This window comes from Diabrotica undecimpunctata, chromosome 9 (genome assembly GCF_040954645.1).
Source record: "Diabrotica undecimpunctata isolate CICGRU chromosome 9, icDiaUnde3, whole genome shotgun sequence".
Lineage (NCBI taxonomy): Eukaryota > Metazoa > Arthropoda > Insecta > Coleoptera > Chrysomelidae > Diabrotica > Diabrotica undecimpunctata.
Genome location: NC_092811.1, coordinates 116,700,130 through 116,772,218, shown reverse-complemented (window position 1 = coordinate 116,772,218; position 72,089 = coordinate 116,700,130). Strand labels below are relative to the sequence as shown.

At 31.8% G+C, this 72,089-nt stretch overlaps 2 protein-coding genes and 1 long non-coding RNA gene across 3 annotated transcripts; 1 reads left to right on the top strand and 2 right to left on the bottom strand.

The window, feature by feature from the left end:
* The first annotated feature begins 5,007 nt into the window (after positions 1–5,007).
* Positions 5,008–11,767, top strand: LOC140449900 (protein CTLA-2-alpha-like). Its single transcript, XM_072543316.1, has 2 exons — positions 5,008–5,193; positions 11,499–11,767. Exons 1-2 carry the CDS (start codon positions 5,092–5,094, stop codon positions 11,706–11,708), a joined length of 312 nt encoding a protein of 103 aa, XP_072399417.1. The 5' UTR covers positions 5,008–5,091; the 3' UTR covers positions 11,709–11,767.
* Positions 11,768–19,283: 7,516 nt separating this feature from the next.
* Positions 19,284–23,107, bottom strand: LOC140449899 (uncharacterized). Its single transcript, XR_011951925.1, has 2 exons — positions 22,860–23,107; positions 19,284–19,523 (listed from the first exon to the last, which is right to left on the bottom strand). It is a non-coding gene; the product is annotated as an uncharacterized lncRNA (long non-coding RNA).
* Positions 23,108–36,596: 13,489 nt separating this feature from the next.
* On the bottom strand, positions 36,597–45,780 carry LOC140449898 (crustapain-like). The gene is made up of 2 exons (XM_072543315.1): positions 45,621–45,780; positions 36,597–36,959 (listed from the first exon to the last, which is right to left on the bottom strand). Exons 1-2 carry the CDS (start codon positions 45,708–45,710, stop codon positions 36,717–36,719), a joined length of 333 nt encoding a protein of 110 aa, XP_072399416.1. The 5' UTR covers positions 45,711–45,780; the 3' UTR covers positions 36,597–36,716.
* Between the last annotated feature and the right edge of the window lie 26,309 nt (positions 45,781–72,089).

Below are 72,089 nucleotides of genomic sequence, written 5' to 3'. Positions count from 1 at the left end.
TCCTCCATGTAACTCCAGAGAAATGGGCTAAATGTATGGGCCACATAATTAAAGAAGAATATCGTATGTGGGAACTTGACACTCATGTCGAAGTTTTACTAGAGCCAATTATAATTACACCAGGTGAAGATAATGACAGCGATAGCAGCACTGCATCTTCAGATTTAGACAGCGAATAATATTTTCTAATAGTTTAGTAGGAACATCAGCATAAAAAAACCAAAAACAAAAAAAAAAAAAAAACGAGAAGAACATAGTAAGTGTGTATAGTGTTTGTGTTTAAATAGAATAGTACAATGTTTTGTTACATCCAAAATTATTTTTATTTTGTTTTTATAGAATTTTATTTTGTTTTATAGGATTTTATTTTGTTTTGTTTTATACTGTTAAGTGTTTTGTTTATTTTATTTAATGGGACAATATGGCTCTTGGCGAACACCCATTTAAAAAAAAGTGACGCGCCACAAGACATACCTCTCGGGTGGTGTGGAAACTGTCTTAAAATTTGTTTTAAAAAAAATTTCATTGTGTAACTCTTTAAGGACGGGTCACGTCAAAAAACGTTTTAGCGTAACTTCCGCGACAGCCTGGTAGCATCAGTAAGCTTTCTGCAAAATTACTTATTTTTTATAGCTTTTTGTTTGTGGCATTCTGTATTTTTAGGAGACTTATGGAATAAGAAACAAAATATTTATTTATAGGTTTAATTTACTGATTTTTCGATCTCTATATAAAGACATCGTTTTCAAATATACAAGTGATAGTAATATTTATTGTTCTATGGCTTTTTGCTTGCCGTTCTGTATATTTAGAAATAATGTTGGGAATAAGTAACAATATATTTAATTGAAATGTTTAATTTACTAACGTTTCGATCTCTATATAAAGAGATCGTTTTCAAATATACAAATGATAGCAATATTTATTTTTCTGTGGCTTTTTGCTTGTGGCATTCCATATTTTTAGGGAGAATGTTGGAAGTAAGCCACAATACATCTATTTACATGTTTATTTTACTGACGTTTCGATCTCTATTACAGAGACCGTTTTTAAAGTTAAGAAAAAAAAAAGAAAATAATATAAGAATATATAAATATATAATAATAAACAAATAAAATAAATATAACTATAATTTATATCTTTGAAAACGGTCTTTGGATATAGAGATGGAAACTTCAGTAAAATCTACAGATAAATATATTGTGGCCTATTTTGAACAATAATATTTAAACAATATAATATAATTAAGGTTGAAATAAAAGTGAGTGTACGCCACTGGATTTTCATACGTCTTTCCCCACTTCTACGCCTTCAAACGATGACTCACTCTCCCGAATAGTGAAATTAGAGTTTAGGGTATAATTATAGGGGGTTTGAAAATTGGGGACAGAAACTACTGGGGGTGGAGATACGGCAAGCAAAATAAACGAGACTGTGCGAACGGCACTCAGGGTTTGATTGGAGAGCTGGGTCGTGGATAAGTTGAATGGCAAGGGTTCTGATTGAGGCAACTACAAAAATGAAACAAAGAGGTACTTATATGAATCTCCTGGGACAAATGGACAAATAAAACAAACAGGAAGGACTTCTAACAATTTAAAATGGACGCCGCTTCGAGGTGCCAAATTATAACGATTACAACAACTAGTTGTAACTATTGAAATAATAATTAGAAATACAAAATATATCTTTTTAAAGGAAACTTAAAAAAAGGGGTTATAAACTTTTTTTTAAATAAATAAAAAATGGTTTAGAGAAATAAATCAAACATCTATTGTTGTGTCACCACAAACAATTACAAAAATACAGATGGCACAAAAATACTATATTAAAAGTTACAGAGATTTATACCAAAATAACAAAGAAAACTTACATGTCATTATCCTTTTACAAACTCGGGAGATGCTACAAAAACTTACAAATGTTACTGGCTATAAACTGTGGCAAATAAAAAATTATTGCAAATAAAAAAATTATCTTTTTAAATAATGAAAGCAATTATTATTATTAAAAAATGTCTATCTTAACTTTAAAATTTAACACAAAAAGTTACCTTAAATTTCACTTAATTTCACTCTGAATAATGTCTGGGGTCGGGAACTGGATCTATCAAATTTTTTGGGGGTAGAACTGGATGGTAAATCTCTGAACAAGAACAAATTCATCTCCAAACTGCCAAAAAGGCTGGTATGGCAATCAGGGAGAAACAAAACGAGAATGGAAACAACGATTTTTCCAAACCTCACTTAAACTGCAACTGAACCATAAAACTGATTAAACTGCTACACATTTTCCTTGAAAAGGAACAAAACAGAAAACTTTCAAATCGACGTAGAAGTTGGACATAACGCTGAGACCCACCGCTGTTGACCACGCCTCAGTGTTGTCCTCCGGAGGCGTGTCAGCCTTGAGCTGACAGCCGTGCCGGACGCATCAAGGAATTTGGATATCGGTCAAAATACTTGGGAATTCCAAGGTTGGCCAAATCCAAATTTCTAATTGATTCGATGCAGGGAAATTCCACTTTCGCTACGTAAAACAAAGGATTTGTTTTACATAAAAGCAGGTGGATTTTCTCTCATCGATCAGTCGAGCTTGCCTCTTCTACTGTAGACCTAGTCGGTGCTATTATTGTTCCAACTAAGTTATTGTTTTATTTCTGATTTTCTGTATACCTTTTTATTTTAGCATTATTGTATATTCAGACCTTTTCAGGTTAGAATAATACACTGATCTATATTTGTTCATGTACTGATTGTTTGATATTTTATTTGACTATTTTGATTGTTTATTTTTCTTGTATTTTGTGTCTAAGTTGTTCTTCCGTAAGTTAAGAACACTTAGAAATATTTATCTTGCTTTTTTTATTTTATATTTTGATTTGTACTTTGTCTAAGTAGTTCTTTCCGGTAAGTCAAAGAACTCTTAGAAATATTTCTCTGAATATTTGACTTGTTATTTTAATTGTGCGTCTAAGCCATTCTTTTCCGGTAAGTCAAAAGAACACTTAGAAATATTTTCATAATCATTGTTGCATTATTATTTCCGATATTTTATTTAAGATAGTTTCTTCCTTAAGTTAAAAAAATACTTAATACATTTGTCACTTTCATTTTCTATTTTATGCTAAGTTGTTTCTTCCGTAAGTCAAGAAACACTTAGCAATATTTCCACATCTTTTCTGTATTTGATTTTTCGTATTTGTAAGTCGTTTCTTCCGTAAGTCAAGAAACACTTATAAGTATTTGTATTCTTATTTTTCCATATTTGATTCTCTTGTTTATTTTCACTCTAAGTTGTTTCTTCCGTAAGTCAAGAAACACTTAGAAATATTTCCATACCTTGTTTCATATTTACATATTTCATTTATCTGTATTTCTGTCCTAAGTTGTTTCTTCCGTAAGACAAGAAACACTTAGGAATATTTCTGCATTTTTCTATTCTTTTATCTTGTGTATTTTACTTTTCATTCTAAGTTGTTTCTTCCGTAAGTCAAGAAACACTTTCTTTGCATTGTACTTTTATACCATTTTATTTTTCTTGTTTACTAAGTTATTCCTTCCGTAAGTCAAGGAATACTTAGACTATTTTACCTGTTCTGTTTTCTATTTTTGATCTGTTATTTTGTAACTGCTCCTTGGAACTGTTACCTATATCAGATACTTGTCACGGTAACCGTTATTTTATACCAGTAGAAGTATTAAACCATTTTTGACAAGCAAAGATGGTCAACACCCGGTCTAATTCCGAGGACAGGAAGAAGTCCGCAGAGCCGGCGATGGGTCCTACAGGCCCAAACGCCCCCTCTCGGCAACAGTGTGAGTGAACGCTGCTACACATTTTTTCATAAAAAAAGGACGAAGGACGAGGAAACAATACAAATTCAAAGGAACATTTTTGACTAATACTATAAGCGACTCTAACCGATAGCCGCCTTAGCGAGAGTGAACAATTATCTTGCCGGCAAAAACTTCTTAGCCATCTCAATGAATGTTTATTTGAAACGCAGAATATTTAGCGGTTTCGATCAAAGAAAAATATCAAAGAATTTGAGTCTGTGATATAAACAAACTTTAAAATGGTTTAAAAAGAACGAAATACTATTTGAGTTTTAACTCGTACGATAGGAACAGAGAAACATGGAAAACATTCTTCGTCATTTTAATACATATATGAGGGGATTTCAATTTAATACATATACGAGGGGATTTCAAAATATATATCAAGGAAAATGCAAATGCTACAAAATTTACGCTGCGCTTTTATTTTTGTTCTCTAAAATTTAATTTTCTAGTGGCGGTAGCCAATGTCAAAAAAAAAAACATATTTTTTTGTTGTCCGTTTACGAGTGAATTGAAAAAAAAATTCAGTATTATCAGAAAATTATTAATTGTTTGATGACCGCTGAGAAAAAGAGACAAATAAAAGTATTAGGCAAGTACTTGTAGATGATTATCGCTGTTAACTGCTGTTGAATACAAAAGGAGGATTTATTTATGATAATTCACAGAATGGGCGAAATATGGCAAACCCGCTTGCAATTTACAATCACACTGATTATAACATTTGAAACGCAGTATAAATATCTACAGGTTATATCTAGTTAATAAACTAACAAGATAAAAAAACTTTTCATTCATATATCTAATATCATTCAACAAAAATCAGTAGTGACTATACATATATACAAACAAAACCTTGCAAATTCGTAATTTCATAGGAAACTCTAATTAAATTGTTTTTATGGTTCTATATAATTATAAACAACAAAATTAATAATAAAAAATTACATTATATAAATAAATTGAAGATCTGTACGTTATTGTTTTCGCCAGATTCACATTAAAAGTTACTTCCACCACAATAGATATAATAGATTTATAGATAAATTAAACATAACCAATTGTCACCGTGTAATAATTCATATTATCTCATATTTTTATGGATACAGTTTTATTAAACCCACATTATCTGACAGCGCATTATAAAAGCCGCAACAGCTACTTTTGGAATTATTATTTATACTAACTTGCCTCGAATAAACTGTTGTAATCGATAGCCAGTATCTGGTGTTTTACATTAATAACAACAATGCTTTGTAAAATATTTTTATTTGCATTGTTCCTTGCAGTGGTGGTGGCACAAGTTCCTGACGACGACGAAACAGCTGAAGAAGCATGGCCAAAATACAAGGTAATATTAATTATTATTGTTGTTATGATATGGTTGGAAATAATCTACTCTACTCATCTGACTGCAGTTTTTTTGCGTTCTTTACAGGCCGTATAGTCTTAATTATTCAATAGTTTTCTTCCATTTCTGTTTATCTTGAGTTTTTGCGCAGGCTTTCGTTTCAATTAGTTCTTTGGGCTCTGTTCTGTCTGGCATCTAATATTTCAAATATCAAATATTTTTTCTTTACCTCCTTTTATTGTCCTTTCGATTCTCGGAATTTCGTTTTTTTTTTGTATTTGTGAATGTAAGTTTAAGATAATTGAAATATGCATTCAAACAATATTTAGCATCTTATATTGCTAATATAAAGCGAATGGCTTTACTATAGGAAGTTAATGATTTAGAAAACTACATATTCAGATGTATGCACAGTATTATTGTTGTCTGATATAACGAGATCGGCGTATAACGAGGTTATTGGTTTGCCGTTTCAGTTCTCGTTATAGAGGGAGTCTACTGTATATTGTTAGTATATATATATATATATATATATATATTAATGTAATATCTAGAATTTTAATTTTAAAACTTTACAAAAAAATATATATAAAACATTATTAAAATTTTTAATTGATGATTTATATCACACCTTTCAATTTTGTTATCTCAGGTTTTACTCGTGCTTCAATATCTATACTTTACAGCTAATGGGTTAGGTCCAAAGAATAACGGAATAAAACAACATAATATGATGAAAAATTTGTATGAATTATCCAATTCTCCCCACAGCTCCGTGTCCCCTCTCAGAACAAATTTGATCTCCTTCGACTATCTACAACTTATTCACACGTTACTAATATGATATAATATTTCTTAACCCAAAGTTCTCAAATTTAATATATTATGAATGTTTCTTCCGTTGAAACGCTTCCTCTGCCTTGAGTTGTCCAATTCCTTGTTCTATGCAAAATGAACTATCAGTTCTCAGCAGCCTCCTATGTAATTGGCAATATTAAACAAGATAATGCAATTTAGTGTCTTCAATGCTCTCCTTCGAATGCACGTACCTTTCCAATGATGCCAGCCTCTTTTCCTCTCGCCAAACTTAATCTCTCGTTCCGAAATAAACAGCGATACGTAGAATACAAGTAGGAAAAGTTTACTTACAAATTTGTACCAGATCAGCTACAGTCGGACACAATTACTTCACCAACTCACAACTTATTCTTTATCACTTACTACCCTTGGATGCCACCTCGAAAACCAACCATTCACTTTAAGAAACTGGAACTAACTGACTCTCTCATCTCCTCTATCCATTCACTAACCTCTCATTATACACAACCATCACCACTTTCCAAATTCTCGGCCAATCAGAAATTTGCATACCACTCTCACATAAAATCAGAAATACCTACAAACTTTCCTAATTCATATTATTTCTACAAGGACACTTAATTTCTACTGGGTATTTACATATTCCGAACAATCATTTATTTATTAACTATTTCTATTGTCCTTTTCATGGCGCAAATCCGGCTTACGGAACACTTTATGGCTAATGTGGAAAAACCATCGTTAACTTCTCGTCATTGTACCCGCACTATTTCACTTGTTATATTTATACAAAAGATTATTTATGACTAAGATTACCTTTGGTTAATTCCAGGCAGCTCGGAGTATTTTTTTTTATTTTCTATAATCTCTGAAATATTGATTTCATCGTACATTTTATATTTTTACCCTTCAATTTTTAATACCACAACAATGTATATATATATATATATATATACATATATATATATATATATATATATACATATATATATATATATATATATATATATATATATATATATATATATATATATATATATATATATATATATATATATATATATAATGTTGGTTTACAACGTTCTTCGACGTCTTCCGATTTCCAATCTCCATCTCATTCTATCGTTCCATAGATCGTCCTCCAGTTCTCTTTCTCTGATTTCTTTATCAACTCCTTCTCTCCAACTTCTTCTAGGCCTTCCTGATCTCCGCATACCTCTTGGTTGCCATTCAAGAATTTGTCTTGGTATTCTATTCTTCGGCATTCTCCTTAGGTGTTTGTACCATCTGAGTTGTGTCATTTTGATGCCCTCAACAATATTATGTGTAACGCCCATGATTTCTCGGACTCTCTCGTTTATTATTCTGTCGCGTCTGGAGATTCCCGCCGAGCGGCACTAGAAGTCCATTTCTGTTGCTCTAAGCATTTTCTCTGTTTTGTCTTTTAGGGGCCACACTTCGCATCATATGTTGTGATACTTTTTATTATGGTGTCGTATATTCTTCTATTTACTTTAGAGATTTTTTATCCCACAGTAAGGCTATGCCTTTCCTTCCCTGTGTATTTCGTTCCTTAATGGCTGCATCTAATTTTCCGTCGTGAGTGATCTTTACTCGTAGGTATTTGTAGTCATCACATAGTTTGATCTCTTGATTTTCTTCTACCAGAAGGTTATGTTGATCTCCTCCGATACTCATGTACTCAGTTTTTTCCATATTCACCTCCAAACTCCACTCTGTTAACTCTTCTAATAGTTTTCGCATCATGTAACTAAGGTCTTCAGAGTCCTGTGCGACGATGACCTGGTCATCCGCAAAGCACAGAGTGTACAAAGTTAAGTCTATTAGTGGTATGCCCATATTCGTACATTTTTTCTTCCATTTGTTTAGTGCTGCTTCGAGGTATATTTTGAATAATGTTGGGGATATACAGCATCCTTGTCTTAGTCCTTTAGTCACTTTGAATCCCGGTGTTATCAGATTTCCTGTTTTAATTCTTGTTGATTGTTGGTAGTACAACGTTTTTACTGCTTCAATCAATTCTATATTTATATTTGTTTTCCCCAGTGCCTCCCATAATTTATCAAGCGGGATACTATCATATGCTTTCCTAAGGTCTACGAACGTCAGGTGGACTTCTTGGCCACGAGCAACTTTCTTTTCAATTATCTGAGTAATAGAGAAGACATGGTCTATTGTAGATCGACCTGCACGAAAACCAGCCTGTTCTTCGGCTTCCATATCTTGGTATTCTTCTTCTATCCGATTTTTTTATTATTTTCCCATATATTCTGCTTATACTACTAGTAACTGCAATTAATCTATAGTTTTCAGGTTTCGATTTATCTCCCTTTTTATGGATGGTGCTCATATGCGATTCTTTCCATTCCTCAGATATTTTATGTTTGTTTATGCATTGCTGGAAAAGTTGTCGTAGTCGTTGAATTAGTATTTTGGGTCCATGTTTAATACGTTCCGGAGCTACATTTCCTGGGCCAGGTGATTTGCCATTCTTTAGATGTCTGCATACGGTTTCTACTTCTCTCTCATTTATTCTGATTGGTGATCCTAGTAGCCTGACGCCTTGTAAACCATAGTTCTCTATCTGTTTGAAGGGCTCTCTTGTCTCTGTTAGTAAATCTTTAAAGTATTCTTCCCAAGTTTGCGGTGATATGGATTGGATAATATCTATTTTTCTGTTGTTTCTTAAATTTTTTAACAGTTTCCAGCTTTCTGAACTTTGGCTTCCACCAATGTATGTGTTGTATATTGTTAGTCTGTCTCTAATTATACCAGTCATCACTTTATATGATACATTCAGTAAATTATTTGCTCGGTAGTTTTTGCATATTCTATGGTCTCCTTGTTTTGGGATTGTCACTAGAATTCCCTTCTTCCATTCTTCGGGCATTATTTCTTTGCTCCATATATTTTGTATTAGTTCATAAATATTTTCTTGATATTTAAGTTTATAAGTTTCTTGATATATTTCTTTGAAATATTTCTGCCATTTTTCTGCTTCTATAGGTATATTAGCTATATTCTTCTTTTATTCTTTTCTTCCACTGCCAATTTGCACTCATCGTTAAACCTATTATTTCTTCTGTTCATCATTGTTTATTCCTTATTTGATTTTTTTACACTGTTTCTCCATTTGTTGTTCTTTGAACTGCATCTCTGTATTTACTTCTCGTACAAATCTTCTTCTTACTTCTTTCTCTTTCAATTTATCTACGTCCCATTTTCTCTGTGCTTTTCGTCTTTCATTCCTCGTTGTTTGATGCTGTCATTTATCGATTGTTTGTATCTTTTTAATCAGTACATGGTCTATTTGATTCCCCTCCAGACTTTCTGGTCTCATCCATGTTATTTTGTGTATGTCTTTATGTTTATATCTCGTGCTACTTATGTCCACGTTTAATTCTGCTGCTAAATTGGTGATGTGATCCTGAGTGTATAACAGGACAGTTGATAATATTTTGTTTTAATAGTACAGCAAATATAGTTTTACTTCCTACAATTTCTTTGGCTCCATCGGTTACAATGCAGGAACATTTATCGGATCCTCCATAGTTAGATACAGGTTTTTGTATATTTTGTGTATTTGCCGAATACAAAATGTCAGTTCCGATAGTTGTTCCATGTAATGGAATTAAAGTCAGCATCTTGTAGCAGTCACAACTGCTAACATATAATTAATTAATATAATTTATTATTAAAATCCTAAAACCCCTCAGAATCCCGTTTATGAAACGTTTATGGGCAATAGACGAGACGATGTGCAAACTAAAGTGATCAAGAGGTGCTCGGCTAAAGGCAGTTTTGGCCAACAACTCACGCAGAGAGGTGTATTTCTCCAAGCCTTAACCGGCATTTTTTTGTCTTAAAATCGGGTAGAAAATCTGGGATTGGATTTAATGTTTTCCCCGAAAATCAAGGGAGAAATTGGAACAAATGATAAAAAATCTTGATTGAAAAACCGGCGTCCAAATCTGCAGAAATGAATATTTAAAACCCGGCTTCCAAATCTACTGAAATAATTATTTAAAACCCAGATTTCACCCGATTAGGATAACGTTTAATATTAGAAGTAATTTAACCAAACACCTACTTCAACCCATTGGTAACCAGGAACCGATTGTCTCCAGAACCACAGCGTTCTTCTTCATTCGTTTTTTTTTTCGGAGCCTCAAGGACCGTCAGAGTCTTAAGGGGACCTAACCAGGACAGCTGTAGTGTTGTGACAGACATTAACAACAAGTTTCTCAGGGTTAAGGTTTTTCTTGTAATTTACAACTTTGTATATGCATATACCAAGGTTAGTACTTATTACAGTTTTTGTATCAGCTATAAAAAGTTAGGTAAATAGTTATTAATTAATTAAACTAGATTCATTGATAGGGAAGGGGTTCATGATTCGTATATTTGTTAGGTAAGGTAGTTTCTTTTGTATAACCGTCACGGTTTTTTTTTAGTATTTATATTCCCTACCTTACCTATCTAGGATTTAACTTTCGTAACTAACCTTAGTGTTAAGATTTCGCTTCTCCCATGGACTTAGATTATATATTTACTAATACACCTTTTTGTTTGGCCCAGTAGTGGGGGTCCTTCATTTTGTCGTGGCTTTTTGGTCCTCGCATACCGTAGCCCCACTACTGTAATTATATTTTCTATATATAGATATAGGTGAGTTTTGTTAGTTGTTAATATTATAAATATATTTGTTACAAGTAGTTTTGCTTTTATTTCAGTTCCTGCTTACAGTTATAATATAGAAGAACAAGGTCAATAGTGTCTTTTCGGTTTTTAAACATTACTACAGGGTATTAAATCAATAGTACTTTATTCCTTGTTGTTCATAACTTCATTTATTTTTTTCGTTAATTTCCTTCAGAAATTAGCTGGCGCCCATTTCAGTATTTTCCTAGGCATCTCCGTATATTCTCTTATCTTACCCCTTTTATAGTTCCAGATTTTCCGGTGCATTATTATATTGTATTCTTTTGGATAAAAAGATCTCTTTTCCCCTTATCTCAAAGCCAAATTCTAGTGTAGTGAGGCTAGCCCGAATTCGTGCTTGAGGTTTTGTGTCTCTGTGTTCTTTTGAGCTAAGCCATTCTTTTTATTATAACTTCTTTGCTAGTTCTTCTCTAATTTATCATCTCCTTCTCCATATACCACCCCCTAAACTTTATTTAGGTTTCAATCTCCTCTGCTACAGTGAAGTCGTCTTGAATAGTTCGAGCAAAAATTACAAGTTTACTTTTTATTTTCCAATCTCCCTAGAGCTCTAGAAGACATTACATAGACACGTAATATTTAAAAAACTTTTAAAAATCATTTTGCACTTATCCATTTGTTTTAGTCCAGAACTAAAGTCAATTAATATCAATATAATTTTAATTTATTCGTTTTGTATCTGTATTAAGTGTGCTTATAATGCATACATTCCTATAATAAATAACTTTTTTTTTATTTTATAGGAAAAGTATAATAAGTCGTACGATGAAGCAGAAGATGCCATGAGGTTTGCTTTATTTAAAGAAAGATTCTACAAAATTAAAGCGCACAACAAAAGGTACGAGGCTGGAGAAGTAACATGGAGAGAGGGATTAAACGAATTTACTGACTGGACAGAAGAACAACGGAACCAGCCTGGTCTCTTACCGATTGATGACAAAGTTGTTGTATAAAAATAAATTATGACTGAAACCTTGATAAGTATTAAGTAAAGTGACTATTCGGCAAACAATTGTAGTTTTCTTGAAACTTTTATCAAGGATGACAAAAATGCAGGCTGATAATAATAGGCCGAGTCTGACACGATTTCTCTCTGCAACTTACTTTTTTTGGTTCTGGGATCCCGTCAGACAGGGGACTTGGTTTATATAAAGAATCAAATGAAAATGGGAAAAAGCTGATCGTTAAAAGCAAATTTGTTACAGAGAATAAAATAAAAATAACTAAAACAAGATCAGTTACTGAGGGTTTTTACCTCCGAATTCTTTATAACTAAATCGATTCATTTGAAATTTTGTGTGTTGGTTACTAATTACTAGACTTCGGCAAATATGCAAATAAAAATGTGGAAAATATGCGCATAAATATGCACGTGTTTACCCGAAAATATGCAAATATTTTACAAAATATGCATACAAATAAATAAAAAAATCGTAAAATAGTAACAATTTTATTTAAAAAAAAAGTGTACATAACTAAATATTTCCTACTATTCATTAAGATTTACATTTATTTTAAGTAACTACATCATTTTTAAGTATGAATAAACTTATTTAGAATTATGGTAACAATAAATGACCAAGTGGTGTTCAAAATTTTCTAACAAAAACTTGTGGCTTCTGTCTGAGTACATATATTTATATATGGAAAAACTTCGTTCAACATCAACTGATGTAACGGGAGCATTTTTCAAACTAACCAAAACATTTGGTTCTAAATTAATTGTTTCCGAAATATTTCGAGCTAGAACACTGACTACTTCAGAAAGAATATGGTAACCTTTATTTTTTTCCATAGTAGCTTCAAATTTTTTTAAAATATCTTTTCCAATATTACCTCTAACGTTCCGACAACATGACGCAAATTCTTTTATTAATGCTGTATTTTCGAACAATGACAGTTTTGGTGATTCTAACTGAGTAATTGTTTTTTGAACAAAACCAAAATTTGATTTTAGAAATGAAAGTTCTTGTTGAAGCAAGTTACTCTGAAAAGTTTGTTTAGAATCCAAAAGAGATTGGGAACTTTCATCTGTTAACGTATCAATTATGTTCTTTATTTTAACAAAATGATCTGCATAAAAATTAGCTGCTTCTAACCATGTTCCCCATCGCGTTAAAATAGGTTGTGGTGGAAGAGGAATGTTAGGTAGCATTTCTTTATAAAGTTGAATTCTTATAGGAGATTTAAGAAATACTTTTTTGACACTGGATATCATGGTATTTACAAGAGGAAACTTTTTTCGTATTTCCCCTGCAACTCTGTTTAATCCATGCGCTACACAAGTAACATGTATTAAATCTGGGAAAAATATTTTTAAATTTTGTCCTGCTTTCACCATATAAGGAGCAGCATCCGATAAAATAAGCAGTAATTTATTAGAAGGAATAGTTGTCGGAAGAAAAAAAGTTGCTAATGTTTCTTGTATAAAACGCGAAATTGTTAAAGCATTTGTTTTCTCAAGTTGCTGGCATAAAATAAGATGAGATTTTGGTAAGGTATCTTCTTTAAGAACACCAATCAATAAATGAGTAATATACTTTCCTGAGGAATCAGTGGTTTCGTCTACAGATATGTAAAAATAATTATCTGCAATTTCTTCCTTAATATTAATTAACACCGACGAGTATAGCCCGTTCACATTATTTCTTCTTAGAGACCGATCACTTGGAACATTAAGTTTGCAATATTTTTTTAGAAACGAACTAAAATTTACATTTGCTAATTTTGAAAGCGGTATGTTTGCAGACACTAATGTGCGACACAAGTCTTCATTAAAAGTTTCTTGCTCATCTAATTTTTTTGAAGTAGATTGGAAACATTTAGCCATTGAAGTTTGATGTTTTCCTCCTATTTTTCTGTTTTTTGCAATGTGTGAAGCAGTTCTCACATGTTGGTCTATCTGAAATTTCTTCTCACATGCTATCTATAAATAAAAATAAAAACCTTTATTTTTAACCCAACCTTTAAAATATAAAAATATACAAGGTGTTTTTGGTTAATCAAATAACTGGTTTGGAAAAAAAAAAACACTCGCTAAGTGTTTTAAATGCAGTATTAATCCACAAATTAGTTTTTGTTACTAACCATTAGTACATCATATAACTTATTTTAAAATTCAACAAAAGTTTTTTTTTTGTTAATTCAATTACAATAAAAATAATTGTGTTTTAGAATAGCTGACTTCATAAAAAAAAGTAAAGGTGAAAAATTTTTCTAAATACACACCATTGTATTGTACCATGGACAATTTTTTCTCACTAAAGAAAGCTATTTTTCATTTAAAAACAACCTACGAGTACTAAATTTCAAGTAAATACGTTTATTGGTTTTAAAGTTATTGTTGTTATTAACTAAAAGAATTTAATTTTTTTTAATTTTAACACCCTGTATCTCGAAAAGTAAATAAGTTTGACCCCTCATTAACTATATCGTTTTGTTCAATTTTTCGAGAAGTATCTACAGTCAAACGTTGTAAGTGTCATTTGGAAACACCCTGTATGTATGAAATATTAGACATTTAATAGAAAATATTAGATACTTACAATTTTGCCACAGACTGAACAGTAGATTTTTCCCATATCCATAGACAGCTCTTTATAAGGTTTAATCCAAGTTGAAGCACTAGTTGTTTTAGGCATTATAAAATCACAATCTTCCTTTTTGTTACGCACAACGAGTGTTTACGCTTTGAATATCAAAACAAAAATGATTTATAAATCTGAGCATCAAATTAGAAATGTTTAGGTACCTAATTCAATAAACTGGGAGATTTTGGAAAATCCCTAAATTAGGAACAAAACTATTAGCCGTTTACCTGCTGTTAAGATACAATAAATTGTAGATAGATTTGGGGATTAGATCATAAAATGCAAATGAGCGAACCCTTAGCGATTATCCAATAACTGAATGCCTCAGTGACCGAGACTTTCTAAGAATGTTGAGGGCTACTTAAATTGATCTTCTTTGAAATTGTAAATGTTTTGTACCTGTAGAGATTACGTACTTAGATCATTTCTTGATTAAAATGACTACAAAATTTTATACAAGAATTGAAATAAAATGGTATGTTTAAAAATTTTCAAATACAGTATAAAAATCTGAACTTTTATGCACTTTATGCAAACTTTTATACAAATATGCCAAAATATGAAATATTTGCATAAAATATGCACAATATGCAAAATATGCAATATGCATATTTGCCGAAGTCTACTAATTACTCAAGGAACAAAAGTTATATAGTGCCGATGTGCGCTTCCACCCTGGGGGTGTTTGCCACCCCTTTTCGAGGGTGGAAATTTTTTCACTCAAAATAACCACGCTATTCGATAGAAGAACAAATTTCAAACAAAAAATGTAGTAAACATTTTTTTCGCTAGATTTTTTGAGTTATTCGCTGTTGAAAAGTGTCATTTTTCGTTAAACAAAAAAAACATGTTTTTCAAAGGTTTTTAAGAATAGCTCTGAAACTAAGAGTTTTATCAAAAAAAGTGTAACGACTAAAATTAAAGCTCATAAAAAACAAAAAGATTAGCTTTTAATGAATATTTTCAGTTCAATATTAACTGAGTTATTATTATGAAAGAGGGTTTGTTTTTGTTTTTGTCTTTCAATACGAGTATTTAACGTTAAATAACGGAAAACGGGTACATTTTTCGACAAAAACTCATGTCATATTTTTAAAAGAGCTTGAAAAGACCTTTAAAATGAGTGGTGGTAAAAGTCCGTTGCACCAACTGTACGTGAGATACGATCAAAAAAACGATGGGTTTCTCAAATCTTTGTAAAAAAAACGCAATAAAACTAACGTCATGTTCACTAGGATTGAAATAAATTGTTTTCCTTATAGAATTCACTTTATTTTAGTGTTTTTTGTATGATCCAAAAGTTTAGCCACTTTAGAATACAAAGTTTTTGAAAAAAGTATGATTACATTTTTTTTTGTAAATATTAAAAAAAAATCTTTTTTTTATAATAACTTCAAAACTATGAAAGATACGTAAAAGATGACACAATACAAAAAAATAGGTTTTTTTTCAAAAAAAATTTTCATTTTTTAACTTTTTTATAGCTTAAAAAATAACGGAGATATAGTTGGTTGAAGTTTGCTTTATAACGCATAAACCACTGGTCTCCGACCCTTTGACCCTTCACTCTTTAAACATGAAGGACTTTAGAATGTTTTAACATTCCTATATTTATAGCCCGTTAAATTACCTGTAAAATCGTTTTTTTATGCATGTTGTAGCATCAAAATTAACCGAGGTATTGTAAAAAAACCAATAGTACTTTTTAGAATAAATTTTGGACCATGGAAAAATTTTATAATTTGGAGCATTGGAGCATTTCGATGGAACTAATAGACATTTAATATAAAAATTTAATAAAATAAATTGAAATAAAGTTGAAATTATAATAAAATGTTATTTTATAAGCAAGAAATTAATTTTTATTTAATAAAATGCACTCAAGAAAATGTTTCAGACCAATAAAAATATATTAAATTAATTTTTTAAAAAAGGGGTTTGGTTGTGAGCGTTGAAATGTTGAAATTATAATAAAAAGTTGGTTTATGTGCAAAAAATTAATTTTCGTTAAATAAAATGCACTCAAGAAATGTTTCAAAACGATAAAAATATTTTTTAATTCATTTTTGTCATAAGGGTGGTTGTAAGGGTTGAAAATTTTCAATAAATAAAATATTATTGTATAGCTAGGGTATTAATTTTTATTTGTATTTAAATACATAATTGAAATGTCTCAAGCTGCTACGACTTTTTTTTTCATATTATTTTTATAAAAAGTATTAGCTTTTAAGGGTTTTTAAAGGGTTTTAATTGTTGAAAATTGTGAATAATTAATTTTAATATTAGAGAACCCATTACAATATTTACCTTATGCTAATAAACAAGATTTAAGTGCATAAAATAATTAAATCCGTGTTTTTCCCAGTTTCTTCAATAAGGGGTAATTTTCACCCCTTAAAAACAAAAAGCGCACCTAGAGCGTATATAACTTTTGAAGTGGAGGGTAAGATAAGCTTAATTTGAAATTTTCATAGAAATCGATGTAGTTATAAAAAATTCGGAGGTATTACCATATTTTAAGCCTCAGTAACTGGACTGAGGACTAATAATCATTCATAAAGTAACATGGACGACTAATACCGGTAGCATCTAAACATTCCGTATATGTATTTAGCACCTAAGACTTTTCTATTGGTCCTTTGCGGCACGCGGCCATGTTCCAACCAATAGGCGGCGAGGTGCCAAACACGTATATGGAATGTTACTTTGTTACACGTATATGGAATGTTACTCTTTTACAATATTTTGTTTTTATTCATCGCGTTGCCATATTATGGCAACGCTAGTATCTACAGGCATCTTGTTTTTTCAGGAGGGGTTTCTCTCTACAAGAAGCTTTGAACATGGTTTACGAAGATGACGTCAACGTTAGAAATATTTATGTTGAGCCCCCAAATATTGGAGACCTCACTGATGAAGATTCTGGCGAGGAGGATGGGGGAGGATTCATCGACAATCTGTCTAGAAAACAGCTGGAAGCAAATGTTGAGGTGCAAATGTATGGCGAAGAAGCAGACAAGGAGGATGACGACATCGAAGAGGATGCAGTTCAAGCGATGGATATTTCCCAGGAAAGCAGCGGAAGTTTCATCCCACAAACTACCTCTCAAGTGAAGAAAATTGAATACGAGTCCCTAAATTGGATAACGGGTGATTTGGTCGACAATGCCGCTAGTTTCCCAGAATATAGCTACGAACCATTCAATACGTTGACACCTGTCGAGATGTTCGAATTATTTTTCGACGAGGATATAATTAGTTACATTCTCAACCAATGCACGAGTTATGCACTACAGAAGAACTTTCCCGAACCCAAAATTTCCGCAGGAGAAATGAGGTGTTTCTTTGCCATTTTGATTCTATCGGGGTATAATTGGCTCCCGGGAAAAAATTTTTACTGTGATACGAAAGGCGATATGGGTAATGCAATGGTCATGAACGCTATGCGAAGAGATCGGTTCCTTACAATTTGGCGTTTTTTCCACCTTGCAAATAATGAAGCCATCGATGAAAGGGACAAATATTACAAGATCAGACCCTTAGCTGACTATTTACAGAAAAAATATAAAGAATATTACGTCCCTGAAGGCGAATTAAATTACGACGAATCTATGGTGAAATACTTTGGACACCACTCATGTAAACAGTTCATAAAAAGAAAGCCGATTCGTTTCGGATACAAAGTTTGGTGCCTCAACACTAAAAGTGGGTATCTTGTAAGCTTCAACATGTACCAAGGAACCGACCCCAAAGCAAAAAATCATTATTATAAAGTTTTTGGAGCATGTGCGGCTCCGTTCGTCACAATGCTCGATGAACTGCCCAATGATAAATCAAGATTACCCTACAAATTTTTCTGCGACAATTTATTTACGAGCCTCCATCTTTTGAAACATATAAAGGATCGTGGCTATAGCCTTACCGGAACAATACGGGCAAATCGCATTCCCAAAAACTGCCCTATAGAATCGAAAGCTAATATGCAGAAACGCAAAAGGGGTGATGTAGAGTCGATTCTCGAGAGAGAAACTGGTATTATAGTTGTAAGATGGTTGGATAACAGCGTCGTAAGTGTAGCGTCAACATGTTATGGGGTGGAAACACAATCGCTCGTGAAAAGATATTCACAAGCTGAAAAGAAAATCATCCAGGTTCAAAGTCCATGCCTGATTGGTAAATATAATAATGCAATGGGGGGCACCGACCTAATGGACGAAAATATAAACCGCTTTAGAATAGGAATGAGGGCAAAAAAATGGTACTGGAGCTTGATTACCTGGATGCTAGATGCGACTATACAAAATGCGTGGGTGCTACATAAAAAATCCGGCAACAAGTTGACACAGTTAGAGTTTAGGCGTGAAATTGTGCAAGCCTATCTGACCAAATACGGAGTGCCTGCAAAACAAGGTGGCCGACCGTCTAGTTCACTCTCAAGTCGTTCCTTTCATAGAGTATCTGATGATATTAGATACGATGAAGTTGGGCATTTACTGGAACCAGTACCAAATAAAAAGAAAATTAGGCGTGCAGGTGAAGAATGCAGGTCGATCATGAGAACAAGATGCGACAAATATGAAGTAGGTTTGTGCACAAAGTGTAATGTTAAATTTCATACACAGCTATAGAAAGTTTTTGCCGATTATCTCTCAATTTCATAGAATATTTTTTACTTTTATTTCATTCGGTTAATGTAGCCATAGGAACCTAGCGTTGCCATTTGGCAACAGGCAATATTTTTAGGTTTTAATATATTTAATAATTATTTTTGTCTTTTTCTAAGTAAGTTTTGTCCATTCATAAGTTATTTGTATTATTTATGTAAAATAAAGATTTTCGAAAACTTTGTCCTTCATGGGTTAAGGGCTTGAGATAGGATTTTCTTCATGTTCCACTAGGGACAACATTTGATTTATTGATACATAAATAAAACAATAATATGACAAATTAATTTTATTAAACTAAAATATTATCAAAGTTCAAAACTTGTTTCCCCTTTGACCTACCGACGACTTCTTCTGGTGTACGGTCTGCAAATTGGTTGATGCCCAAATAATAAGGGACCAGTCCTTTATCGTGTTTAGCGTTGTGTTCTTTTATCAAATCTAATGTTTTTATAAAAAGAGATTTACGGTATGCTTCTTCTTCTTTGGTTTCGTAAACTTTTTGATAATCTCCCTAAAAAAATTATAAATAATTAACTTAGTTTCATCTAAAAAAATACTCATATAAAGATAATAGATAATAAAACAAGGCAACTATAGCGTGGGAATAAATGTGATATTGTGACATAGGTGTACTGTAGAACAGGAATCTCATGCAAAGGCGGAGCTTCCAGTGCATAGAGAGAGAAAGGATTCGGCCAGAAAAGGATGGAATTTACACGAACATTACATCATGATACAATGAAAGAACATCTTTTCAAAGATACATCTTTTCATTGTATCATGCATTACATTATAATGCTTGAAAAAATACTCGCTAGACATTAAAAATTTTACAATGTTGTCAATATGTGGATGATCACAGTAATATTGGGTATTTTTAGTATGATATATAAAAAAATGAGTTTTAAATAATTGACATAATAATTTAACTACTAAAAGGCTCAGGGAATAATTTGGGATGGGGTATGATATACAGTGTATCCCAAAACTTTTATACAAATAAAGAAAAAGTAAGTATATCTTACATTTTACAAAAAAACTATTCTTGATAAAAAGCTCAGCATAGAAGGAAAACAAAAATAATGATTTGATTAAAATATAATATTTACCAAACAATAGACAAGTATGATGTCATTACAATACGATTAAGAGACTCATTTTAAAAGATACTACTTGGAAAACTTTATTGTTTCACTGCAAAGTATTTAACATTTCAAAATAAATATTTAAATAAGGCACACAAATAGTAATTACATATATATTGTTTAACAAAGATAAGTTAAGCACTAAGATTGCAAAATCTGTTAGCATGTTTTAACATTTTTGCCGATTGACCATTTACCTAAAAAATGTAGTTCCCACAAAGTAATTTCGCAAAGATGTGAAAGGAGAATGTTCAGAGCTATATATAGAGCCAAAAACATGGCGGAAGGTTGGGTACGACGAGCAAACAGGGAGCTATAGAGCGTTTCACGTTAAGAAAATAACATTAGGCTTATGGAGATCAGTGTTGCGAAAACTCTCAGGAATGCGGTTTATTAGATTGTCGATATATTTTTCGAATTTCGATTTTCAATTAACATTTAACTGTAAAGTCAGAATAACAACTGAAGAACCACAAAGCCTTATTATCATTATGTAGTCTCAGAGAACGATATAAAATCGCTGACATACCCACACCGTATTATTTTAAGTTGCAATTAGTAATTATAAAGATATATGCATTCCAAGCGGTCCGTTTATTTGCTTTTAAATCTTTAATAGCCGGCAAAGTACATGATTTAACTAAGCAATATTTTCTACTGATTTCTATGATTCATGGTATATGATATTCTTACCGAAAAACAAATAAACTGTCGTTACTATAATTAAAATAAGATAAAATAAAATTATCTTTTGTAAATACTATTTATTTAATTAAAATCATTTTCCCTACTTTTCATCTCTTGTTTCGAATGGGCACTTTTGGTCAATTACGTTAATTTAATTCATGTCTGTGAAAACGAAAATACAAATTATACAACCCTGAATCGTGCTTGCGTTCCTCGTGGCATCGCTGCGCTTCTATCGTCCATAAGAAATACATGGCCCTATCTCCGCAATGTTATTTTCTTAACGTGGAGCGCTGTATAGAGGAACTGTAAAACGAACCAAGCCTCATTAAAGCACAGGGAGTGAGATAAATGGGACACGTGATGAGAATGAAAAGGAAGAGGATACCAAAGATAATTCTAAAACGGGGCCCAATCAAGGAAAGAAGGAAAGGACAACGTAGACAAAAATTGTTTGATGGCGTATAGGAAGATTTCAGAAAAGAGGGAGTTGATGGTTGGAAAGAAAGAGCAACAAACAGGATGAATGCAGGATAATAGTAAGCCGATTTAGTAGGCAAGGAGCACGATTGGACAAGAAGCCACCCCAATTGATACAAGTTTTGTATCAACTGTAAATATTGTTTTACTAAATGATTTACTGATCTACTAATAATAAAAAGGAAGATCAGCTTCAATGTAAAAACTACTGGGCAATAACGCTACTAACTGTGGCATAAAAAATACTGTCAAATATTGTATATGACCGATTGAGACCATATACGGAACAAATAGTTGGGGGATATCCATGTGGTTTCTGCGGGCAGAAGTCTACAATAGATCAGATCTTCGCTTTGAGGCAAATCTTGGAATAGACTAGTGAATTTAATATAGACAAACATCATCTTTTCATTAATTTTGAGAGTGCTTATGATAGCATCCATCGAGAATTTCTGATCCATGCAGTGAAAGAGTTTAATATTCCAACTCAACTCATTGATATAGTAAAAGAAACACTTAAAGTACAAAGCAAAAAAACAGGGATGCCCTATCCTGTATTCTATTCAACATTACATTAGAGAAAATAATTAGAGAGTCAAAAGTCAACACCAGAGGAACAATAATAACAAAAAGTGTACAAATATTGTCATTTGCAGACGATGTTGATATCATAGCTAGAAGCGAAAGAGAGATGATAGAAGCATTTAATGCGATAGAAAGACCGGCACAAAACAGTGGCCTAAACATTAACGAAATAAAAACCAAATACACGAAGGCCAGCAAATCGACATGCCAAAGAAACCTACACAATCTGACAATAGGAGACTATAACATCGAAAGCGTGAAAATTTTTTACAGATCTAGGTTCACTAGTGACCGCAGATAACAATGTCAGTGAAGAAGTTAAGAGAAGAATACATATCGCTAATAAAACATATAATGGACTAATTAAATATCTAAGATCTAACAACATCACAAGAAAAACCAAATGCAAAATATACAAGACCTTGATAAAACCGGTCCTTGTATATGGATCAGAGACATGGACACATGGAAAAATCCTTACATACATACCTAAGGGGGTGAAAAAAAATGACATATGGCGCAGAAGATATAATTTTGAACTAAACACAGGATACAATGAGCCTGAGGTCATAACATCCATAAAGATCGGACGTCTGCGCTGGATGGGCAATGTTGAACGGATGTTGGAGACTGAAACACCAAAACATATAATGAGGCAAACACCAGTAGGGAGAAGGTCAAAGAGAAGACCCAAACTTAGATACATGGAACAAGTGGAACAAGATCTGAAAACACTTAAGATTACCAACTGGAAAAACAAAGCAAGGAACAGAGCGGAATAACGGAAAATCCTAGAACAAGCCAGGACCCAGAAAGGTTTGTTGAGCTACTGATGATGATGATGATGATGATCTACTAATAAATTTAGAAAGCTCTTGAAATTAGTGAATTTTTACTACGATTAATTTTAATTTCTCTTAAAAGAAAAATCAGTTATCTATAAAGTTTACCTTGAACTTTTCAAATTCTTCATCGTTCGATAGAAAACTATCCTTAGCTAGTGCTACAGTCACTATTGTAAGGATTAGAACAAATTTTAACATCATTATTTGGTCTGCTATGCACGTGTGATTGACGTAAAATCTAAACAGCTCTGTTTGGTTCATGTATTTATAATACTACATTTATCGCTAGGAAATTAAAGTTTTTCTTCCGCTTGTAATTGATAGTTAATTTTTATTTTATCACTTAATATACAATTAATCACGTTGTTAAGAAATAGTTAACAAAGTTCATACCACATTACTTAAAAGTGTATATACCTACCATTAAGATATTATTCATTCAATTTGGTTAATTCCATATAATTAATATTTCATTAGTTATTTAAAACTAAAGACTTCCATCCAATTTTAGATTTTCCGCTGTGATTGATACATTATTTGAATAATTGTACTTATTTTTTCTTCTTCAGCGATTTCTATTGAAACAATCTTCAGCTTTTAAATCTCTGGCGTCATTACATCTTCGACATCTTCTCTCCAGGATCGTCTTGGTATACATAATTTTCTTCAATGGCGGAGTCCATTTTTATATCTTTTTTGACCATCTATTTTCAATCAGTCTCTTTAGGTGTTCATACTAGTTAATCCTTTGGCTTCAATTGTGTCTATTATGTCTAGATCCCACATATAACATCCACTAAATTTCGAGTTAGTATTTTCCTACGGGTTTTCTTTCGTAATTAACTTGTTTAATGCGTTGCATAACTTACATATTGGTATACTTCATATGAATTGTATAAAAATTCAAACAATCTCAGCATTATTTTGTTTTATTAGTACATATCTTTGTTTTTACAGTTATACTAATAAAACACTAGAGTTATACTAATAATATATTAGAAAAAAAGTTTTCAATTTTTTGAAATAATTTGGTAAATTCAAAATTATTTGATAGAACAGTAAATTTTTGAAACGAGTTACGTTTGTTTTTGTATTAAATTATTGCGAATACGAAAAATATGGGTGGCCACAGTCACATATATAAAAAATACCTTAAAAATTCAGATTGACAATAAAAATTTATTATAACAACACATTACAATACCAACTACAATATCTTTATCTATATTTAGAGTAAGTTCTTGTTTAACAAAAGGTACCTACTATTAGAGATTCCAAATAGACTTGTAGCATTGTAGATCTAAATATCGATTTTATTATGCTCAGCTTAGAAAAAGTTCTCTCACTACTTAGTACAACTGTTTAGAGGAATTGTGGCAAATTTTACCATTAGTTGGTTAAACACTAAAAACATGGATTTTCTATTATGCTAAGACATTAAATCCTGCGAAAATGGTTTAACTTAACCACTACCGGACTTTTCGGGGTAGCAGTCAACAAAGTCAGAATAGCCATGTTAGTGTCCAACATCCGTAACGGATAGGCACCATAAGAAGAAGAATCCAATCGAGCCAGACGAGAGCTTTCGTTTTGATGGTGGAAATTTTTTATTTTTTCTTGTTTTTAAAAGTCTTAGGCCAGTTTCGAATTCTGAAGAATTCAAATCAAAATGTTCTAAGGAGTATTTTAAATCTTGATTTCCTAGCTAATCTATATTTTAACGATGTGATTTTGCCTACTGGATTTTTTTTTATTATTAATGTACACATTTCACAGTTATATGTGGAGACTTTAACGCCAAAATAGGAACAAAACTGGATCCAGCAGAAACTGCTCTTGGAAATTTTGGAAGTCAGGGACGGAACGACCGTGGCGACACTCTTTTAAACTTCTTACTAGAGAAAAACCTATTCCTAATGAACAGTTACTACTAGAAGAAACCTCAGCGCAGATGGACGTGGAAAAGCCCAGATGGGACGACGACAAACGAGATTGATTACTTTATTACTGATAAAAGATACATATTTACAGATGTGACAGTGCTAAATAAATTTGCGAAATCAAGCGACCATCGTATGGTGAGAGCCACCATTGTGTTAAATACCAACTATGAACGACACAATATGATAAAAAAGAAGTAAATAAACATATGGACACATCCAAACAACGAACAAAATTTTGAAGATCATATTGGCAAATTCCTTCAAGAAAAATCATCAACAAATGATATTAACATCCTAAATGACATAATAGTAGAAGCAATAACAGAAGCTCAAAAGAAATGCTGCCCAAAAAGCGTGAAGGAAGAAAAAATTAGTCTGGAAACACAGAAAAAAATGGAACAAAGAAGAATACTGAGAAGCGACGAAAACTCTAGTAACGACGATATAAATAAAATGAACAAGGAAGTATCAAGAGAAATCAGATAAGACCTAAGAAAATACAAAGATGAGAAAATCATCAAAACTATTGAGCAAAATAAGAGTATGAAAATAATGAGACGCAAACTCACAAATGGAAATAAACAAATAGTCAAACTCAAGGATAGAAATGGCAACATCACATCAAACAGAGAACATTTGTTACAAATTGTGGAATCATTCTATGAGACATTATATAGCAACCAATCGACTCTAGATATAGTTGAATATCAGCAGAGCAAGGTTCAAAATCAGGGTTCCGAAGATATCCCAGAAATCTCCTTGGACGAAATTTACAAGGCTCTAAAAAAGATGAAGAATAACAAAGCTCCGGGGGAGGACGGTGTCGTCACGGAAGCGATAAAGATAGGAGGCTCAGTACTGATAACCAAAATTCAAAAGCTCTTTAATCTATGCCTATGGAATCAAAATATCCCAACAAAGTGGAATAATTCAATAACTGTACTCTTACACACGAAGGGAGATATAGCAGACCTGGAAAGATACAGACCAATCAGTCTCCTTAACCATCTTTATAAATTATACACCCGAATAATAACGTACAGATTAGAGACAAAGCTGGATTTTTACCAACCTCGGGAACAAGCCGGTTTCCGCCCTAATTACGGTACAAACGATCACCTGCAGTGCCTAAAAACCCTGATAGAAAAAACTAACGAATATAACCATCTCTTGGCATTGATATTTGTAGACTTTAAAAAGGCGTTTGATACAGTGGAATTACCGTCCATCTTAAGAGCACTACAAGATTGCAGGGTCGACCACAGATATTGTAATATAGTTAAAAATATATATGAAAATGCCACAACAACCATAAGTCTACATTCAGCAACTAATAAAATAAAGATAAAAGGGGGAGTCAGGCAAGGTGATACCATGTCACCAAAGCTGTTCATTACTGTTCTTAAGTATGCATTTAAAAGACTAACATGGCAACAGAAAGGAATATCCATCGATGGAGAAAGATTAAACCATCTACGTTTTGCGGACGATATCGTGCTTCTGTCAGATAATCTGGGAGAGATCAAAGACATGCTCCAAGAACTGAATGACATACTACAAGAAACTGGGCTGGAGATAAATTTCGAGAAAACCAAAATGATGACCAATATGGTTCCCAGCGAAGAGATACAGATCAGTAACAACAAGGTAGAATTAATCGATAAATACACATACTTAGGTCATGAAATCAGAATAACCAGAGACAACCAAACCTGCGAGCTAAATAGACGAATCACGTTGGGATGGGCGGCATATGGAAGGATGAGAGACATTTTTAAAACAAATACCCCAATTCACCTGAAAAGGAAGGCATTTAACCAATGCATCTTACCAGTCTTGACCTACGGAGCAGAGACCCTAACTTTAACGAAAGCTACTGCCGAAAAACTGAGGGTAACACAAAGGCGAATGGAGAGATCAATGCTGGGCCTGACCTTGAAAGATCGCGTGAGAAATGAGGAGATATGCCGACGAACTGGCGTAGACGATATTATACTGCGAATCAATAAACAAAAGTGGAGGTGGGCTGGACATGTTGCTAGAATGGAAGATGGAAGACGCACGAAGAGATTATTGGATTGGAGACCAAGAGCCGACAAGCGAAGTCGAGGCAGACCACCCACCCGATGGACCGACGACCTAAGGAGAATAGAAACAAACTGGATTGCAGCAGCTAGAGATAGAGAGAACTGGAGACGTTTGGAGGAGGCCTATATCCAAAATGGATGTGAAAATGATGATGATTATGATTTTTTTAATTCTTCTGAATCATTCAGTCTAAAAGCGGATAAAATACAAAGTTTCACTTCTTTTATAATCGTTGACTGTAAATGCATTGATGTCAATTTGAATCTTACAAAAGTGTCTTTTACTTTGGAATGATTATCAAATATGGATGATTCGATTCCTAATTCTTCCAAAGCAAGCACTAAGTTTAAAACTTCTTCTATAGCTTAACAAATATCTATAATGGTGATTGAAGTAATTTACTAATTTTGACAACCATTGGATTTTATTTGTTGTAGTATCCCTCTACTGCTGGCTCTAGCTTTTACATCAAGCTTTACATGCTTTATGCATCAGTTGCATCATTAACTGTCTCTTGAATAGGGTGAAATACCAAACATAATAAGCAATAAAATTCTAGTAAAATAAAGGGCAAGAGGAAGACAGAAGCTGAGATACATAAATCAAATAGAAAATGATATAACAACCTTAAAAATAAAAAATTGGAGAAAAAAAGCGCGAAACAGATCAGAATGGAAAAGAATCCTAGAATAGAAGAAGGCCCAAAAAAAGAGTTGTTGATCCAGTAACAACGATGATTGATATTTGATGTCCTATTGAAATAAATCCACAGTCAAAAAACATTTAGCACACAAAACTCTGCGAGAAAACATTGCATTTGTTATTTTAGAAATTTACTGCTAAATTAATAAATATTTCTGCTAGATTTAAATAAAGATTTTCTAGTTATGTACCTACGAATACCGTCTGGTTTGCCCAAATATTCGTTACATTTGGCCTCTATTTTCCATACAATGCCTTTTAGCCCAACAAAAATATTACTTTATACATTGCCGAGATTAATATTAATACGGAAGGATCCTTGTTTGCTAATATTTCATATCAAGTTTTAACAATAGCAACTAGCCCCGTGGGGTCGCCAGATCGGCACAGTGACGTACACATTTTTTAATAGAAACGTTTGGGCGAACAAGAACACAAATAAAAATGTATTTATTTTATTACTAAATCAAAAAATTAATTTATATTATTCTACTGACAATAATACTTTTGATTATTTTATTTTTTATATTAAAATAAAACTATTGTTTATTTGAAATGTGAACAATTACATACAAAATTGGGATAACAAAGTTTTGATTAAAAATAATAAATCCGCCCTAATCCGTTATTCTAGGCAAGGATATGATGAAATCATAAGGTTTGATTGACTGTGACTGACCATTCAACTCTGTTTTGAGTTTTGTGAGATGCTTTCAAAAGGGATAGTCCCGTAAATTTTTTAATTTGATTAGATCATAGGTTATACATGCAAGAATATTCATAAAGTGTGAAGCGTAGATGGGTAATAGACAGTTTGGCTTTCGTAATGACTTCGGAACAGTAGAAGCTTATTGTAGTTTTACAAATTTTGCTCAAAAATGTCGGGACCAACCAAAAGATCTTTTCGTCGCATTTATAGACTATGAGAAATCTTTCGACAAAGTTAAACATAACATTCTTATGGAAAGTCTAGAGTGAAAAGGACTTGATAAAAATGATATTAATATAGTGGGAAATCTCTATTGGAACCAACAGGCTGTGGTTACATTAGATGGAAATAGCACGGATGCGCAAATAGAGGTGTGAGACAAGACTGTGTACTTTCACCATTACTATTTAATATACTCCGATGACTTATTTACACAAGCACTTGAAAACTGTACAGAAGGGATCAAGATAAATGGTAAAAATAACATTAGTTATGCCAATGATACAGCCATTACAGCCAGCTGAAAGTGAAACATAGCCGTAGACGCTACTAAAAAAAATTTGTGATTCTGGGAATTAGTTTGATTTAACAATAAACATAAAGAAGACAAAAATCATGGATATCAGTAAGAGGGGTAAAGTAATAGCAAGGATCCAGATAAAAAATGAAGATATTGAACAAGTGGATAAAATAAAATACTTAGGAGTCTGGATTACTGAAGACTCAATCTACAAATCCGATATCGGATGGTAAAATGTTATATCCACTCTATTCCTTTTTATGGTGCCGAAGCCTGGACTGTTAATGTTGACTTAACAAAAAAGCTGGAAGCTTTTGGGAAGTGACATTTTAGAAGAATTTTGAAAATACCATGGACCAATCATATTACGAACGAAATGGTGTTACACAGAATGGGAAGAGGCAAAGAACTTTTAACCACCATTAAAAGGAGAAAGACAACATATTCGGGGTACATACTGGCACAGGGGCACAGGAATGATAAGTATGAGTTGTTGCAGCTGATTATAAAAGGTGAAATCCAAGGAAAAAGGAGTCCTGATAGGCGACAAATATTAGGTGAAAAGGGTTAAACGCACAAGGCAGAAGACAGATACGAATTTACAATGGTAATAGCCACCAGGTATTTTTCTGGAAAGTCGAAGAAAGCGATGCCATCGTCATTATGGTCGTATTATTCGATGCTGAAGTGACGTTGTTGGTGAATGAAAATTGTGACATTTCTAAATTCAGCAAGTTAACCACCTTACTAAAAAACCTGAGTGAAGGATACAAAGCTAAAAAGTCCAAAATCCTGGAGTCAGATGACATTATTAAATTTCTGACAGACGCTCCTGACGTCTATTTGTTGATAAAGGTTATTGCTATTTTTGTTTCCGTCGTTCTTCAGCTACTATGTTCGCAAATTCTGTAGCTGAACTAGTAAAAGTTAAACGTTTAGGTGGATGGAAATCGTCATCTATTGCAGAATCTTACATTGAAGAGTCAATAAGCAATAAGATTGCTGTATCCAAGTGTATACTTGGCGGACCAGAAAATCAATCCAGTACCTCGAATCAAGTGTTTAAGCAAACGAGTACAAGTTGTGATGCTCCAAAAATAGATATTTCTAATAATGTTAATTGTAAAATTTCAGTTGATTTTAATCCTTAATGTGTTTGAATTTGTAAATTTTATTGAATAAAAAAAAGTTAAAATATTTTATCTACTCTTGCTGTTAAAGTGTCACTTTATCTACCCTTGCGGTTAAAGTGATATTTTATCTACTCAAAACAGTTGTTATAGCAACACTTTAACAAATTAGCTATGGAAAAAATATACAATCCATTGAAAATTTCACTAAATTGCAAATTGCATAATAAAACCTTAGGAAACTAGTTTACGAATAAGTTTAAGCTGCTGCATGTGATACCCCAATATATATAAAAATACTTTGTTTCTTGTACCTAAACTTACAGTAATTTCTTAGATATTCGTTAACAAACTCTTCCACTGAATAATATGGTCTTTCAGATAGATAGGCTTTTGTCAATCTACGGAACTTAAGGAAAGAAGTTGTATATTTAAGTTGCAAAGGGAGATGGTTGCATAATTTTTTGCCGAATATAATATAGATTTCTTTACTAACTAAGTGGACGGGATCGGTAACTACACATCAAAGCATGAATTTATGGTGGAGTAGTCATGATTAGGTCTTTCTGGAAAAATATGTGTTTACGAATTAAGCAAACAGTTTCTAGAATATATAGAGATTGAAGAGTTAAAATTCCGTGATTTTTGAAGTAGCTTCTGCAATGTGTTATTCTACTGAGGCCAAAAAGATACCGTATTGCTCTTTTTTGTAATTTAAAAATAATATCAGATTGGTATACTAGATCCCCAAAAAGGAAGGCCATATCGAAGATGAGACTCGAACAAAGAAAAGTATGTTATTTTGGAAGATCCTAAATTGATTTCCTTCGAAACAGATCTTATTGCATAGAAGGCTGAGGCTAGTTTTTTACTTAACGAATTGTTATGAAGGGACCATTTAAGATTGCTGTCTATAAAAATACCAAAAAATTTTACAGAATCAACGATGCTGATCTGGCTCTTATTAAGAAGCAAGTGTTGAAGAGCTCCTTTACAGGATAATGCTACTGTCTTATCCACGTTAAAAGAGAGTAGAGTCTGACCAGGTTTAAGTAGATCAGAAATTATAATTGCATGAAAAGTTGCAATATTAGAGTTCCTTCACGTAATACTGGTATCATCAGCAAAAAGAAAACATTTTCCATCTATTTTTAAGTTAGTGATGTCATTTATAAAGATAAGGAAAAATAGAGGACCCAGTACTGAACCTTGTGATACTCCACATACAATGCTTTTGTGACTAGAGTTAGAGTCAGTATCAATTGCTCTAACTAGTTGTTTCATATTCCTCAAGTAAGATTGGAACCAATTCAAAGAAATACCTGGAATTCCGTAGAAATTTAGTTTTTTTATCAAAATGTGATTTACAAAATAAAAAGCTTTGGCATAGTCACAAAAAACAGTGGCAGTATAAGGATTATTGTTTAGTGCTTGGTCACAATAAACACAGATTTGCTCTAATCGAATGGCCATTTTCTTGTATTCCATATTTCTTTACATTTCTAGCTGTTAATCTAGCTATGTTATTTCTTAAGCATAAAGCATTTGATGCAAATTATCATCTTCATTGACGCTACTAACTGTATCAGGCGCATCCCGTTATTGTTCAACTTTTTACGTAAACTGTGTTTTTCAATGATTGGTGTATATTTCCTTTTTTTTACATATAATCGCGTTAAAACCTTCTATTAAGACCTTCACATCGCTTCTTGAACAGTATTGGATTGTTCTTTTCAGTTATTGATAGAAATATTCTTTTGCTTCATCTGGTTTCTTCAGTATATACTCTGTCACCAAGAATTTAATCAAGAAACACATACTATTGCAGTTATCGAATTGGAAAAGCATTTCCGTGACCCGGATAAAAAAATTACCTATGTTACGCTACTGGTCTCATGTGAATACTACACCATTCAAGACAAATAAATGTGAGTTACATTGTTAACTGATATAGAAATCTTGTTTTATGTGTTTGCTTAAATTCTTAGTAACTTCTTTGTAATGAATCTCTAAATAAATGTTCCTATTTTGGTTCGTTTGTTCCTGCGTTCGGTTTATTCTAAACTGCTACAGGGTATCGTTCTATAGAATAGAGAGCAAACATTTTTTATGGATAAATGGGCATTAATATCTGCTCCAATATTATTAGTATTTGAAATCAAATTCATCAACAATAGATAACATCTATATATCGAGAGTCATTATCGAGAGGAAAAATGAAACGGAAGATCTCTACCGGAAGTTTATAATATTCAAGCAACGTTCAATTATGTAGATAGGAGAAATAATATGATAAATAGTAAAAGATTTAAAAAGTCAGTAAAATCGATAGAAGTAGTAAAACATGCATATAACATAGCAACTGTGAGGACGTGTACGAACTCATCACTATATAGCCCCCCATAAAATTATTAGACCCTCGGAGATATAGTAAACTGATCACCGGCATCCTTTGGAGATTGGGTAAACTCATCACCGCAGATAGGTAAACTCATCACCGGGATTTTTGCCTGGTTTCTAATGCGAAAGGTTGCCTCTTACCTGTTATACTTCTCGTTTATGTGATAATTTAATAAATTCAGAAATTATTTTAAGCAAGTTGCTTTAAAATTTAACTGAGATATTAATATGTCTCACGGTGTGTCCTATTAGACGTATCTGCCAATCTAAATGGTTTTGAGATCTAAAAATTTAGTTGCATAGGATTTCGATAGTGAACTTTAAAATGAAAATATTTGTCAATATGTGCTATTTTTGTTTATATCGGAAGTAGTCCCAACTTCGTTATTTGATTTTCATTGCATTTTTATATTTATCATTGAATTCTCGAGATAATTTGTTAAGCATACATTCGGTCTAAGTCTTACCGTTTTGGCGTTATTTGACTATCTTGAAAATAATAGACGATTTTGGACAGTTAGTAAATATAAAATACCTAAAAAATAGGAAAAGCTAAAAACTTGAGTGTGCTATTAGTGCATTGAAATCGAAGGAAACTTAATTTTTTACACGTGCAAAGCTTTACATTTTATGGCATCATTGGCGGAAATTTTTAAATTTAAAGTAATCAGCAATTCATTTATTGAGACAGAATGCATCAAAATGCTTAAGTACAGTTTCCTGTACTTTATCTTTCAATGACTTAGAGTAGTTAGACTCAAGATCCCACAATTAGAGTGCTTTTAAAAGCAATTTTTTTACATCTTTTGGTTAGTTTTCGCCATTATTTGTAGGAGTCAGATGAGTTGTTCATTTCATTTTATAAACATCATGACAACTAACCTCAATTAGTGTAAGATACAAAATAATTTTTATTGTGTAATTTGTACTAATTTTGTTTATTGTAGCACCCTGATGATGCATATAAAGATTTGCGAAAGCTTGGTAGACTAAAAAGAGTACTTCTTTGTCCTATCTTCGGCTGCACGCCCAAATATGTAGTTGTGTTTTGTAGTCCAAATCGGTACCATATGAAAATTTTTTTTAATTTTTAGTTTTATGAAAAAAAATTTATTCTCTAGTTCTGAATGATCTAGAACTTCAATCATCAGAATCAGATATTAGTATTCTTCAGTCATTTACGCGGTTCGTTTAACAACATGAATTTCATTGAGACTTGAGAATATCCACAATTCATTTTTTTTGACAAACCGCGTATACAACTAAAAAAAATTTAATATCTGATCATTGTATTCTAGGTTTTAGATCATTCAAAAACTTTTTATGTAACATAATTATTTTATATAACAAAATTCATAAAACTAAAAAGACATATGGTGTCGACTTACTTGGATACCCTGTATATATATATATATATATATATATATATATATATATATACATATAACAATGTGACTTTAACAATTTAATTAGAAATCTCAAAATGTAATATCGGAAAAGGTAATCTACAGCAACAAAGTAATATTATGCCTTGCCTACAAGAAACATCTTATACAGTTAACGTAAAGAACTTAATTACGCTGATTTTTTTCTGTTTGATCAGGATGATTCGCGAAAACCAGGGCGAAACAACTAAACAAAAACGGTATAAAATTTCCACTTACCAGTTGTATGACATTTAGCCTTACACCCTTTCGTCGCACAAGTTCACAAAAGGCAATTCGATTTTTTTTAGAGTTTCTCGCAATTAAAATTTGAAATTATTGATAACCATTATTTTTGTCCGCGTTGGCTCAGGACGTAATCAATTAGCAGTTTACTATCCATGTTGAAGAAACAAGGGCAAATAAAGAGAAATTTTTCTTTTCTCATGATTTTAGGTAGCTATCTATAGAATTTTGTGAAATTCCCAAATAAAAACCAATAAATTGCAGTTGCATTTAAGACATTTTGATTTGGATTATTTTGTGAAATTACCAAAAACTAGCCGTTTGCTGGGATTTTATGGTCTATATCTGATCCGGGGTGCAGGTAGGCCAGTGATCAGTTTACCAATCTCTTAGGGTCTATTTTGAAAACCCTACTTTTATGGCGGTGATGAGTTTGTACTATGTACGAGGGTATTTATGGTAAATGGTGATGAGTTTACGTGTACCCAACTGTGAAGGGGCAAATAAAAGGAAACAGGTCATCAACATTTATCATGAAGAAAGCAATAAAACAAGTACATAGCTTCAACATAGTATAAAGCCATCGAAAAAAATTGTAATTAAAATAAGTCATGAAAACATTAATTTTTCCTACCATCTTCTGTATTTCTCCTGTACTAAATTCTTATTGTAACTTTTTCTATGCATACCTTTTATAATTTTGTTGGATTTATGCGTCAATTCAAGCTACATTAGAACTTATTTATTAGTTTTTATGGGATTATATTATATTTCTTACTGTATAAATATTCCAAAACTTTATTTTGCTTTTGGTCAAACTATTAGCTTTTTCATTATCTAGGCTACATGGCCTCTTACCCAAATAAATGTCGTATACAGTAAAACTTCTGTTAAAGGACTCCTCTCCACAACGGAAACCTTTGCTACAGTACATTCAACCAACTTACGCCTCTAAACGATTAATGGAATTCGCAGAAAACCTTTCGTTGTAGTAAAAGGCACGGTAAACTGCACTGGAGTCCTCCATAATCTTTTTAATTACTTACTTTGGTTAGAATATATTAGCCTGTATTATCAGAGTTAATTTGTATAAAATGAGGAGCACAAATTTAAATGGAATTTTAAATATTATTGTTTATTTTGCTAATAATGAATGTATAAATATAATGGTTAACCTGCTGTACAATTATTTTGTAAATAACATTATAATAGTGTACTTACTGAATATTTAAATTTATATCATCGTCACTAAATTCACTACCGCTATCATTATGTCAATCTATAATCACTCTGCTATTAATTTTTCATATTTATTTACAGTTTTGGCCCATATTTATGGAGTTGCAGTTTTAAGAACTTCTTGACACATTTCCCTAATTTCATCGTGATTGTATCCACTGCATCCAACGTGATTATCATAATACCTTTTACTAATACCCCAGATGTGTTCGATGGCATTAAACTGGCAGTGATACGGCGGTACTCTTAGTACTTGATGTTCATAACTTGATACAGTTTGGTCAACTATATAAACTGTTGATTTTTCATTACTTTTCGAAATTTCCAGTAACTCTGATTTGAACGCGTATTCCGGAAAATTGATATTATTTTCAACTACCCAATTTTTTATGCTCGGTACATTCCACGACTGTTTTGGTTGTTTCTCCAAAATCTCCGAATGGTGAATGTGAATTATCTAAAACTATAACTAATGGTTTACTCAGACTAGGTAACAGTTTCTCCTCAAGCCATTTAACAAACATATCTGCATTCATGTTTTTATGGTAATCAGCAGATTTTGATTTTGACGAAAAAATCAAATTTTCGTTTTCTATAAAGCCTTCTTTCCCTCCTGCATGAAGAATGATGTGTCTTTTGACTTCGCTATCTGTGTGTTTTATTAATTTTATGCTCTCGTCTTGCCAAATTCTTTTAATTCCACCCTTTGCAAATGTCCATGTCTCATCTAAGTATACGAATGTTGCATTTTCAGATTTAAGTCTAGTATATTCTCTCAAAAAGTTAATTCTTTTATGAAACACACTACTCCTTTCGCATAAAAGTAACCTATTATTTTCTTTTTAATTTAAATCCAAAATCTCTCAACATTTTCCAAAGGCTAGTCCTCTTAATTTCAGAAACTTGAACTAACTCAGAAACTCAGAACAAAGAAACTAACCCAGACGGCACAAAAATATTTTTACAATTTTGAACCTTGTCTTAATAATGGTAATAAAAATGCACGTTTTCCTAACAAACAAAGCTTAAATTTTGCAAGAACTTAGAGTTTTTGATTTAAATCACAAGAAGTAGCGTCATTTTTTATCAAACATTGTCTTAAAAAGTTATTGTCTTAAAAAAAGGCAGATCCATAACAGCAGAGTTGCTATACATTCCCAAAAAATACAAAGAACCTCTCAAAACTGAAAAAATAAAATAAAAAAAAAAAAATAAAAAGCACTTTACCTAATATTCCGCCAGTCTACCATACTTTATATAATCAGCTGAACCAAACTTCTGACTATATTAATGAAGAACTGAAAATCGTTGATAATAAGAATTAAGGTTTCTACATTTAAATAAATATTTTTTAGATTTTTTTAAAACTTTTAACCTTAATCAGCTTTCTTCTATTATTACCACGGTATTGCGATAAGGCCTACATTTATATAAAAACTCATTATTTTTATGTAAAAATTTATTATTTCAAACAAAACCGTTAACTATAAATTAGCTTTATTGTTTCTATCATGTCCATCATTTACCGATTAACTGTATAATATTAAGATCATTCTGTAGATTAATTCTTGGCAGCATTTTTCTCAGCAAGTTTTCTCTGTTGCTCTACCCAGTTTTTCATCGTATATCTACTTGAAAATTCCTCGTGGGTAAGGTCAGCGAATTGATTTATGCCTAAGGAAAAAGAAATTTCTCCTCGTTCGTATTTGGCATTGTGCTCTTTGATTTTATTTAAAGTGTTAACGAAAATTCCTTTACGATGCTGTTCTTCATTAGGAGTAGCATAATTTCTGTTGTAGTCTTTCTAAAACAATAAAATACAAGAATATTAGTATTATATTAGAATATAGTTGTATTCAGTAGAACTTTATAAAACTATTGACTTAAAGAAAACGTGTAAAGAAAGCCAACAAAGTATGTGAAACATGACGATGTCTTTAGAGAAAACAAAAAAGTTTCATAAAATTTGCACAAAAGTTAATCGATTTGCGTGCAGACTATATTAAACTGGCTACATTTGCAAACGGGACAGCCATACTAACAGTTAGTGAAACATTCGAAGAAACAAATGGACACCTCCAAAATACAGTGAACAAAATCAGCACTTGGAATAATAAATACTCATAAAAATGAATGAAGGGAAATCTGTCCATATCGATTTTATTTACAAAATTTAAATAATCGCTCAGTTAGACTAACCAGTACAAAAAAACAGTTAAATATCTAGGGTTTGATTTGGATAGCAAGTTAAAGTGGCAGGGACATATTAGAAAGAAAGCTAGGGAACTGAAACTGAAACAAGAAGTTATATTGGTTATTCGATAGAAGCTCACAACTTACAATCAAAAACAAGGTATTAATTTACAAACATATGCTTAAACCAGTATGGTACTATGGTCTACAGATATAGTAGTCTAGGCGGGATCTGTTTTGGATTGGACATTTTCCATAGGAAGCTATTTTTTGCTGGAATCCCTTCAGGATGTGTCCAATATCGATAATCACGATATGCGCCAGTCGCAAACCCTGTGCTAAATTTTTTATTTAACAAAATCTGAAAACAATTGAAAATTTTCCATTTTGTTGCTCCTATTTTCGTTTATAATTCGGAAAATATTGATCTTAGAGAAAAAATTATAAGAAGTTAAAGTTCAATTTTAACACAATATTTCGTTAGCTAGAAATTGAAAATTTAATGTTTATTGTTGAAAAAATACAACAATTGGAAAAAAAAGTACAAAAAAATGAAGTTAATCCTTTAAATGTTTTCGACTTTCTAAACTTGACCTACAAGCTCCATATTCCGCCTAGAAAAACCTTTTAATATGTTTAAGAGGTCTGCTAAATTTTGTTTAGATCGGTGGGGTAGGTTTTGCATAATAATTTTGCAACCCAGCCTACTGGAAAAAAATTGCAAATTTTCAAATTTATAGTAGGCCCTAAATAAAGCCCTCAGATAGTTGCAAATTTTTTTACACATAAAAGAAGGCTCAAACTTTCAAAAGCTTTATGTAAAATTCAAATCGGTTCACTAGGAGAGCCTAGAAAATTTTTTAAAGTTTTAAACATTTTTTATATATATTAGGCTTATAAACAAATCGAATAACTTTACGAGCTTTAAACCTATCAATTTCAAAATTTATACACTTAAAGAATATTAAAAGACGCTTCTTTAAAAAAAAAGATACATTCGGCTTACTGGTTGCCAAAATATTGAAGGTCAAAGTTGGCATACATTTGCCGTGTAACCATAAGTGATAGAGAGCTCGTTTTTAAACAAATACCCTCGTCTTGTCAAGTACTTTTTATATGAAAAGTTTTACGTAATGCGCTTTATGGCAACATCCATAAAAAAGACAAATAAAAAACCGTTTTCGCGTAAAACGTCGCTCAGATTGCATGAGAGGTGGTGGTGGGGGACATTCACTCGAAATGTGAATCGGCGAGTTCAAAATGATAGCGCTCGCTAAAAATTGCATTATCTCGGCTTCTTGTTAACCAATTTTGCTCTTTTTTTTTGAATCGATGTCTCGGACGACAAGGATTTAAAATATCATATTTTCATATACCATTTTTAATTGCAAAATTGGGAAATTTGCAATAAACAATTGTATGTTAAACAATAATTGCATTTTTTCTTCATGTATTTTTTTTGGGCTTGCAATTTATACATTGAAGTAAATTGTTACTTTTAATAAACAAATATGTATTTATAAATTGTTAATAAATAATTTAAATTGTTAAAACAAAGGCGAACGAAAAAAATTTTTTTTTCATAAATAAACTTTATTTTGACTCAATCTTCAATAATTTTTTTTAAAGTCTTTTTTTTTTTAGAAGGACAAGAATCTTCAGGTCTGACCTTGCCCTTCAATATCTCGGCAACCAGTAAGCCGAATGTATCGTTTTTTTAAAAGAAGCGTTTTAATGTTCTTTAAGTGTATAAATTTTGAAATTGATATGTTTAAAGCTTGTAAAGTTATTCAATTTGTTTATAAGCCTAAAAAATATTTAAAACTTTAAAAAAATTTCTAGGCTCTCCTAATGAACCGATTTGAATTTTACAAAAAGCTTTTGAAAGTTTGAGCCTTCCTTTATAAGTAAATAAATTTGCAACTATCTGAGAGCCTTATTTAGGGCCTACTATAAATTTGAAAATTTGCGATTTTTTTCCAGTAGGCTAATTTGCAAAATTATTATGCAAAACCTATCCCACCGATCTAAACAAAATTTAGCAGACCTTTTAAACATATTAAAAGGTTTTTCTAGGCGGAATATGGAGCTTGTAGGTCAAGTTTAGAAAGTCGAAAACATTTAAAGGATTAACTTCATTTTTTTGTACTTTTTTTTCCAATTATTGCTATTTTTTCAACAATAAACATTAAATTTTCAATTTCTAGCTAACAAAATGTTGTGTAAAATTGAATAACGAAACTTTTAACTTTTTATAATTTTTTTCTCTAGGATCAATATTTTCCGAATTATAAACGAAAATAGGAGCAAAAAAATGAGAAATTTTCAATTGTTTTCAGATTTTGTTAAATAAAAAATTTAGCACAGGGTTTGCGACTGGCGCATATCGTGATTATCGATATTGGGCACATCCTGAAGGGATTACAGCAAAAAAATAGCTTCCTATGGAAAATGTCCATTATGGTCTGAATTTCAACAGATCCCGCCTAGTCTATAGAGCTGTGCTGTACTAGTAAGAGTAACTATGCTTGCCTTTAAAGAGTTCAAAACCAAATAGTTATTAATATAGTCAACGCTCCGGAATATAATCGTAATAAAGACCTATAAGACTGGCCTTTTGGCTCTGATGGTGCCATTAACTGAGGAAAAAAAAATAACAAAGACCTACATTGGTAACTCGGCATAGTAATAATTCAAGAAGAAATAAAGAAGGTTGCCAAGGGTCACAAAACTCAACTCCATAGTAACAGGCAGTGTTTAGAGCTGTTAAATAATCAAGACCTAGTCTACAGGCTCAAACGCACCAAACATTTCGAACTATCGATTGCCACTACTATGAAGAAAAATAAGAAAATGTGGAATCTTAGATGACATCAATGTAATATAAACGTACGTTACTTCACTAAGAATCCTGCATGGTTGATGTGGATTGTATGTTTCTAAATAAAATAATATTGTTTGTTGCACAAGAACCGATATAAAGGCTCGTAACCAGACGGAACCTAAGATGACGAATTACGCAAAGAAAAGGAAAACGAAAAGGAAAAATAAGCCCACAATCAGATTGGCAACATGGAACATTACTTCTCTCAACAACAAAGACCAAGAGATAATAGAAGAACTGATAAATAAAAACATAGACATTTGTGCAATCCAAGAAACCAAGAAGAAAGGTAAAGGTCAAAGAAACTATAAACAATATTTTCTAGCATACAATGAAGTGAAGAATGAAGAACGAGCACGAGCAGCTGTAGGTATTCTTGTCCATAAAAATTTTAAAGACAACATAAATAACTGCCGTTATATCTCCGAAAGAATAATACATATGAACATCACAATGGACTACCAAAAATTAAATGTCATATCTATCTATAGCCCCGAGGACTGCAAACCTAAAGAGGAACGAGAGGCATTCTACGAACAATTGCAAACCTTCCTGGATAAAATACTTCATGAAGAACCATTAATTTGTATGGGTGACTTTAATGCACGAATCGGAAATGAAATAGTTCCAGGAGTAAAACAAAGGTTTAATGAAAACCATGTCAACGCAAATGGAGAACTCATGGCTAATCTCTGTGCTTTTAACGAACTGAGAATCAATAATATATTTTTTGACCATAAGCTGCAGTATAAATATACATTTGAAAACTCCAGGAAGCACAAATCTATGATTGACTTTGTAGTCACTAATAGAAAAATCGACCCAAAGCAAATTTTAGATATTCGAACTTTAAACTCAGCAGACTCAGGGAGCGAACACAAACTAGTATGTACTAGCAAAATAAGATAAGAAATAATAAGAACGAAAATAACACCAAAACATTTTCTACAGAAAATCACCGAGGAAAAATTAAATGTAGAATCACTGTGGAACGACTCTACGAGAGAAATGTACCAAAGGAGGCTAGCACAGAAGATACAGCTGAAACAAATAGACGACAACGAAGATATAAACAAGAGCTGGGAGAAAATTAAAAACAATATTGAAGAAGCAGCAACAGAAGCTCTAGGAAAAGGCAAAGTCATACTGAACAAAAGAAACAACAACAGTACACCATGGTTCAGAAAAGCAATAAAATAGAAATGTAAAGAGAAACGAAAGGCCTACACGAAGTACAAAACATCAAATACTTCAGAATCCCGAGACACCTATAGAACAATACAAAATGAAACAAAGCAGTTGGTAAGAAGAACAAAAAATGAACACTGGTAACAGTTTACAAAAAGGATGAAAAGCGACTTCTACGGTACACAAAAACAAATATGGAGATTTATAAGAAATCGGATATACGTAAACTCATCACCAATTAGAATAAATACCCTCGGACATAGTACAAACTCATCACCGTCATAAAAGTAGGTATTTTAAAATAGACCCCGAGAGATTGGTAAACTCATCACTGGGCTACCTGCAACCCGTAGCAGGTAAAGACCATAAACCCCTTAAAAAACGGCTAAGATTTGGTAATTTGACAGAATAAATCTAAAATAGATGTATTAAATGCAAATGTAATTCATTGGTTTTTATTTGGGAATTCCACAAAATTCTATTGATAGCTACCTAAAACTATGCGAAAAGGAAAATTTCTCTTCATTTTCCCTAGTTCCTTTAACATGTATAGTGAAATGTTTATTGACGTTTTGAGCCAACGCGGACAAAAAATGTAAGGCTAAATGTCATACAAACAGAACAAATCAGCTTAATTAAGTTCTTTAAGTCAACTGTACAAGATGTTTCTTATGGACAAGGCATAACATTACCCTGTTGCTTTAAGTAGATTAACGTTTCTGATACATTTTAGATTTCTTATTAAATTGTTAAAGTCACATTGGTACTTGTAGAGTGAAACACCCTGCATATTTAGCCATTTAAATCTAAAAACAAATGTATGTTAATATTGTTCTTTAAAGTTTGTTAAGAAATAATCTACATTTCTCTTGCTAGATATTATATTTCTATAATTATTTTAGTTGCGGAAAATATTCTACACTGCGACTTGGGACACAATCGCGTAAGCGACCTTCGAAAACTAAGTTGTCAAGTCCGCAACTCCTGCAAGGTGAAAGCTTAAGAGTACCTATGGGAAAGGCCATAAAAAATCATTCACCAAAAGATTCTATTTTCTTCTTTCAAAGAACACCTGAAAACAACGAACATCTCTTGTATTCGGAGGAATATGAGCAACAATCGTTTACCTTTTATGCCACCTGTACCGAAGACAATGGGAAAGCGCATCAAGCAATCCGAAAGATGAATCTAAAGACGGACCACGATAAATGTTTTGTGTTGCAGAACGATTCGGAACAAAATATTATTATTTTTGGCATTCTTGAGAATTTACGTTACTTGGTAAAAGCAGAAGCATATTACATGGATGATAGATTTCAATATGCACCAAAATTTTTCTTGCAATTATTTACCATCCATAGTTTATTAAATGTGCATTACGTGTCTCTTATATTGTGTTCTTTCCGACAAATGCATAGAAACCTACGTCACAGTCTTTAGTCAATTAATTCGTTGCTCCGAAAAAGTTAGTATCGTTTCAAATTCATTAAGACTTGTGGCTGACTTTAAAAATTTAGATTCACAAGGCCGTAATTGCCGTTCGGCCATCTGCGAAGCGAATTTGTTTATTTCACTTGACTCAAAGTTGGTTTCTCAAAATCCAAAAACTTGGTTTGGTAACCATTTACAAGAGGGGAGATTCCAACGGCAAGTGTCTGCACCACTTATTTGGCTGACCATTTTTGGACCCAGAACGAGTTGGCTATTGTTTTGTCAACGATTTCATACGGGTATCCCTAACCTGCCTTCATTTATGAAAATGGCCGATTATATAGTAGAGAACTACATAAGTAATGAGTCTCTTTTCCCTCTAACTGTTTGGGCATCCCAGTCTAGCCATATACATTTAACCACAAATCCATGCGAATCCTTTTATTCCCGTTTTCCAACCGCTTTTACCACTCCCATTCCAATATCCCACTTTTGTATCTACGCTTCTACAGTACTAAACAATGATGTACATAAAACTGCAGAGTTTACATGTACCTGTCCGTACACTCATTACAAGCAGGCTGAAGACGTCTTACGTGAAAAGTTAGAATAGCTGTGTAGGAACGAAATTTTCGATAAAGAATTTGTGAAATTTGTGTTATACAGATATCATGAAAACTTGTAAAAGTAAATTATACTGCAAATAAAATGTTTCATTTTTCATTTTTTTCATTTCATTTTTTTCAATTTCTCACCTTAAAAAAACATTTTTTATTATTTATTTTCTTTTGCATACCCATATAGATTTCGTATTGTTTAAAATTTTTATAGTTTTCTTTATTTTCATATTGGCTAACAATTTTAAGTTCAGTTTCATGTTTTAAGTTTTTGAGACATTTTATTTTAAATTTTTTTGCTGTTTTCACAGGATAATGTTTCATTAAGTTGGATTTGACCGTTTATAAAAACCAGGAAACTGTACTTAAACATTTTGGTTAATTCTGTCATAATAAATAGATTTCTAATTAGTTAATAAATTGAGAACTATTTTCGATATAAACGGAAACAGCACATGCTCATAAAATTCACTATCGAAAACCTATGCAACTGAACTTTCAGATCTCAAAACCGTTTAGATTGGCAGATACGTCTAATAGGCCACACCGTAAGAAACCCGATATTAATATCTATTTTAAAGCAATTTGCTTAAAATAACTTCTAAATTTAATAAATTACTTACTTTAATAAATTACTACCCGCATTAGAAATCAGCGCCTTGGGGCAAAAATTCTGGTGATGAGTTTACCTATCTCCAAAGGATGCCGGTGATCAGTTTACTATACCTCAGAGGATCTAATAATTTTATGGGGGGCTATAAAGTGATGAGTTCGTACACGTCCAAGAAATCAACGGAAAGAAATGGCAGAATTAAAGGAATACAATAACATACCAGCATATGAATGGGAAAGATACCTTACCGAACTGTTAAAAGGAAAGAAAAGTAATAATCAACACAATAACCAGATAGAATTAATAGAGATGACAAAACTTATACAAAAACTAATATTGCACTGCAAGATACCAGACGCATGGAGAAACAGCATAATGATATCAATGTTCAAGAAAGAAGATAAAGAAGACCCCAACATTTATAGAGGTATAAATCTACTAAACACAGCACTTAAGGTTACCACAAAAGACCTAACCAACAAAATCAATAAACTAACAACTTTATCAGATGAAAAATAAGGATTCAAATCCGAAAGATCCTGCGTAGACGCCATATTTGTACTAAAATATATCACAAAAAAGGCCACCAAGTACAATAAATCAGCATATCTATGTTTTATAGACCTGACCAAGGCTTTCGATCGCATCCAAGTCGAAGACGTCTTACACCTACTGTATAAAAGAAACATACCAATCAATATTATACAAACCATCGAAAACATCTACTTCCATAATCGAATACGGGCAAAGATAAATGGAAAACTAACACAGTGTATACCAGTACAAAGCGGATTCAGAAAGAGTGACTCGTTAAATCCACTTCTCTTTAATATAATAATACAAGCAGTACGTAAAGGTCATGGTTACAGAATGGGGAACAAAGAAATCCAAATACATGTTATGTTATGCAGACGACGCTGCATTAATCGCCAAGACAGAAGACGAGCTCCAAAGATTAACACATATCTTCAATACAACAGCCAAGAAATACAATATGATAATATCAGCAGACAAAACCAAATGTATGACAAGATCTACCCACTAAGATGTAAAATTGAAATTGATGGAAAAATAATAAAGCAGGACGCAAGGTTTAGATATCTATTAGATATAGTTTAGAATAGATATAACTAGTTACGGAGATGTTGAAGAAGAAGTACGACAACAAAGCTTAAAAGCACGTAAAGTGGCGGATCTCTTAATGACACAATCTGGAAGAACAAACATATAAGACAAAACACAAAAACAAGAATCTATAAAGAAGCAATTAGACCTATATTAACATACCCGGCGGAGACAAGATCTGACACATCTAAAACGAGACTACTACTAGAAACAACAGAGATGAAAATACTCCGACGAATATCAGGGAAAAGTCTGTTAGATAGGGAGAGAAGCGAAAACGTAAGAAGAGCATGCTATATAGAAGACATATATATTATACTATATTAAACTATACTATACTATAATAGGTACTAAAATGTTAGATAAAATTATATAAAACTCAATTTTATATTTTGTGTGAAACTCTAAACTCACCTTGAATTTTTCAAACTCTTCGTCGTCGGACAAATACGTGTCGGTAGCTAAAGCAACAGCAACCACAAAAAGTAATAAATATTTAAACATTTTGTATTGAACACTTTACTTTAAGAACAGTAATACAAGTTTGATTTGACTATGTTTTATTTTATACTTTTATCGACGATTGCATAATCGCCGATAAACCTGGTCCATTTACGTAATTTTCTGACTATAAAGTTCAAGAAATTTTCGTGATAAGAGAAACACAATAATATTTTCTCAAATATATAAACTTTTTTTCTAATTTATTTAGGTGTTTGTAAATCTAATAGGTCAAAGAGCTTCTTATTTATGAAAAGATGTTTAAAACAGGAAGTTATCCCTTTCAGGCCGACATTAATTGTATTTAAAAAAATCAAAAGTTTAATAAAACTGCATTAAGTGGTCATAAAACTAACTGATGAAACAAATTATAGGCGTGGCCACAGCGGGTTCTGCAGGTGCCCTGGAACCCATACTAACTTTTGAGGGGCGCAAAAATTGGGATCCTTCACTTCGAGAAACAACTATTCTGTGAATATTTTGATTTGAGTAATATTAAATAAACGAGATCTTCTTCTTCTTCTTCTAAAGGCGCTACAACCCTTTGTGAGTCTTGGCCTGCTTAACAATGTTCTTCCATTCTGCCCTGCCGGATACTTTCCTTCGCCACTGCCTGATGTTCATGGTTTTAAGAGCCCTCTCTACGTCGTCTATCCATCTTTTACGGGGCCTTCCTCTTGTTCTGTTTCCTTGGGGCTTCCATCTCTGGACTACTTTTACAGCTCGATTATCTGGCATTTTTTCTAGGTGACCAAGCCAGTTTAGTCTTTGTGACTTTACAAATCTGACAATATCTGCGCTCTGCATTAGTTCATCCAGCTCGTGGTTCATTTTAATTCTTCACGAACCATCGCTGCATTGGGTTGTTCCAAATATCTTCCTTAGTATTTGCGCTCAAATATTCTCAGTTGATTTTCATCAGAGGTTGAGAGGGTCCACGTTTCACATCCATGTGTGACCAATGGTCTAATTACTGTTTTGTAGATTCTCAGCTTAGACTCATGATTCATTAACTTACTTTTCATTGAGTTGAAATGAAAAAGACAGTAAATATTCCATTTCACGTACAAATCGTCTATGTATCTGTTTATACGTATTTCGCTTTAATAAAGCTCATCAGAACAGTTATTCATAGGCGTTCTCAACGTGAAAAATAGATCTTTCCTGTCTTAAGAAGCAACAATAAAATGGCTTCGAAACGGACGAAATAGCGACATCTGATATTAAATCCGTAAAATAGTTTCGAAACACAATTCAGATAACTGCCTTAATCTCAGCCTTCTATAAATTGCAAGGCATAGCCAGACGTTGATAAAGATGTTAATAGAGACATGGGGAATCTAAAATTTGCATTCCACGACATGTCTCCTCAACTAAGCAGAAATCGTTAGCGAATTGGTTTCTTGTACTCATACAGAGTAGATCCGAATAAAATGAAAAAGACAGTAAAGATTCCATTTCACGTACAAATCGTCTATGTATCTGTTTATACGTATTTCGCTTTAATAAAGCTCATCAGAACAGTTATTCATAGGCGTTCTTAACGTGAAAAATAGATCTTTCCTGTCTTAAGAAGCAACAATAAAATGGCTTCGAAACGGACGCAATAGCGACATCTGATATTAAATCCGTAAAATAGTTTCGAAACACAATTCAGATAACTGCCTTAACCTGAGCCTTCTATAAATTGCAAGGCATAGCTAGATGTTGATAAAGATGTTAATATCTGTCTCTATTAACATCTTTATCAACGTCTGGCTATGCCTTGCAATTTATAGAAGGCTCAGATTAAGGCAGTTATCTGAATTGTGTTCCGAAACTATTTTACGGATTTTCATTAAGTCTTTGTATGCATAAAAGCACTTATTACCGCTAAGAATCCGTGCTTGTATTTCTTGACTGATATTGTTGTTGTCATTTATTATTGAACCTAGGTAGGGAAAAGTGGAGGCATATTTGTAGGTATGGTTGTCTACCTTCAGATTCTCATGTTCATTCGATTTTTGTGCATTTTGTTTTGCTTTCATTTATATATAGTCCAAACGTAGCAGCTTCTCGTTTCAGTTCTATAACTTTTTTGCTTAATACCCTTTTGTTGCATCTTATTATGGCAACACCATCCTCATATGCGCATATTTGCATTGATCTTGTATTAATACAGCCGTTTATATCCAGTTTTCTAACAACAGCTTCTAAAGTTAGATTAAAATGTGTTGTTGATAAGGCATCACCTTGTCTAACTCCATTTTCAATATCAAAGGCCTGCGTCATATCTCCATCTATTCTCACCATAGCTTTGGAACCCTCCAAAGTCATTTGTATAAGTTTAACCAACTTATTGGGTATCCCTAACATAGATAGTTGCTTTAACATCTTTTGTCGATCTACTCCATCAAACGCCTGTTTGAAATCGATACACAAGTTGTAAATAGGTATATTATATTCAACACATTTTTCATGTATACCTCTTAACATATGTATTTGGTCTATAGTTGATCTCTCAAAATAAAATGAAATAAACGACCTCTGAAATAAACGAGATATTAAACTAAAAAGTAAAACTTTTTAGTAACCGTAAAAAGTAACCGTAGTACTTGATGTCCATAACTTGATACAATTTGATCATCTATATAAACTGTTGGTTTTTCATTGCGATTCGAAATTTCCAGTAGCTCTGATTTGAAGGCGTATTCCGGAAAATTCATATTATTTTTAACTAACCAAGAGTACCAAGTAAAGAGTAATTATGTATAGTATGTAATAATAAATAGTAATTATGTATAATTATGTATAAGTCTGAAAATTAGATTAATAAGATGTTATGTTATGTATTCTCTACTCTTTTGTATGGTGTCGAAGGTTGGACTTTGACGGATACACTTCTCAAGGAACTGGAAGCCTTTGAAATCTGGGTGTATCGGAGAATCCTACAAAGAAGTTGGGTGGATAGAGTTCGTAACGAAGTTGTTTTGCATCGGATGGGAAAAGTTACGGAAGTCGTCAAAACAGTTAAAAATCGTAAACTTGAATATTTTGGCCATGTTATGCGCCACCCAGAGAGATATAATATACTCCATTTAATAATACAAGGCAAGATAGACAGAAGAAGAGGGCCAGGTCGAAGAAGAACGTCATGGCTTAGAAACCTGGGAGATTGGTTTAACAGATCCTCTGCATCTCTTTTCTGAGCTGCCGTCAACAAAATTACTATAGCCAATTTGATAGCCAACGCTCGATAATCGAGCTCGGCACATGAAGAAGAAGAATTATGTATAAATATTATATATTATATATTACTTTAAAATGCCACAAGAAAATAGCTTAAGAACAATCTCAAAAAAATAATTTTTTTGTGAACCACACTACTCCTTTTGCACAAAAGTAACCTATTATTTTCTTTTTTAAATTTAAATCGTAAATGTCTCAACACTTTCCAAAGGCTAGTCCTCTTAATTTCAGAGACTTGTCTATCTCTTATTTTGGCCAGTAAAATATCTAAACTGACGTGTTGATTGTTTTCACGAATTCGATACAAATAATTGCGAATTTAAAATTTTTGTGCATCAGGTAAGTCAATGCTCCTAGAATATTTGCTAGTTATTTTCTTGTCCTCGTGATACTCAGTCACAGGAAGATCTTCTTGAGAATCTCTGACAGTCTTTATTACAGTTTTTAGTTTACTTTCACTTATGCCGAGTGCGTCACAAACGCGTTGATTTATACATAATATTGACTTTAAACGTCCACCATTGTCTCTTTCCATGGTAAAGTATTTATGCACATTTGCAATTAATTCATCAGTATCCAACTTACGTCTAAGCATGACGGTAACTTGAAACTACACGTTTGAATTACAATATACTGAGTTCAGATCAATATGACAAAAACTGTCTAACTGTTGTGCTTGAGAGGTAAAATATAATATAACCGCTTACAAAGATCCTAAACACATTAAGCAAATTAGACTAATGATAATTAGGAATGCCGATTGTAATTTAATTATGTTGGAAACCGTGCATAAACAAAATAAAATATTTCCCATAATTATTTTATTTTTAGTACTCTCATTTGAAAATAAAAAGTTAAATATATTTACCAACACCCTAACTTTAACCCGTAATCGCAGAGGTCTCAAAAACGGTACACTCTAACAGATATATGGTCAATCTAACCCCCACAATTTAAATTGACAAAATGTTCTAGTTTTTCCCGAAGTATTTTTTAACAAAAATTAAAAGTGATATTTTAGTACTTTTGTGTATCACTTTGAAAATAAATTATCCTTAGTACGGTAGTATTTGTTTGAGAAAAAAATTATTAAAGAAATAGGTGAAAGAAATTTACGTTAAATAACATTACGCAAGAATACTATTTATTAAAAAAATGTAACAAAATATGCAAAACTATGAACAACGGGTTAATGACACATATATTTATTTTATACTTAAAATTTAGCAAAGTGTTAAATATTATGGAGAACACAAGTGCAGTTTACCGTGCCTTTTACTACAACGAAAGGTTTTCTGCGAATACCGTTAATCGATTAGAGGTGTAAGTTGGTTGAACGTACTGTATATAATACGGGCCACCACCGTTGGTATTTTAAAATTGAACTTGCTGATACAAAAACTTTTTCGAAGAAAATATTGGGGCGATAGAATAAGAAGTTTTGATGAATACCTAAGGTTAAACACAGACAGGGCGGCTTGTGCCGCGTCTGCGCCTCGTCGGTTGCCGCGCGGCTTAAAACACATGCGGCGGTTTAACAGTGGCAGTAGTTTTGCCATGATGATGTCTCTAAAATCATCTAGTGAAAGTGACGACGATTTGTTTTTCCTAATAAGTTCAAGTTTACTTCATATTAGATCGAAGAAGAAGAAGAAACGCAGATATTGGATACACACACACGCAGTGATCAACCCTGCCCCTAGGAACATGTGTATACCAATCTAAGAATGGGATCCACATGTCCGAAGATCAAACCGGTCACACTTCGCTAGTCGAAGTGGTACCTATCTGACCCCCAGGTTTATCCTCCACCCCTGCTCATCGTGTGACTTACGTGTGGAGGCTTATGATCTGATAGTTACTTAAGGTGTCCTGGGTAATGGAACACCCTCTGTTTTTAATGGCTGTGGTTATGCCACCTAACTGTAGGGGTAGCCACACCGCTTTTCTCCCTATTTACTTTACTGATTCTATTGAAGTTACTCTATCATGACTTCGGGACTTGAATCCCTAAAACAAAAGAAAAAAGCGTGTGTTCCGACCATAGAGCCCCCAGCCTTGGCTGACGACTCTAGGTTCGGAAAAGAGTGTGTGCTCGGTCGCCGATTTGGCAAAATAAATTTTGTTCTCCTCGCCGGCCGAGCACCCGAGTAGGGTCCGGCCACTGAGCCCCTGCATGCCGCACAGGACCTCAGTGCTCGGATTTCGCGAGAATATCAGTATTCACCTGATCTGCCTTAAGGGCCTATTCCGCTGGTGCGGTATATGTAGAGCCAGATGGGCCCTCCATATTTGGTCTATGATGAAAGTTATAGATACAATATAAAAATTTTTTTTGCACGACCAAATTTTTGGTCGGTTTCCTATCTTTCTTCATCTTGAGGTTTTGACGACTATGCACCATTACATACTTTATTGTTCATTTGGGTTCTCCCTATATCTTGCTATTTGTTGTTTTGGTCTTCTGTGTACCGTCCTGATGTTTTCGTTGTAGTTTGTCAGCTTTCTTAGCATTCTACTAGGGTGATTTGTTAATCCGTTAAATATATCATATGCTCTTTCGTCTAGCGTCCGTAAGATCCTGGTTTGTCCTGAGTCTCTGAATACGTATCTTAGAGGTACATATTTTGGTATTTTTAAATCGTCTCATATGATTTGATTTTGAGATCTCTGAATCTTCATCCTATTCGACTTGCAGGTATGTCCCCACGCTGCTGAGGCGTACGTTAAGACTGGCATGATGATGCTGTTTGCATCCCTGATTTTGGAGATATTGGATACATCCTATAGTTAATGAATGAAAAAATAAAGGAATGTTTTACAAGTCAGTTAACGAAATTAAAGATGGTCCAGAAAAGCATCTTCCGAAATAAAACTGTGGGCAACCTCTTCCCAAGCACGTTTTTTCTTTATTTTATTCGAATATTCATTTGAGCGCATATCCCAAATTGCTGGCCGTGTGTGAATTTCGGTAATTAATTTATCGATGTCTATAGCTTCAATAGTATATACAAAATTTGGCAAACACTCACAAAAGTAATCAAATAAAAACGTTGCAAAACAGTCACATCTATTTTTATGGCGTCTTGGCCAGCTTTGGCTTTTCGGTGATGCAATTCTTGTTTAAATTTTAGTTCTTGTATAGCGCCTTCATCAGTTTTTGAAGCGGCATTTTTAAGAGCGACGTTTATGCTGTCACAAACACCGCAGGTATCTGTTTGTGGGTTTTTAAACTTAATATTAAATTCTTCGGTAAATATACGTCTAAATTTGTCTGAAGATACACATTTGCTGACTTGTCGGATGCATTCTTGCTTATAAACATCATAACATTTCTCTACAGTATATTCTAATGTCATGAAATATGTACTAGGATTATCTTGACGAGAGTAGTGGCTCTCGTACTTAGGTAATGATTCAATGAAAGACCTGACAAAATCAATTTGTTGATCAGTATATTTTCTTTTATGATTTTTGTGTGAACCCCTACCATCCATCTTTGGAGTTGATAAACCAGTTTTCATAGATTTTACAACATTCTCAACTCTTCCTCTATTGTTTTGTAACCCATGTATGCTTAAGAATGCCTTCTTACAAATTTGTAATTTACCAGTCATAGAGGATCTTATGTAATACATCACAGTGTGACTTCGCCTTGAAGATGTATTTTTAGTAGTACTACGAGCTTTAAGCTTTAGCTCTATGCAGCCAAATATATATGCATTTTGGATATTAAAGTTGCTCAGTTTCCAAAATGTCTCAAAAATGTTTTTCACTTCATCTTCGGATAAAAGTGTAAAACATTTATTTCTACAACAGCAGTCTGGTCCTATAAACTCTTTTTGTACCATTCCCTTACCACGATAGCTGAGATATCTTTCGCCACTATTTCTTTTATTCTTTTCTTTGGTTTGTTTTTTATTTCCACGTTTACGTTTTCGTCCTTTCTTTTCAGTGTTTGTAACTTAAGTTGTTTGTCGTGTCAAATTTTCCTCATTTATATCCTTGTCTGACGATGTTGATGGAATTTCACATGCTATCTTAGATTTCTGCAAGAAAAAAGAAAATATAAATCTATGTGTACATAGAACTACCATGCAAATAACCAAATATCGACATGCGTGTAAAAAATGTTATCTGAATTCACTTACCATTGTTTATATGAAGTGTAGTTTATTCGATAATTTGTCAAATTTCTTCCCTTTATTGTCCGATTTTCATCGTTAGGCATATATTCCGGGTCTTTATCTGAATCATAAAACTCGCTGTCACTATTTGTTAGCAAAGTTTCGCTTAAAACATCTTTATTTTTGGCAACAAAACATTGATCCAGCTGATCGTTAGACGCCATGTTTTACACATACCATTATTTACACAAATTCGATGACACTTAGCTGCCATTTGCAACTTATTTACAGAGCCATCTTTTAAACTAGTAACGAAATATCAACATATTCCTCTTTAGAACTGCATATACCATTGTTTTCATGCAAAAACTTAATTTCGACAATTTTGTCAGATACCATTATTTACACCCGAGCCCTTCATCTATGTAAATAAAAATTTTAATTCCCATAACTGTTTTTAACTCATTCATAAATACTTTTAAATATAATAAGATTGATAACCCTAAGTCCCAGTGTCCTATTTATAGGAGGAGCAAAAATTTAAAAACGCCAAAATGTAAAACAATTATTTCATGAATATTTCCTTATTTATAATTAGGGCTTAATGGGTTTATACGGTATTTCTGAATTATTAATAATTTACAAATTAACATAATGCCATTATAATCATAACATGGTTAATCCATTTATATTAATAAAGCAATTCTTAACTCATAATGCTTTGGAAAGGTTGGAAATATTACTCTGATTGTATGCCCATAACAATATATGTAGACATGACCCTCAATTACTAGATTATTGATTTTGCGTTTGTCAATGTTTTGTTCCTTTATCGCGTTACCTCAAACAGACTGAGTATCTTTCTAGTTTTATTTGCAGATCTCACGCGACATTTGGTGTAAATAGGACAAATGCCCAACGGCTTGCCGTATTGTGGTTTGTCACAAAAGGGGTAGGTAATTTTTAATCCAACTAATCTTTTTGAAGATGTTGTTATACTGCGGATAAGATGAAAAGAATAAATAGAAAACCAAACGTATTATTTACATAAAAACTATTAAGAGATTTAAGTTTTATTATAGATGTTGCAAGAAGCACGAACTGGATGCAAGAAGCACAAGATAGGAATAGGGGGAAAATTTTACGGGAGGCCTACGTTCAGCAGTGGACAAATATAATAATAATAATAATAATATGAAATATATTGTTAAAGATCCTCAAGTCCAAAATGACAAATGCCGATATGGATGCCAAGCCCAAGAAACCATCCAACATCTTACCGGTGGCTGCCAGGCATTTGTCGGTAGTGATTATAAAGCACGTCATGACTCAGTAGGAAAGATTATCCACCAAGAACTAGCTGACAAACTGGGACTTCTCCAAACCGACCATCTTCCTTATTATCAATACGTCCCTGATAAAATGCTTGAAAATGACAACTACAAGCTATACTGGGACCGCACTGTGCTTACAGACCAACCAGTGGCCCATAATAGACCCGATCTCATACTAGTTAACAAAATTACTAGGCAAACAACACTTATTGATGTGGCGATACCCAACACCAATAATTTACGTGTTAAATACAACGAAAAGATCGCCAAGTACAGAGATCTAGAAATACAAATCAGGAGACAATGGAGAATGGAAAGTACCCAGACGATACCTATTATTCTTTCTACCACTGGAGTCATCCCGAAGAGCCTCCTAGAAAACATAAAAAAGCTGGGTCTAAATGAACATCTATATAAGATTATGCAGAAAGCTGTGTTACTTTCGACGTCCAGATGCGTACGAAAATTTTTGGGAGATACACCGACATACCAAGTCACCTAGGACTCGATAACATGGAAAGAGTCCCACCAGAGCTCAATCCTTTTGATACCGTAGGTATCTGGGATGAGTGAATTTTCCCCTTAGAGGGAGTGTGAGCCGTATGGCTAAATCTGGATAATAATAATAATAATAAAGGTCTTTATTTTTCCTTCAAATTCATACAATACACAAAATATATAAATTATAGAATATGCATAAAATACAATAAGAAAGAAAAAATGCCGAAGATCAGTTGGTGCTGATTTCAAGAAATCAGTACCTCTGCTTTTCATCTTAAGCAAGAGAGAAAAAAAATATATATATTTTTTTGCATGTTATGTAACAATCAATTAAAAACCATAACCAATAGAAACATTTAACATTTAAATATTGTCCAAAAACTATCACACAGTTTATACATACTTCATAACAGGTCATCAAATAGTTGCACATGTGTTACTCACTTAGCAATTTAGATTTAAGAGATTTCTTAAAAGATAAAATCGATTTTAATTTTAATTCTTTAGCTAATCCATTATATACTTTCGATATTTGATATGTAAATGAATTTTTGAATTGTTCTGTACGATGTGGCGGAGCTGTAATTGTATTTTTATATCTTGTATTAACATTATGTATGTCAGTTCTGTATATAATTTTTTTAAAAAGATATGCTGTTAGAGAGTTTTTGATAATTTTGTGGAAAAGACAAGCAGCATGTAGAAATCTTCTCTTTTCCATGTTCAACCATTTAACATGTTTTAATTTGTGAGAAATAGGCTGGTGTCTTCTTACACCACAGATCAGACGAAGACACGAATTTTGAACCACCTGAATTCTTCTCCTGTCATCTGAACTAATACAAGGCCCATACACAACATCTCCATAGTTAAATTTTGATAGTACCAGACTTTCGCACAATATTCTTTTTACTTTGTATGACAGATAGCGGCGATTATGGTTAATTGTTCTTAGACTGAGAAATGCTTTACTTACACAGGTGTTAATATGTTTTGTAAATTTGAGGTGATTATCTAAAGTTAAACCTAGATTTTTTGCACTAGTTACAGGTTTAATGATTTCATTATTAACAACTATTTCAATGATGTTACTCATTTCCAAACACACCCTGTTTGGACCAAAAACCACCAGATTAGTTTTTTTAGAGTTTATATTTAATGCATGATTTCTTGCCCAAACAATCAATGATTTAATATCTTGATTAACAATCTCAATAGCACTTGCTTTGTCAACCGGGTAAAATGAGTGGTAAATTTGTGTATCATCTGCATAGAGATGAAATTTACAGGTATTCAAGGAGGTACCAATATTGGTGGTGTATAAAGTAAATAAGATTGGACCTAAGATTGAGCCCTGAGGTACACCTGACAAAATGTTTAGAAAATCAGAGCTTCTTTCGTCTACTTTGACGCTTTGTTTCCTGTGATGCAAGTATGACTTAACCATATTCAATGCATCTATGGAAAAGCCGATTGACTTCAAAATTGCACAGAGTAGTGAATGATTGAGAGTGTCGAATGCCTTAGAGAAATCGATCAAAACTAAAATGGTAACCTTACCCACATCTCTTTCTCTCAAAATGTCATCAGTTATTTTAAGGAGTGCTGTTTCACAGTTGTGAAATGGCCTAAACCCGGACTGAAAATCAGTTAAGATTTTATTGGTAGAAATATAATCACCAAGCTGCATTTGCATAATGCGTTCTAACACTTTTGATAAAGTAGGCAGAATACTAATAGGTCTAAGATCCTTATATTCGGTTGGATTGTTACATTTAGGTATGGGTCTAATTAATGCGTTTTTCCATTCATCTGGAAAATAGTTACTCGAGAGGCAACAATTCATTATATGCGTTATATAAGGAATGATTAATGGGCAACATTGAAGCAACATTTTTAAGTTTAAACCGTCTGAACCTAGAGCATTAGATTTAATAGTATATAACAATTTTTGTACCTAATCACAAGATACTGAAGCAAAGGTAAATTGTTCGCGATTAGGTACAGTATTTAAATAATTGTCAATTGTATTTTGATTGATTGTTAGATGTGGGATGCATGATGTGTAGTACTGATTAATCTCATAGGGTTCTTTTAATGTTTCTGGAATTGTGTGTTCTGGCTTACCAATATTAATGAGTTGTAAATTTTTCCAAGTATTTTTTATCCCACCCACATGAAGTTTGTGTTGAAAGAAAGCTTTTTTTCATTCTCACATGCTAATGTTGTATAATTTCTAATCATTTTGTGGCTAATTATATATATATAGGCTAATTGATGATAGATGTTGCCAGTAATCTATGTTTAGAGATTTTGTTGTAATTGAAATACATATTTAAATTTAAATACATTTTTTTGTAATTTAAATACATATTAAAATAAAATAATACATATTTGTTATAGCATATCAAAAATATAAGAATATAACACAGAAAACTTTTGTTTTCTTTACTTCCACAAACTGTATTACAATTTATTTTCACTTCAGCTGTTTCGGCAGAGTGTCTTTCTCAAGTGATGCATTTTTATTCTTCTTCAATGTTCATTTGTAGAAAAGAGTTAGGTAGTGCTTTATTATGAAAAGAAATGAAATTAAAGTACCCGTTTAGGATTATTTGATCCTCTTCAGGCTTGAGTTGAATGTGTTGAGGTGGTACTAAAAGCAAAACAGTTCGAAAACCCGCTGGGGTAGTGGTGTTCTTCTTCTGGTGGAGCATCTTGGAGGCTGTTGAGATGGAGTCACTATTCGAATCAGAGGCGGGAGGCTTGTCTGGATGAGGTGTTCTTTCCAGAAAGAATGTGTATGTTTTTTGGGCTAGATGAGACAGAGTCGGGTCTCTAGTTGCTATTGTTCCTGAGTCATTTTCGTATCTACACTCGACCTCTAAACCAGTGTATTGCACTGTAATTTTGTCGACGAGTGCGTCCGCCAAAGGCTAGGCCCTCAGATTTCAAGAGGCAACTTGTCGCATTTTGCCCAGTGTGAGTGTGTGTGTGTATGTGTGTTTACCCAACAGTGATGGACACTACCATTTCGATGTTACTTGGCTCCGTCAATCACCTAGATTTTCCCCGGTCCGACCACAGACCCCGTGTTAAGTAACGGGGGCTGCGGTCGGCCGGGGGTCCCGGTGAAGAGGATGCTTCGGTAGCAGAAAGATAGCCTGTTGGGTTAGTGTGAGTGTGATTTGTGTGGATATGTTTGAGTGTTGAATGTGCTAGTCTGAGACGGCAAAGGCAAAAACCGTGTTCTTTAGTAACCATTGTTCCTACAAGCCGTTTTTGCGATTGCGACCAACTTTAGAACTAGTGTATTGCACTATAATTCTTGTTTTGATAAGCATTTTGATTATGAGTCTACACTTTATAGTCATTAAATAAATAAATTGGGGATGAGAGAGCTGTTGGTCTCAAACTGGTCATTTTTAATGACATTTTATTTTTTAATTTATTAATTTCCATAGATTCTAATAAAGATAGCTTAAGGGCTTTATTTTGAATGTGGAGATTTTAGAAACATGGGAATAACGGTGGAAGAAAACAAGCTATATACACTTTTCTTTGCGGATGACCAGGTAGTAATTGCCGAAGACAGCTACGATCTTAGCTATATGGTAAGAAAACTGCAAGAAGAATATGAGGTGGCAGGTCTAAACATGAATATGACAAAATGTGAATATCTCTCAGTGGGAACAGATGAAATATGTGACCTAGTCTTGGAAGACGACAAAATCAAAGGCGTGCAATCCTGCAAATATTTGGGGGTCATTTTCAACAAGAAGGGAAATAGCGCAGATAAAATCAGGGAAAGAATAAACAAGGGCAGAGCAGCGACCCTTGCCTTAAACTCTCTTCTCTGGCAAAAAACAATTCGACGAGAAACCAAAAAACACATTTACGGTAGTATAGTTCAAAGTATTACACTTTACGGTTCGGAAGTATGGGACGTCACCAAAGCTAATAAAAACAAACTTATGACGACAGAAATGGATTATCTGAGACGAAGCTGCGGTAGATCGAAACTGGAGAGAGTTATAAACGAACAAATAAGAAACGAAATGAAAATGGAGAGAAATATCAATGATGACATAGAAAGAAAACAATTAATCTGGTTCGGACATGTTAAAAGAATGCCAGAGTACAGATGGTCTAGGAGAGTACTGGAATGGATCCCTCCTGAAAGAAGAAAGAGAGGACGACCACGGAGAAGTTGGCGCAACGATATTGATGAAGCAATGGCGGCAAGAGACTTAGAGGAGGCAACTGCATATGACAGAAAAAGATGGAAATTGGGGGCGGAGAAGCGGCGACAGCCGTAATAAATCCGTTATTATATATATAGATTTTAAAATTAATCATTAAAATAATGATTATGATCTAGAAGGTGAAGGGTGTACGTAGAATCCGTTTTTCTATTATTAAAAGCCGTTTTATGTTCTGCTATATGTTTGTTAAAGATCTACCAGTTTGACCGACGTCAGTTTTTGGGCAGTGTAAACATGTAAATTTGCATACACCAATGTGTAAGTGCTTTTTTTGTAGCTGTTTTACTACTTCTCCAGTGATAATATCAAAGCCAGGTGCTTTCTTTGGATCTATCTTTGTTTTACTTTCGTCAGTTTGTTTTAACTTCTTTGGCGAATTGAATATAATTGTAAAATTTTCTGATTATGGTTAATTTCAATCTTCAGGATTTTCTCCATAATTCGGTTGGAAATTCGCCTGGAAATGTTCTGCAAATCTTTTTACTTTTGAAGTTATACTTCTAAACGCGCGTTCGACGTTGGAAATTTGTACGGGAGTGAATCGACAAAATCATTACATATGTAAGATATAGGTAAGAGAGAGACAGAAGATATATTTTCTCTCTCTTTCTCCCTCGAGAATAAAAATGTTCCTTTTGTAAATATATTTAATGTTTATTAATATTATTATTATTTTATATTAATTCGGTAAATATATACATTTGGCCAAAGTCTTTTACAAATAAATATTCTTCCTGGAACTTCTATCATTCGTAATAACCTTTCCATTTTTGGAATACAATAAATAAATAAACACAAACACAAAATACAACCAAAAAACTGACATATTAATAATGTTCTTGTCAAATAATGACATTGATTAGCCACCTTATTATTTAATGTTACTGGTCGTATGAGTTGAAGCTCGGTATTTAGAATCAGAAGTCGCGAGTTCGATTTCAGAGAGGGAATATATTTTTTTAATTATTATGTTCTGATTTTTGTCACTTTAGTTTTAAAAATCAAAGAATGGAAAAATCATAATATCTTTTTTAATATTGTTCCGATATTTTTATACATTATTTAATTTTCCTAACTATTTTATTTATCATAGAATATTTAGTACATTAGTAGTCATGGGCGTAGAGATGAAAGGGACAAATATAATGATTGCTATTTTAAATTTCTTTTATATATATGTTTATATGTATGGAGATAAATCTCAAAAAAGATCGATTTTATTTTTAAATTAGGATTTTTTGGCATATTATTATATAGAAGAAAGAGTTATTCTTTTACCGAAAGTTAATTTAATAAGATTTTCACAATTTAGTGGGGATTTTGAAACGGTCCCACAAAGAATCAAAAAAATCCGGGGACCTAATGATTTATACAAGTGCTTTCAAATAATATATTAATTTCTCCATGGTCTCATTAAAAACTATCTTACAAAATGGCGCCAAGACGCTATTAATAAAACTGAGGCTTAGTTCAGTTACCTAAAAATTTAGTAATTCAAGTTTTAAGGTTCAGAAAAGAGTTGTTTGGGTTATTTCGTTTTTTTCCACGTTAGTATATTGAATAAATTCATTCATTTTGGCTAGAATATATGTTAAATATGTTGTAATTATTTCCGCAATTTATGAGAACAAACTATATACTAAAATTTTTGACCCTTTTAATATTTATTATTAAGGACTCAATAGTTATTGGCTGTCTGTTTTTCTGCCTTTATGTGCTATAACTATAAAGAAAAAATCCTAAAAACTTGTTACTTGATACATAGCTTGGTCCAAGGTCGAACATTATTGCATTTATTCTTCTTATTCTTTATAAGCAATTCTGCTTGTTCATTGGCGAATTAATACATCTATGGAAGGTTGTCAATCCGTCTTTTGCCCGGCCGTCCGATACTTCTGGTGACTTACCTCTTGCTATTTTGATGACACGGGTCTCCCCCATTCTGCTTATGGGGTTATTCCATTTTAATATTTTCTATTTATTGTCTATTCGCTTATATACTGTACGGTACATTTTCTTCTAATGTCTTCGCTTCTCTTTCGATCTCTCAGCGTATTTCCTGTAACTCTTCTCAATACTTTCACTCTCATCTCTGCCGTTTCCAGTAGCCTTTGTGCTGTGACTGTGTCGGATCTTGTTTCTGAGGCATATGTCATTATTGGTCTTACACTGACTTTAATAAATTCTTGACTTCATCTCAGTGTTAATGTGTCTGTTTCGCGATATAGTGTTATTAATTCATCCTGTCAGTCTATTTACTTTTTGTACTTGATCTCTCACTTCTTTGTCCAAGACTCCATAGCTGTACAATGTAGCTGCACATTAGTAATAATGGTATTTTATTTCCATTACTTTTCATCAAAATATTGATTCAATCCTTCATTTACTATACTTCTATTACATGTCAAATGTTGTTTATATACAGCAAACGATGCACCATATACCTATATATCTAATTCTGTTTCTCTTTCTGCTCTCTCTTACCTATAGCCTTACATATGTAATGATTGTGCAGATTGACTCCCATATAAATTTTTAATGGCGAATGAGTGTATATAAGTATAACTTCTACTGGCAGTCCCACTGGACTGCCACACCCGCTTTTTTGTTTTCTTGAATACTTCAATTTTTTTGTGTTATTCATTTATTTTATTGAAAAGTATTTTTTTTGTAGTTACCAACGGGATTTCCCGTTTTGTCTATTGATGGATTAAAATTCTTATTAACGACAGGAATTATCTAAAATTATATTTCAGCCGAAAAGTATTTAACTCTTTAATTAAAATAAATGAGCTAAATAAAAAACGGGTGTGGCAGTCCAGTGGGACTGCCGGTGGAAGTTATACTTCTATACACGCATTCGCCGTTACAAATTTATTTGTGAGTCAATCTGCACAATCATTACATATGTAATGCTATAGGTAAGACACAGCAGAAAGAGAAAGAGAATTAATAACAACTTACTAACAATTAATAAACAACTTTTGACCTGTAATAGGAGTATAGTAAATGAAGGATTGAATCAATATTTTGATAAAAATGTATATTTTTATTTTCATATAAATGTATAAAAGGAGTTGAATGCAAAAATTTTTTTACACATACTCTGCAGTAAAATTCGTTGTTTATTTTGTTATGAATATAATAATACAATACAAATTAAAATGCAATATTCATAAGTATTTAAAAATAACAATAATATACATAAAAAAATACACTACAATACAGTGCAACATAATTCAATATAATATTACAATACAAATTAAAATGGCAATATTCATAAGTATTTAAAAATGACAATAATATACATAATTTTTCGCATAAGTTTAATTTACCATGTAATAATATTAATAAAAAAGTCCTCCCCGTCTGGGAATCGAACCCCGGTCCCCCGCGTGACAGGCGGGGATACTGACTACTATACTACCGAGGACATGACACAAACCTATTTCAAAATTGACATATGTATGACTTCTGGGTCATACAGTGATTTATTGAGATTATTATTTTGAAATACAAAAGACTAGTATAATTATGAACATTTAATAAATAATACAAAACATATCACATAAATAATAATATTAATAAGTATTTTATTATATATATAATATTATATGTATATATATCTTTACATAATATATATATATATATAAATTGTTATGATGTGTTTTTTTGTTTGAATGATGAGCAATGAGTATTTTTAATAATATAGGGTTTTTATCGCGGTTCTCAAAGAATTAGTTTGTAAGTACTTTTTTAAATTATCTTTATTATAACTATTATGGAACACACATATATATCTAACCTAGCCAATGTAAATTTAAAATAAACTATCTTTAAATTGATACTCTTATAAAACTAATTAAATTCTATAGACAATGTAAAATTTAAAGAAACTATCTTTAAAATTGAAATTGTTATGACACTAACTAAATTATATTAACAAAATTTTGTACCTTTCTTTCACTGAATGCCTAAATGAACTGTTTTCCACTATATAGATTCTAATCACCACTGAATGTCTTCGTACTTCGGTTATCCTTGTTTTTGTGAAATTACTTTTTCCAATTATCAGCTTCTACCAATTTAAGATATAGTTTTCTTCACCAGCATTTATACACCACCAGCAAACACCATTTATATTTATTCTTCTTTTCAATATACCAATATCCAATTATTATAAGTTGATTTATACTAATCTCCAATCATAATATAATTTTAATTCCTTCCAATGTCCATCCAATATTCTTCTAATATACTTTTATAATCTTCAATAATTATTTGTGTATAATTATAAATGTGCATTAAATTATATGCATAATTTTTAATCTTCATTTAACTCACTATATTAAACAATTGGACTATCTCCAACTAACTTTCATATTTCTTATTAAACTGCTTGACTGACTTACTAAAACTGTGAACAATTGACTTCACTAACTAATCTACTAACTTTCATAATAAACTGCTTGACTTCTGACTAAAAACTTCCAAAAACTGCCATCTTGAATCCAAATCACGGGTATTTATATCTTTTGGATATTCTAGAACCATCTGGTAAGAGATCATGTTCCAATTTCGTTCTATTTCTTCGATATGGATGTTCTCGAAAAAATATCTGTTCCATCCACCGACATAATCATTATTTCAGAATGTTCGACTGTAAACAATGGTCACACTCTGCACTCTGGAGAATTCGTTAATGTTCCATTGATAATTTTGTTGACATTTAGGCTTTTCAGATCAGAATAAACATTCAAATTAGTAACTAACACTCTAATTTAATAAAATACACAATTCAAACAATATATTATTATAACCCCACTTTATATTCCCAATTATTTCCTAAAATGTCAACTTGGAGACAGAATTTGTATAGTTGGTTGCCTAGTCACATGGCTCACTTAAATGTATCTACCACATTATAATTACTAAAATACAACTTTTTACAATTATTATATGCTAATTTCTTAAAATGCCCTCACATAAATATATTTTTATAAATTTCTCTAGTATATAACTTATTTAAAATAATCAAATACTTTTTTATATCTAATATTATGTAGTATATAACTTATAAATTATTTTCTATAAACCCCAATCGTCACAATACCCCAAAAATAATATTTAAAATAAATAATTTACTTATTATTTTTTTAAATATTAATTTTCTCATACCTTATTAAATTTAATAAATCAAAATTTAATTTATTTAAAATGTGTTAAATACATCCCTGTTCGCTGTCTATATCAAAGCAGAGAACAACGGATCACAGTTCGGCTATTCTATGGTCAAACTGTCATGTCAAATAGAGAGAATAAAATATAACCTTAATTAAAATATAATGGATATTGTGTTCTGTTTATTTATAAACAAAATCTAGGAATTATTTCCATTCAAAATAACTTTCATCAATATAAATTGGTAAGTTTTTCCACTTTATTATATTAGAAAGACATTTACACAATCAATTCTGTATCTAACCCCAAAATTATGATTTTTAGGGCACAAACAATTTCCATATGTATAAAATTCAACAAGTATGATGTCAAATTGATTCAAAATAATGAAATCTACCATCTATTTAACCAATCAAGTCTATTGAATAAAATGGATATATCAGTAAGCTGTTAGTGTTAAGTTTATAACCTAGATATATCATTACTTTTTGAAAAATTGTACATTTTTTTTTATTTATTTTTAGTCCAACTTTGTCTAATCTATTTATTATAATTTTTAGGTGTTTCTCATGATCTTCAGCAGTTTTAGAAAAAATTAATATATCATCAATGTAGTGAATTACAAAATGTTCATATTGATCCAAAATATCATGAAGACATCTACATAGAGCACTGCAAGATGATTGAAGTCCAAATGGTACTACTTTGAATTGATATACTACTCCATCTATCTGAAATCCTGTATACTGTCTACTTTTTCTTTCTAGAGGTATTAACCAGAAACTATGCTGTAAATCGATTTTAGTGAAAAATGACATTCCTGTAATTCTTTCCAATATTCCATCTATACTCATTGGTGCTTCAAATTGCTTTTCAGTAATCTTGTTAATATTCCTTGCATCCAAACATAACCTGATTTCACCTGATCTTTTTCGTACTACTACTATGGGGTTAATAAAACGTGTGTCTGCCTTCTCAATGATCCCATCTTCTAACATATTATTAATTGTTTTGTTTACTTCTTCTCTGTATTTATATGGTATTGGGTATGATTTTGTTTTAAAATCTTTTTCTTCTTTAACTTTTATACTATGGATATAATTTTGTGCAATTCTATTTTCTTTATTGACAAGTCCCTTGTGTTGCTGCAATATGGAAATGACTATTGATTTATATTCTTCAGGGCAATTTAAAACTTTCATTATATCTTCTTCTTTACAAATAAAATTATTCTTCATTATGTACTCATTATTCCTTGCTTCCAATTTTACGCACTCCGCCTCGTAGGCATCCATCTGCTTAAAATTTCCATTCCTTAAATATTCACTACAATAATTATTCTTTACATTCTTTTGGGACATTTCCCTATCATCAAAATACATTTCTTCTTCATAAACATCATTATTTTCTTTTAATAATATCCTATCAACTCTTATTCCTTCTTCTACCTCATCTTTCTGCATAAATTTAATTATTTGCCCTTCCAAAGTTACCATTCTTTCTTCAAAATCTATCTTTACTTTCTTCTTTTCCAATTCATCATTTCCCATTAATATATCAACACATAAATCCTTGACAATAAATCCTTGCATATTAATTTCTTTATTAAGAATATTAATTTTAAAATTGGCTAGTTTATCAATTTCACCCAACTTCTTATTATTTGCACCAATAATTTTAATTTTTGGAATCTTTATTATATCTGATAGTTTTAATGTATTAAAAATAAAATTCTCCGAGACTAATGTACTTTCTGAACCAGTATCTATCATAATTTTAATCATTTTATTTTTGGCCAAAGCATTTATATAAATTAAATTAATAGATTCAATAATTTTATCTTCATCTAGAGAAATAAATTCAGAAGGTTTTTCATAATAGCAATGGCCTAACTTGTAATTCAGAAAGTTTACTGCACAAAATTTTGATTATTAGAATTGTCAGATTGTATCTGACCACTTGGATCTGATGTCCTATGTCTTTCCCTACTATTTCTTCTACTCACATTTTCCTGCCTTGTACTACTTCGTTCCCTGTCTTCGCAGCTTCTATTCCTTCGAACACAATTTACCTGTCTGTTATAGTTAGGTCGCTCTGTATTTCTTCTATTATTAAAATCTTGTCTATTATTATTAGTACTGTTATTAAAATGTTGTCTATTATAATTACTATTGTTATTACAATTCTGTCTAATTTGATTACTGTTATTATTATTAAAATTTTGTAAATTATTACCATACCTAGTATTATTGTTATATGATTGTCTATATTGTTGATTATCATTTTTATTATATTGAAAGTTATTATTGTTTTTTCTGTTGTTATTATTACTTGTCATATTGCCTCTTTGTATTCTTTGAATAAAATTAATAAAACTATCTATTGTTTGAATATTTTGTACAGTTACGGTTTGCACAACATCAGCATCAAAATGTCTAGATACATTTAAGACTGTTTCATCCTCTCTAAGTGGTTGTTCTAAATATTTTGCAACTGTTATCAATTTCAATGCATAATCTACCATATTTGATTTTAAATTTTGATTATACTTTCCAAAATATAGAATTTCTCTAAACTTGGCTTGCTCTAATTCACCCCAATAATAATTTAAAAATTTATTTTCAAATGTTTGAAAATTATCTAAATCATTCTCAATACTAGCAAACCAAGTTGCTGCATTGTCATTTAATGTCATTCTAATATAATCTTTAATATCATTAATATTATTCACAAATCTTAATTTATGTTTTAAACTATTTATGTATACTCTAGGATGCAAATTTTTTATATTACCAGAGAATTTAATCCCAGTCTCATTTGTTAAATTTAAGTAAGGTCTCCCTATGTCTCTCATTTGTGAAATATCATCTATTCTCTGTTCCACATTTCTTATTTGATTACAATTTATTTGGATATTTTGTTGTATATCGTCTAATTTTTCTTCTGTGTTTCTCCTGTCTTCGTTAATTTTTACTTCTAAGTTACATTTCTGTAACTCTATTTTCTGTTCTATATCTATTTTATTATCTTGAATAATCCTCTTTACTTCTGTCCTATCATTGTCTATCCTTTTCTTGTAGTCATTCCGTATACTTTTTATTTCATTTGCAACTTTTTTTTCTGCAGCTTCAAGTTTTTTATCCATTTGTTTTTCCATTTGTTTTACAATTTTATTATTATTATCTTCTATTTTCTTTTCTAATTTTCTATAATTCTCTTCCAATTTCTGTTCCATTTTTTTTATGTCTTCTTTGACTTCTTTTGAATTCTCTTCCAATTTTTTTATGTCTTCTTTGATTTCTTTTGAATTCTCTTCTATTGTCTTGTTCATCTGCATCATTAATGACATCAAAGCTGCCATATTGACATTTTCCTCTCTTTCTGGATTCATTTCTGCAGTATCTTGTGGAACTTGAACTAAACTCTCCTCTTGTATAGGTTGTGTTTCTACTTCCACATCTTCTTCATTCTTTTTGCTTCTTGTACCTTTCTTTCCTTGAGACATTTTGAGACTTTACTTGTTCAAATATAATTAAAATTAAAATCTATACTTTTTCTTTCTACTGATAATTAATTTAATTATATGAGAGCACTTATCTTCCCAAACTAATTCTTTTAAATAGAGAGCCACCGCGTTGGGTGCCAAATTGTTATGATGTGTTTTTTGTTTGAATGATGAGCAATGAGTATTTTTAATAATATAATATATATGGTTTTTATCGCGGTTCTCAAAGAATTAGCTTGTGAGTACTTTTTTAAATTATCTTTATTATAACTATTATGGAACACACATATATATCTAACCTAGCCAATGTAAATTTAAAATAAACTATCTTTAAATTGATACTCTTATAAAACTAATTAAATTCTATAGACAATGTAAAATTTAAAGAAACTATCTTTAAAATTGAAATTGTTATGACACTAACTAAATTATATTAACAAAATTTTGTACCTTTCTTTCACTGAATCCCTAAATGAACTGTTTTCCACTATATAGATTCTAATCACCACTGAATGTCTTCGTACTTCGGTTATCCTTGTTTTTGTGAAATTACTTTTTCCAATTATCAGCTTCTACCAATTTAAGATATAGTTTTCTTCACCAGCATTTATACACCACCAGCAAACACCATTTATATTTATTCTTCTTTTCAATATACCAATATCCAATTATTATAAGTTGATTTATACTAATCTCCAATCATAATATAATTTTAATTCCTTCCAATGTCCATCCAATATTCTTCTAATATACTTTTATAATCTTCAATAATTATTTGTGTATAATTATAAATGTGCATTAAATTATATGCATAATTTTTAATCTTCATTTAACTCACTATATTAAACAATTGGACTATCTCCAACTAACTTTCATATTTCTTATTAAACTGCTTGACTGACTTACTAAAACTGTGAACAATTGACTTCACTAACTAATCTACTAACTTTCATAATAAACTGCTTGACTTCTGACTAAAAACTTCCAAAAACTGCCATCTTGAATCCAAATCACGGGTATTTATATCTTTTGGATATTCTAGAACCATCTGGTAAGAGATCATGTTCCAATTTCGTTCTATTTCTTCGATATGGATGTTCTCGAAAAAATATCTGTTCCATCCACCGACATAATCATTATTCCAGAATGTTCGACTGTAAACAATGGTCACACTCTGCACTCTGGAGAATTCGTTAATGTTCCATTGATAATTTTGTTGACATTTAGGCTTTTCAGATCAGAATAAACATTCAAATTAGTAACTAACACTCTAATTTAATAAAATACACAATTCAAACAATATATTATTATAACCCCACTTTATATTCCCAATTATTTCCTAAAATGTCAACTTGGAGACAGAATTTGTATAGTTGGTTGCCTAGTCACATGGCTCACTTAAATGTATCTACCACATTATAATTACTAAAATACAACTTTTTACAATTATTATATGCTAATTTCTTAAAATGCCCTCACATAAATATATTTTTATAAATTTCTCTAGTATATAACTTATTTAAAATAATCAAATACTTTTTTATATCTAATATTATGTAGTATATAACTTATAAATTATTTTCTATAAACCCCAATCGTCACAATATATATATATATATATATATATATATATATATATATATATATATATATATATATATATATATATATATATATATATATATATATATATATATATATATATATATATATATTATTAAATTATATATACAAAAGAAACATTTTTATATTCGAGAGAGGAAGAGAGAGAAAATATATCTTCTGTCTCTCTCTTACTCATTATCTTACATATGTAATGATTTCACAGATTCACTCCCATACAAATTTCCAACGTGGAGCGCGCGTATAGAAGTATAACTTCAATATTCTTAAAATAAGCAAATTATATAAACATAAACAGATAATTCCATTGGTGTCCGCCGACCACAGTCCATCCAATCAGAAGGTATAAATAGGCCTGCACTTGTTTATAATGAATTAATAATAAGTTAAGCATTTAATAAGTTAATTGTTAATTGTATTCAGAGCGTTTATTTATAGTTCAACAAAAAGTATATTGTATTGTATTTTTGAAAACAAAGTTTTTAAAAATGAAGTTTCCACGAAAACAAATTTAATTAGCATTCTTACTAAAAACCTAAATTAAAAGCGAAATTCTTATAATTCAGACTTTATATATTTATAGTTATATCTAGCAGTGTAAAACATAGAAATAATATCAAATAAATTGTGATTAAGATTTGCCAAACCTGTCCTCAACAATAACAATAATTGACTAATGCAACATCCACATCCCATCAAAAATTGGCACTTAGCGTGTGGGAAACAGGGAACATTCCCAGCGGGAAGCTAGTAAAAGGGCATATGTTGGCCACGTGACCTTTAACAAGGTTGCGCTGCTTGTCGAAAACAGCAGCATCAAGACGCGTGCACGTTCGCCTAATTGGGCGTTTATCCAATGTTAGTTCCTCTGTAACACGACTGTTATCATTGATGGTAAATAGAAAGTGAATGCACAGCTAATTTCAAGTGAATGTTTGGGTTGCAACCAAAAAATCTCGTTTGTGAAGTGTTTCTTTTTACGACTAATGTGATTTATATAAACACTGATTTTCGGCAAATGGAGGAGGCACTGTAATCAATAAATGTATCTATCAAATTGTATTTAAAAACTTAAATTATTTTGTTAGTTTGTCAATAAATAAATAATATGGTACAATATTGTATTTAAGACTCGTAACTCTTAATAGGCGAGCGGTTTACCCCTATAAGCAGAGCATCAGCCGACTAAAATTCTTTTTGCATTTCTAATGCACCAAACCTTTTTTATTCGATTCTATATATTTTTCCAAGATGAAATGTATTTTTTTTTAATTTTTACAAGTGTTATTAACAAATAACATATACAAAAAAGCAATTTCACCGAATTAATTAATAATATATTAATATATATAATAATAATAAATATATAATAATAATTAATTAATTAGTGATTTTTGGGATTTTTTTTCTAAAAAACTACTAAATGAATTGCAATTTTACAAATAGCTTTATAATCTTTAAACCGTCGAGTACAAGTTAGAATATTTTGACAAGGATAAATGGTTTCTATCTCGCTAAAAACGTGGACCCAAATATTTCGAATATGCCTTTCGAGAGTATCCCGTTAAGTGTGTACAGCGGTTGAGGTGCTGTAGGCGCTCGAATCTTTTCGACTTTTTTAATAATGTAATATATTATATATATGAAAAATATCTGATAATTGATTAAATGAAATTTTAATTTTATTTAATACTACGTAGGTAAGTAAATAATAGGTTACAATTGATCCATTCTTGATCCATTAACCCATAGTTGGACAATGGAAAATAATTGTTTCGATTTTAATTATTTTGAAGGCGAAACTAGTTTAGATATGTTACAAAAGTATTTCTGCTAATGTACCGGAAAATGTTTTACGAAAAATTGTAATTCTATTTCCTATAATTTAGAATGCTGCGCAGTATGTGCATGTACACCAGAGAATTGTAAAAATGTTAAAGACGACTCTATTGAAGACAATGAAATCAGCTATTAGATGGAAATCCTGTTGCTGTTGACGAAAATTTTCAAATTATTGACAATGAAAACGATGTATAATTAATATTATATTTTAATTTTATTATATTTTTCAATGAAAATTAATTATATATTTCTTAATGTATTTCACTGTAATAAAACATTCAATAATATAGTCACCGTATATTAAAAGAAAAATTACATTATTATAGCATTGTAAAAAATTAATTTTAATGGTTTTAATTATAATATGTCTATATAAAAATAATTAGAAATATCTTTTTTTTTAATAAATTGTACGTAATATTTGTATTGAATAAATTTTTTAAATTTAAACAAATATTTCTACGCGCCGCACGCCTGTATCGCCGCAACCGCTGTACACACTTAGCGGTAGACTGCTCGAAAGGCATATTCGAAATATTTGGGTCCACGTTTTTAGCAAGATAGAAAAAAATTATCCTTGTCAAAATATTCTAACTTGTACTCGACGGTTTAAAGATTATAAAGCTATTTGTAGAATTGCAATTCATTTAGTAGTTTTTTAGAAAAAAAATCCCAAAAATCACTAATTAAGGCATTTTTTAACAAAAAAATGCAAATAACTCGAAAAGGAAGCATTTTTCGAAAAATTATCAAGAGAAAAAGTGTTTATTTTGATG

What these genes read in the sequence shown, in the direction of transcription:
- LOC140449898 (XM_072543315.1), bottom strand. Translation starts at nt 45,710, where the DNA reads ATGTTTAAATATTTATTACTTTTTGTGGTTGCTGTTGCTTTAGCTACC. An exon ending in AAGAGTTTGAAAAATTCAAG is followed by an intron (nt 36,960 to 45,620) that starts GTGAGTTTAGAG and finishes TTATTGTTTTAG; the next exon opens with AAAGACTACAACAGAAATTA.
- LOC140449900 (XM_072543316.1), top strand. Translation starts at nt 5,092, where the DNA reads ATGCTTTGTAAAATATTTTTATTTGCATTGTTCCTTGCAGTGGTGGTG. An exon ending in AAGCATGGCCAAAATACAAG is followed by an intron (nt 5,194 to 11,498) that starts GTAATATTAATT and finishes TTTATTTTATAG; the next exon opens with GAAAAGTATAATAAGTCGTA.